This window comes from Equus caballus, chromosome X, assembly GCF_041296265.1.
Source record: "Equus caballus isolate H_3958 breed thoroughbred chromosome X, TB-T2T, whole genome shotgun sequence".
In the NCBI taxonomy this organism is placed as follows: Eukaryota; Metazoa; Chordata; class Mammalia; order Perissodactyla; family Equidae; genus Equus; species Equus caballus.
Window position 1 is genome coordinate 100,970,693 of NC_091715.1, and position 60,134 is coordinate 101,030,826.

The 60,134-nt window shown below is 41.6% G+C and overlaps 1 protein-coding gene across 2 annotated transcripts; it reads right to left on the minus strand.

The window, feature by feature from the left end:
* Window positions 1-18,917: 18,917 nt before the first annotated feature.
* Window positions 18,918-49,873, minus strand: LOC100060857 (nuclear RNA export factor 2). 2 transcript variants are annotated; one of them, XM_070258709.1, is made up of 22 exons: window positions 49,637-49,873; window positions 48,101-48,196; window positions 35,996-36,179; window positions 35,616-35,769; window positions 34,911-34,994; window positions 34,696-34,800; window positions 34,499-34,579; window positions 34,309-34,378; window positions 34,073-34,161; window positions 33,848-33,955; window positions 33,563-33,672; window positions 31,659-31,695; window positions 31,207-31,275; window positions 31,069-31,124; window positions 30,821-30,928; window positions 30,642-30,700; window positions 30,428-30,543; window positions 30,290-30,332; window positions 29,213-29,285; window positions 28,487-28,669; window positions 19,325-19,385; window positions 18,918-19,189 (listed from the first exon to the last, which is right to left on the minus strand). In XM_070258709.1, exons 2-22 carry the CDS (start codon window positions 48,141-48,143, stop codon window positions 19,145-19,147), a joined length of 1,878 nt encoding a protein of 625 aa, XP_070114810.1. In that variant the 5' UTR covers window positions 48,144-48,196; window positions 49,637-49,873; the 3' UTR covers window positions 18,918-19,144. The 2 variants fall into 2 exon arrangements, with proteins under 2 accessions (XP_070114810.1, XP_070114811.1); XM_070258710.1 differs by lacking the exons at window positions 48,101-48,196; window positions 49,637-49,873 and adding an exon at window positions 38,769-38,913.
* Between the last annotated feature and the right edge of the window lie 10,261 nt (window positions 49,874-60,134).

Here is a 60,134-nt window from a genome sequence, read left to right on the forward strand (position 1 = left end):
AACTGTAAATGCCAAGGTTATAAATTAGGTGATATAAACGTACTGACTGACTGTGCAGGGTAACGGATACGCTTTATTTCTGATAATCAGGTCCCAGACTTCTCTCTCTCTCTGATTAATTAACTGTATCATCTTGGACGGTTCCTTAAACCTCTCATTCCCCTGTTGAATTACATGTAAAAGCCCTGAATCTGGGGTGGGTCTTCAAGTTTCCTTTGAGTTTTTTTGTGTGTGGATGAGGAATATTGGCCTTGAGCTAAAATCTGTGCCAATCTTCCTCCATTTTGCATGTGGGACGCCACCACAGCATGGCTTGATGAGCAGTGTGTAGGTCCATGCCTGGGGTCTGAACCCGTGAGCCCCGGGCCGCTGAAGCAGAGTGTGAACTTAACCACCAGGCCAGCCCCTTTCCTTTGAGTTTTTTTACATCAGCTTTATGTTTCACTGTCTCCTCCTTTTGGCAATGAAGGAAACAATGTGCAGGGACTCACTTGAGAACATCAGGTGTGGACCTTTTCTAAACTAAATCTTACCTCATGAGCAGATGTGAGGTGAGAGGTTCTAGTTGAGGTGGGTTTCCAAGATCTGGATCTGATTCACTCCACAGCAGACACATAAATACAAACACACACATGCACATGCACACACACATCCCAATGGTGGTGTCAAGTGTAAGGAGGAGAAGAGAGGACCTGAATGTGTGAAATATGTGACAGCCAAGTCCCTCCATCGGGAGAGTCAGTTATCTGGAACAACCTTAATGCACCTCCACCTTCACCAAGCCTGAAGTCCCTTAGCTCTCCTGCCTGTCTGTCCAGCTGTGTCTGTAGGGGAGGCATAAACTGAATATTTTAGTGCAGTGGTGACAGGAACTTTAGTTTCAGCGAATGCACAGAGCAGTCAGCCTGCACTTTGCATTCCTTTAATTCTCTCAATTGTTAGAAAGTTTGAAAAACTTCTCAAACATTCGATTGCCATTTCTTCTTCTTTGAATGATGTTTTTATTCATTGCTAATTCCTTTTCTTTCATTTACTTTCCTTTCCCACCATTTTACTGCCTGATTGGATGTTAGACACAGTTTTCCAATGAGCTGGGGATGGAAGAAGCAGCGCATTCATTTTACAAATATTTGTTGAGTGCCCACTTTGTGCCAGGCATTGTTCAGGGTCAGGAGAATCAGCAGTGAAGAAAACAGATGCAAATCCTCAGCATCCTGAAGCTTATATTCTACCAGATAATCACTTGAAATTTTGGAGAATTACTCACGGTGTTCAAAAGGGAATTCACTGGCACTGTTCTAGATGCAGCAGATATAGCAGTAAACAAAGCAAACAAAAATCCCTGCCCTGCTGGAGTTGCACTGGGAGTCACGCTGAAAACTTGACCCTGGTGGACCCAGTACTCTTTGAATTGAAAGTTCAGTGATCGAAACCAGGGGGCACGTGTGCTCATTTTTAAATTTATATTTTTATAAGTTTATTGAGATATCATTCACATATCTTACAATTCACCCATTTAAAGTGTACAATTCAATGGCTTTTAGGATATTTACAGATATACGTAACCATTACCACAGTCAATTTTAGAAGTTTTTCATCACCATAGAGAGAAACCCTGTACCTTTTAGCTATCACTCTCCTATCCCCTCATTCTCCCATAGCACTAAGCAACCACTAATCTCCTTTCTAGCTCTGTAGCTATGTTTATTCTGGATGTGTCATATAGTTGAAATCGTACAATATGTAACCTTTTGCGTCTCGCTTCTTTCATTTAGCATAATGTTTTCAAGCTTCGTTCATAGAGTAGCGTGTATCAGCATTTTTATGGCTGAATAATATTGTATTATATGGATATACCACATTTCATTTGTCTGTTCATCCCTTGATGGACATTTGTGTTATTTCTACCTTTTGGCTATTACATATACTGTTGCTATAAACATTCATGTATAAAGTTTTGTTTGAACACCTGTTTTAAATTCCCTTGTGTATACATCTGGGAGTAGAATTGCAGGCCATGTGTTCATTTTTAAACCAAAGCAGATATTACCTGTGCATAACGGATCAAAACAAATGGACAAGCAAATAAACAAACCTGTTTTCAAGGTATTACCAAACAGCTGGAAATGAGCAAGGACCAGTAGGGAGTCTGGACAAATGAAATATCTGAAATTTTGAGACAGGGCATTTAGCAGTTCAGTTAATGCTTTCCCATGGTTCACAAATAAAAGTTACAAATGTAGAAAGCAGCAGGAGTTGCTTCTATTACCTACAATCCAAATCCATTAAATTCATTCCCTAAGCTTTTAGGCACTTAGAGTTATATTGAATATTTGCAATACAATTCTTGTAAAGGCATAAAGCAAATGACTCTGAAACCAGGCAAAGGCTGTCTTAGAGTGTCCTAATCCAGACTAATATCTACCTCTAAAAGTGAGCTGGCACAATTGAAATGCTGTCTCCACATAACTTTACTCATTGGGTCAGAGAAAAATATCACAGCCACAGGTAATTTGGCACTGAACTGAATTTATCCAATATGTGTTATCTACAAATATCCCATTGTGACCTCCTAACAGGAATATAATCCTTTTTACCTTGTTTTTTTTTTTTTGCTGAGGAAGATTTTCCCTGAGCTAACATCTGTTGCTAATCTTCCTCTTTTTTTGTATGTGAGCAGCTGCGACAGCATGGCCACTGACAGATGAGTGGTGTAAGCCTGTGCCTGGGAACTGAACCCGGGCCACTGAAGCTGAGTGCACTGAACTTAACCCCTAAGCCATTAGGGCTGGCCCTATAATCCTTTTTCTGATAAGAAAACATCATAGCACCAAATATGGCAAATGAGAGTTTATTATATCCTATCAAACATTCTTCCAACCTGTCATTAAATAGTTGCTTCAAATATGCTTGTACTTTATTTGTTTAAAGATTCTAGAATGTGCATATTTATCATATTCTCCTCAAAAAGGCTATGTGGCACATTAGTGATGTGACATGGAAAAATTTTAACCCCAGGAAGCCTAAACTCAGTGGGGGCCACGTCGGTAATGTAAATAATGGAAACAAGCATATATATAAAAATCATGGGGAGAGCCCTTGTTTCCACAGGTAAATGGTCTTCCTCCGGTTTTCTTGAAATGAACAGTATTCTCAGTCTTTTCGTCCTCCACTTTTTATTGATTAAGTGAAGACAAGAAACATTTCAGTTTTCTCTTTACTGTAAGAAAAGCAATAGCAATAATAGTAAAATAAAAACTAACATTCTGTGTCGGTGTGGAGAGCCATACAATAGGGAGTGGTAAGAACTGTGGTGAATGGCTAGGAGACTGAGCTCAGCTCCAGCCAGTTGTTTCCTTGAGGGACTGTAGAAATGTAGGCCTGTGTGGTCAAACCTTATTTTTCAAGACAAGCCGGGGAGCTGTATTTATATATGAAATCTTCCAATTTTTAGATGTTGGTAACTGTTTAAAAAGTTAAACATTATGTGGAAAAAATTGTGTCCCTCAAATCACCAATTTTTGTTCTCTGTTGTAAACTAATATTAATTGGAGGAATATAGGACATCTAAAACCAGATAAGGTAAAATCAAAAGACTAGAGACAGATTTTATTAATATTTCACAGTAATTTTCTTTTTGGTGAGGAAGATTGGCCCCGAGGTAACATCTGTTGCCAATCTTCTTTGTTGCTTGAAGAAGATTGTCGCGGAACTAACATCTGGGCTGATCTTCCTCCGTTTTGTATGTGGGATGCTGCCACAGCATGGCTTGATGAGACATGTGTATGTCCGTGCCTGGGATCACAACCTGCGAACCTCGGGCTGCCAAAGCAGAGCACGTGCACTTAACCATTATACCACTGGGTTGGCCCCCAAAATAAATTTTAATAAACAAAAAGTCAATTAGAGAATCAGAAGTAGAAAAAGAAAGGGAATGAAATTAAGGGCAGAAACACAAAGAAGATGACCTTGCATGCTTCTTCCAGACACAGGAGATGAGAAGAGTTTTTTATTGCTTGGGTTATTATGGAGATTAATGAAAATATTTACCAAAAAGTCAGAACTATTGAGGGCAAATGTGATATTCAATGAGAAAAATGGAGACACTATGGCTGGCCCCTAGAGCCTTCCTAAAATAACATTGATTCTCATTTTTGACCTGCCATGAGTAGTGTAAATATCACTTTCTTGTGTCGTACAGGACTCTCAGTTTACAGGCTCTTGTATAATGATCACAGTCCTCTTTTTGGCTTGGAGTGATGGTCTGCATTTCATAGATCAGGAAAGCAAGAGCATAAACCATGTTACAGAAAAAGGACTAGGAATAAGTAACCTTTTACTCATGCGAATCTCAATTACAAGTTCACACGGTGAAGGCGGAAATGTCAACTGGATGTCTAGAATACAGAAAGTCAGCACTAGTCTTTGCTGAGCCTTGAATATTACTTTAAAAATCCTATTGATATGAAAGACTCAGGGCACCTTTTGCCCTCATTTATAAAGTTTTATCTGACAATACATGGACATTGTTTACAAAGAGGGAACCCTATTTATCATTTGACTCAAAAAAAGCCACCGGTTCAAAAATCTCGTTGTCAAAACTAGGCAGGAAGCTTACAAAAATGTAATTTCCTACCGAATGATTTTTCACAAAATTATATATTTTGTAATGCAATCACCAATGAAAGATTGAATGACAGTATATTTGCTTGTGGGTAATATAAATTCAGACCATACAAATTGAGAGCAAGGTTAGGTTGCCTTCATTCCTATTTAAGGAATGTTTGACAAAAAGAACACCCAGTCTCACTGTGAATGCTATCTATTAAATTCTCAAAATAAATATGGCTGAATAAAAAGTATCCTTGCTTTTCCATTGAGGCAATCCATTTTTATGCAGTGGAAATGGAAATCACTTCGCAGAAAGCATGAGTACAGGGTGTTATTTTAAAGTGAAGAGGTGAATGTCCACAATGAGAAGGCAATGGACTTTCTACTTGAGAATATGAACTTATACATTTGGACGTTAAACTGAGAATTCCAATTTGATTACCTTCTAGCACAGTGATGCCCAAATTTGCTCACTGTGCACTCAGATGAGTAAAACTATGTAGTACCTTTATCTCTGTATATCTGGTTTATCGTCCTCATTGACTCCGACTGCATCTGGGCTTTGTCTACTCCAGCACTCTCTGTCTGTCCCCTTGAGAATACACACAGTTTCTCAGGTTGGCCTTGCCCTCCACCCAACTATTCTCCGTCATGAGGTTTTGATTATGTGGATGATTGTGTGGTGGGGTCGCGGAGGCAAGGGGCAGTGAGTGACCTTTTTGATTTGTCCCCAGCCCTTTCATCAATGCAGTGTTTTTGCAGATAGTCAGTTAATTGTATCTTTATTACCATATGTACATATATACGATATTTTATTGTATGTACATGTAAATGGAAAATAATAACGAAGGAAATAGATCTTGCTAAGTAACAAAAAGCCTGTCTAACAGGATTTTTCATGGAGAATATCAGATAAACTATAGAAAGTGTTTGGCACATTCTAAGCCTTTAAGAAATGTCATAAATTTTATTCCCAGAGTCCTCCCTTATGTAAGTGAGGGGATTTTGAAGTAAAATAAATAGCGTAACTGTAATAAAGAGCATGTGAAAATATACACACGAGACATGAAATGCACACACACTTATGAGTTTTGGTACTTCCTTGTTGTAGTACATGTTTCCTGATGGAGCTGGGAAGAGGAAAGGATGGTTGTGCCATTTCTTTTTATTATTTAGTGAGTTATCCTGTTTGTTTCTTCACTCTTTAGTTTTAACAACAGAGAAATATACACACACTCACTCCACACGTAGAAAGGAATTGTAGTCATCTTTCTCCAAGTGAATATGTCCTGTGGGCAGTTGGAAATGAGAATCTGGGCATCAGAGAGCAGAGTGGGATGGACAAAGGGGCTGGAGCCAGCAGTGTCCCACATATGTGTGCTGAATAAATGAATGGTTATGAGACACTCAGCTTTGGGAGTCATTGACAAATGAAACTGTAAATATGCTTTAAGTCTTTATATTATTTTTTCAAATATATTTAAGACTATTCATTTCATGTTGTCTTTATCTCCCTTTGCAAAAATTTATGCCTTTCCTTTGCAGCGAGTGTTGAGATAACTGCCACCTGCTGGTCAGAGCCGGAATTACACCTCTCAAAATCTTCAAGAATTTGGGAAGAAAGGGGCCTTAGGTCTGACCCGCCAAACAGGGCTTGTTAGTGGGTTGAATATCACAGGCAGGCCTTCCTGCAGAATCAGATGCTGCCTGGTTCTCTGAGCTTCTGGAAGGAAGTTCCACCCTTGACTCGTGAAGAGAAAGCTACTAATGTGAGGGTCTCTGAGGGAGTGTGTATCTGTGTGTGTGTGTGTGTGTGTGTGTGTGTGTGTGGCTATTTTTGGTCACATCCTTTTGACACATTTGCTTTATACATGTACCTACACATACACATAGGTGTATTATCAACAATAACTGGGATTATATTGTGCATACATCATGTAATCTGATTTTTTTTTAACTTAATTGACTGTGAATTCCTTTCCAGGTGAGTAGATTTATATGAAATCATTTTCTGGAATCAGATCATAAGAAGTTTTTTCCTGTTTTCAAAAATCTATCTCATTTACTTTTCTCAATTATAAAACTAATGCATTTTTGTAATTGATAGAAATCAAACAACAGAGATATGTATATGTGGAAAATGAAATGATCCTGTATCTTTCTCCTTTCCCCCTGCTGAGCTATCCTTTGCTAATGGTGAAAAGCACATTCTGCAGATGCTTTTCTCAAATATATGCATACAAAATACAGGCAGATGCACGATATGTGTGAGCAGATATACACACATTTTTTTGTGAGGATGGCATTACAGCAAACCTTATCATGCAATTTACCTTTTGTAGTTGAGGACGAAATTACCAGAAATTTTATTTGTATGTTTATTGTTAGATATCTTTTCATAAGTTTAATTGCATTCCTATAGTTTTCTATAAGATTTTTAGTTTTCATTTAGTTCTTTCTTAGTTCAGGAGAGTTCTTGGTATACAAAGTGTTTCCCGAGGTATATGTGGACAATTTTCCCTCCAATTTTTCATATATCTTTTTTTTAACTTTTTATTAAGATTATGATAGTTTACAACCTTGTGACATTTCAGTTGTACATTATTGTTAGTCATGTTGTAGGTGCACCACCTCACCCTTTGTGCCGTCCCCTCACCCCCCCTTTCCCCTGCTAACCACCAATCAATTCTCTTTGTCTCTATGTTTAATTTCCACCTATGAGTGGAGTCATACAGAGTTTGTCTTTCTCTGTCTGGCTTATTTCACTTAACATAATACCTTTAAGGTCCATCCATGTTGCTGTGAATGGGACGATTTTACCCTTTTTATGGCTGAGTAGTATTCTATTGTGTATATATACACCATATCTTCTTTATCCAATCATCAGCTGATGGGCACTTAGGTTGCTTCCACGTCTTGGCTATTGTAAATAATGCTGCAATGAACATAGGGGTGCATGGGACTTTTGGAATTGCTGATTTCCAGTTCTTTGGATAGATACCCAGGAGTGGGATGGCTGGGTCATAAGGTATTTCTATTTTTAACTTTTTGAGAAATCTCCATACTGTTTTCCATAGTGGCTGCACTAGTTTGCATTCCCACCAACAGTGTAGGAGGGTTCCTTTTTCTCCACAACTTCTCCAACATTTGTCACTTTTTGTTTTGGTTATTTTTGCCATTCTAACAGGTGTAAGGTGATAGCTTAGTGTAGTTTTGATTTGCATTTCCCTGATTATTAGTGATGGTGAGCATCTTTTCATGTGTCTATTGGCCATCCGTATATCTTCTTTGGAGAGATGTCTGTTCATGTCCCTTTTCATATGTCTTTTACTCTTTAAATCTCATTGATTTTGATGAAGAAGAAATCAGTACAGTTCATTGTCAAGGTTTATAAGGAGTGTTTTCAAAGTATTTATTTCTGAGTTAAGGAATTAATCAAGATTTTATTTTACATACTGTTTCATAACTTCCGTTCAAATTAGAATTTGTTCATTTTGCCAAATGAGTCTTTTTTCATTGGAAAATAAAGTTAAAATTGGAGGCCAGTGCCATCTGGTGACCAAATCCAGAACTGCAGTTTGACATCACTTTTTAGCAAGAGGCCTAGGAAGGAGGAAGAGGGAAAGAAAGAGGGAAGCCCACAGGAGGAAACTCTCCGGGGTTTCTATGACAAAGGGATTATTATGTGGTGATGAAGACAGAGCCCGTTAATAGCAACTCCTGTGACAGGAAGTTTTCTTTGGCCCTTCTCTCAACTTAAAGGAGTGCACGTATGTGTCTGGTGATAAATATAAAGCTGTGCGTGACCTTTTTATTTTACAATAGGTTTAACATCCATTAATGTCCAGAAAAATATTTTCTCAGCATTAGTTTTATAAATAAAAACAGGACTAGATTTATCCTCTACTGTCATAATTTTATCTTAGTTATTTTTCTAAGTAAAAATCAATTTACATGTTCCCCCAAGCCCTTGGAAAAACTTGGAGATGCATACATTTGCAAGAGGAATGATCTTGTATCTCCCCTCTTCAGCGTCTTTGTCCTGCCTCAAAATAACCACTCAATATATTTGTAAATATTCTCCAGATATATTTGTGTGCGATTGTTTATATTTTAAAATATGATATATGTATGTTCTTATGAAAATATATATTTCTCAAAAGTCAGATCATATTGTACCTTAAGTTTTGTTTCTTGTTTATATATTTTTATATATATATATCTCAATCCGTTTATTACGTTTCTTTAATTTTTGGTGTGGTTGAGCAATTTTACATATGTTTGATTGTCATTAATTTTTCTTCTTTGAATTACCTGTTGGGACATGTGCACATGACTTCCAGTATTCAGATTTCCTTACATGGAAATTAATGGCATATTAATTATGTCTGTAAATTATGTTGCAAATGGATTGTGTCCAGTGCAGTACCCTCCCTCTGCATAATCCTGTATCTACTTTCTTCCTCCCCGCACAGACACTTTATGGATGCTCTCCTGGGAAGGGGTGGTCTGGCATCCATGCTGGACTTATCACTACTTAGCTGCGACTGGTCCCTTCTGCCTTCAGGGAGGTGACAATCACTGGTACCCACTGCTTTCTTCTGAGATCCAGGCCACTGCTCTAGGGGCATTACATCTGTGCGCACTGTGGCCTCTTTGCTCTGATCCCAGGCAGGACTGTCCAGCTTTCTCAGCACAGGGCTGTAAGCTATTTAAATACGGTAGCTCTTAATATGAATTACACATTTTAAAATAAGAAAGAAGAAGGAAAAGCAGTCATTTCGGAATAGGGGTAATCATTATTTTATTGAAAAGAGTATTCCATAATGAGCATTTGAAAATAACATTTTGGGGATTTTATTTATTTTGCCAAATTAACAGATCAGGATATTAATCCTTTGGCCTGGACTCCCACCTCAACCAGAAAATAGTTATTATTAATCACTACATGCATATTCTGTTGATTTTTTCAGTATATATCTTAATAAAATGCACAGGTATTTGTGAAAATACAAAGGCATATTCTTTCACAAACACGTCGTCACTCTGTGTGTGATATTCACCTGTGTCACTTAGTATGCGAGCTCATTTGGCATTTCGTCAGTTACACGATCGGGTGTGTTTTTAAGTGTTTCATTGGGCATTTGTATTGCTTTTAATGTGCATTCTTTGTTGTAACCTTTGGCTCATTTCTCTCTCGGCTGAAGATAAACCCCACATCTGCAGTACAGGTTGCAAATGTTTTCTCCCACCTTTTTATGTACTTTATACTTTGAAATTTTGCTATACAAATGGTGTTTTTGACCACCGCACAATATATATATATATATATATATATATATATATATACCACACAATGCATATATGTGTATATATTCAGATATAAAAACAGTAAAGCTCATTGTTAAAGAGAAACCCTAAACAATACAGTTAGCTTCATTGACTGCCTGCCAGCATGACAGAGCTGAAAAACATTGACACTGTATAATTCTAGATTTTGAGTTACTGAGCATTAATTTGCAAGGTTCTTTTTCCTGGGGAAAGTTGCCTAACTTCTCACGAGTCCTGTACCCTGATCTAAATAATGTCAACAATGAACAGCGACTTGAATAGCAGTAAGGATTAAATGGGGTAAAGTATAAAGTACCTATTGATTAAAGTCCTTGCGTAAATGTCAATAACCTTTTCTCAGGTCACCCTCCGGAGAGAGCAACAGCCCTGCTTTCACCTCAGCCTCGCTTAACACCTCAGAGTCCAGCTCGACCATCGTGGCACAAGGTTTCATCTCTGTAATCAGTATCGTGTTGAGTGAGTAACCACGTGGACACAATTCGAGGAGAGTTTAAAACCATTAGTTCTTAAGCTTTGGAAGCCCATTCTTGAAAAAGGAAACCGATGGTATATTGTGGGGAGGAAAGGAGAGAGAACCCCATTCCTCTCTGACTCGATGCATGACCCTGGAAAAATATAGTATCTGTGGGCCTATCCGTGATTATCCATAAAATGGGGAAAATGACGCCTTCCTCACAGAGCTCTTGTGAGAAGAAAAGGAGAACATCTATAGAAACGTCTGGCACACTGTAGGACTTGGACAAATATTAGTACTGCCCAGTCTGTCTCCTCCCTCCCGTGAGAGATAAGACTTATAAATAAACCAAAGCGCATATCTGTCATAGAGAACATTTGGAAACATAGCCAAGGAAGAGAAATGTACAAACATTTACCTAGTGCATGAGCTTTGTGTCATTTCTGTGTTGTGGGATGAATTAAGCAAAGAATTTTGAGAAAGGGAAGAAAAGAATTTGCTTTTATTCCAGGTGATTTCCTGCCCCCTTCCTGTACCTTCTAGTTTGATACTGGAGGAGCAATTTTCAACTGAGTCTCAGAAAAAGAGAGCATATATGGGAACAAAGTAATAAAGGTCTGCTGGACAGAAGACTGACTTCAGGAGGCCTGTGCCCACTCCAAACCACAGGACCTTGGGTAAATCCCTTCCCCTGGGCTGGCCTCAGCCCTAACACAAAAGAATGCTCGGTACGTAAATGGTGGTTCAGGGCGTAGGTTTGACCTTGGGCGCCTTTAGTTGCAGGATGCATAATCTTTAGTAGGCAGTTTTCTTTCTCTGTCTCACCTTTTCTCTTGTGTTAAGTGGGAATCGGGATGGTCCCTGCCTCTTAAATTTGTAGTGAAGATTAAATGAAATACTACACTGAAAGTACTCAGCGCAGTGCATGGCCTCTTCAGCGCTGAGTATGTGTTTACGTCATTCATTGTAATTACCATTATTCCTCCTAGCCATCCAAAAGGAGAGTCATGAGGATGGGATTCACATTGCCAGGTAATGCAATTGTTCTGTGGTGCTGTAATTTCATCACTGTTGGGAACAGACTGGTTGACACACAGACTAAGGGAAGACTGTAGAAAGCTCATGAACGGACCAGATATATACATGATTTAATATGACATGGTTGTGGCATTTCCACAGATGTGGATTAAGATGCATTGTTCAATCCATGGGACAGGTACAGCTGTAAAGGTTTAATAAAAATCAAAGTCAAAATGATGGATGCATGTCATTATACATTTGTCCAAACTCATAGAATGTACACCACCAAGAGTGAACCCTAAGGTAAACTGTGGAATTTGGGCGATTATGATGTGTCCATGTAGGTTCATTAGTTGTAACAAATGTACCACTCTGGTGGGAGATGTTGATAATGGGAGAGGTTATACATGCGTGGGAGCAGGGAGTATAGGGGAAATCTCCATACCTTCCCCTCAATTTTGCTATGAACTTAAAACTTCTCTAAAATAATGGTCATTTTAAAAAATCGAAGTTAAATACTTTCCCATACCATGTGATTTAATATTAAAAAATCAAGACAGTAATAATATAAAAACTTCATATATGATACCATGGTTCTATGAAATGTTGATGTAATGTATATAAATATATGTGCACATATGCAAGCAAATTGAAAACAAGGAAACGGAACACAAAAAATGTTAAGTTTATTTTTTTCCATTGATGGTGGGATTGCTGATTACTGATGTTTTCGTTTCCGTAGTTAACTGTATTTTAATCATTTGGTAAAATGAATATATACTACGTTTATGATAAAAGAAACTTCAGCCCCTAAATGCTTTGTTTGTTACTTATCAAACATATCAAATGTACAAAATTTTATAAAAATCTATAACATGAACATTTGTGTACTCTCTACCCAGATTAAGCAATAAACTTGACAAATGCTTTGAGTCCATCTCTTAATTGCACCATCCTTCCTTCCCCCTTAGATGTAACTAATACCAGAATGAGGTGTTTATAGTCTCCATAAATTGCTTTATACTTTTACTGTGAATGAAAGCATCCTTAAAAAATGTTACATATATATTTTTCCCACTGTAGGTGCCCTTATCTTCTATTTGATAATTTGGTTTAACATTACATTTTTCAGATGTATATATGGCCTAAATTCTATAGGTCTGGAGCGTTAACTTTTACTGCTATATATTATTCCACTGTAAGAATGAATCATAATGTATTTTTTGGACCACTGTTGACGGACGTTTTGTTTTTTCCTACAGTTTGCTCTCACCAAAAATGCTGAAATGAGCATTATTATACACGAGGCCATGTGCCTCAAGTGCCGTGTGTCAGATATTCTCTAGTTCCTTGCTACTCAAAGTGTGATCCATGGAATAGCAGTTTCATCATTACATGATATATTAGTCAGGGTTCTCCAGGGAAACAGACCCAATAACGCGCGCACGCGTGTGTGTGTATGTGTGTGTGAGTATACATATATTTATTTCCTTTTTTATTTCAATTTTATTGAGACATAATTGACATAGCACTGCATAAGTTTAAGGTGTACAGCAAAATGACTTGACTACATATATTGTGAAGCGATTATCATGATAAGTTTAGTTAATATCCATCCTTTCATATAGATACAAAAAAAGTTTTTCCTTGTGATGAGAACTTTTACGATCTACTCTCTTAGCAACTTTCAAATAGGCCATACAGCAGTGTTAACTATAGTCATCATGTTGTGTATTACATCCTTAGTTCTTATTTATCTTATAACTGGAAGTTGGTACCTTTTGATCGCCTACCTCCAATTTCCCCACCTCCCACCCCCTGCCTCTAGTAACCACAAATCTGGTCTCTTTTTTGACAAGTTTGTTTATTTTAGATTCCACATATAAGTATCATACACTATTTGTCCTTCTTTGTCTGACTTATTTCACTTAGCATAGCGCCTTCAAGGTCCATTCATGTTGTCACAAATGGCAGGGTTTTCTTCTTTTTTATGGCTGAATAGTATTCTGGTGTATGTATATACCACACTTTCTTTATCCATTCATTTGTTGAATGACACTTAGGTTGTTTCTATGACTTAGTTATTGTAAATAATGCTGCACTGAACGTGGGGGTACAGACTTCTCTTTGACATAGTGATGTTGTTTCTTTTGGATGTATACCCAGAAGTGAATCATATGGTAGTTTTATTTTTAATTTTTTGAGGAACTTCCACGTTGTTTTCCATAGTGGCTGTACGAATTTACAATTCCACCACTAGTGCACAAATGTTCCCTTTTCTCCACATCCTCGTCAGCATTTATTATCCCTTGTTTTTTTGATGGTGGCCATTCTAACAGGCATGAGGTGATATCTCAGTATGGTTTTGATGAGCATTTCCCTAATGATGAGTGATGTTGAGCATCTTTTCATGCACCTGTTGGCCATTTGCATATCTTCTTTGGAAAAATGTCTATTCAGGCCCTTTTCCCATTTTTTAATTGGATTTTTTTTTGTGATTGAGTTGTATGAGATCTTTATATACTTTGGATGTTAGCTCCTTATCAGATATATGGTTTGCAAACTTTTCTCCCATTCAGTAGATTGCCTTTTCATTTTGTTCATGGAAACTTTGCTGTGCAGAAGCTTTTTAGTTTGAGGTAATTCCATTTGTTTATTTTTTTATTTTGTTGCCTGTGCTTTAGGTGTCATATCCAAAAAATCATTGTCGTGACTCATGTAAAGGAGTTTTTCCCCTAAGTTTCCTTCGAGAAGTTTTATGGTCTTAGGTCTTACATTTAAGTCTTTAATCCATTTAGAGTTAATTTTTGTTAGTGATGTATGATAGGGCCTTAGTTTCATTCTTTTACATGTGGATATCCAATTTTCCCAGCACCATTTATCAAAGAAACTATCTTTTCTCCATTGAGTGTTCTTGGCTCCCTTGTCAAATATTAGTTGACTGTATATTCTTGGGTTTATTTCTGGGCTCTCCATTCTGTTCCATTGGTCTATGTGTCTGCTTTTACACCAGTACTATACTATTTTGATTACTACAGGTTTATAATATAGTTTGACATCAGGAAGTGTGATACCTTCTGCTTTGTTATTCTCTCTCAGGATTGCTTTGGCTATTCAGAGTCTTTTGAGGTTCCACATAAATTTTAGGATTGTTTTTTCTACTTCAGTAAAAAATGCCATTGGAATCTTGATAGGGGTTGCTTTGAACCTATAGACGACTTTGGGTAGTATGGACATTTTAACAATATTAACTCTTCCAGTTCATCAACACCAGATACCTTCCCAATTATTTGTGTCTTCTTCAATTTCTTTCATCAGTGTTTTGCAGTTTTCACTGTAGAGATTGGTGCTATTGTAAATGGATTGTTTTCTTTATTTATTTTTCAGATAATTCATTGTTGGTGCATAGAAATAATACAGATTCTTGTATGTTAATTTTGTATCCCACTACTTTTCTGAATCCATTGATTAAACAGTTTTTTTGGTGGAGTCTGTAGGATTTTCTCTATATAAAGTCATGTCATCTGTGAATAGAGACAATTTTACTTCTTCCTAATTCTGATGCCTTTTATTTTTTTTTCTTGCCTAATTGCTGTGCCTAGGACTTCCAGTACTATGTTGAATAGGAGTGTTGAGAGTGGGCACCCTTGTCTTGTTCCTGGTCTTACAGGAAAAGTTTTCAAACTTTCACCATTGAGTATGATGTTAGCTGTGGGTTTGTCATATATGGCCTTTATTACATTGAGCTATTTTCCTTCTATACATAATTTGTTAAGAGTTTTTATCATGAACGGATGTTGAACTTTTTCAAATACTTTTTCTGCATCTATTGAGATGATCATATGGTTTTTTCTTTCATGTTATTAATGTGATGAATTACATTTATTGATTTGCATTTGTTGAACCATCCTTGTAGCCCAGGGATAAATTCCACTTGGTCATGGTGAATGATCTTTTAAATGTGCTGCTGGATTCAGTTTACTAGCATTTTGTTGAGAATTTTTGCATCTATATTCATCAGGGATATTGGTCTGTAGTTTTATTTTCCTGTAGTGTCCTTTTCTGGTTTTGGTATCAGGCTAATGCTGGCCTCATAGTTTGTGAAAGACTGGCGTTAATTCTTCTTTAAATGTTTGGTAAAATTCACCAGTGAAGCCATCTGGTCCTTGGCTTTTCTTTCTTGGGAATCTTTTGATTATTGATTTAATCACCTTACTAGTAATTGGTCTGCTCAGATCTTCTATTTTTTTCCAGATTCAATCTTTGTAGGTTGTATGTTTGTAAGAAATTTTTTCATTTCTTCTGGGTTGTCCAGTTTGTTGGCATATAGTTGTTCATTCTTTTCTTTTTTTTTTTTTTAAGTAATTGGCTCATGTGATTTTAGAACCTAGCAAGTCCAAAATCTGCAGGGTAGGCTGCAGGCTGGAGCTGGAGACCTAGGGAAGACCTGCAGTTCAAGTCTGAAGGCAGCTTGCTGGCAGAATTCTCCCTTCCTCTGGGAAGGTCAGTCTTTTTTCTATTTAGGCTTTCAACTGAGTGGATGAGACCCCACCACATTATGAAGAGTAATCTATTTTACTAAAGTCTACTAATTTAAATATTAATCTCATCCAGAAAACACCTTCACTGAAATATCTATAATAATGTTTGAACAAATATCTGGGTACCATGGTCTAGCCAAGTTGACACATAAAATGAGCCATCACACCTGGGATCCTGTTGCAATTGCAGAATTTCAGGCCCTGTCACGGACACTTGCTCTCCTCAACTCCCAGAAAGCCCTCCCACCGTTACTTCACCATGTTTCTTTGATGCAGCTTAGGGTGCTAAGAACAGCCAAACACCACTTCTCTTTGCTTTATTTTATTTTGGTGGAGGTGAGGATAGTGTCTAATGTTGCATGATCTAGGTCTGAAGTTTATGCCCTGGATGAAGTATTCTCATCCAACCACTGCTTTTCTTCAACACAGGAGTTACAGGATGGGAGGATCATAAGGAGCAGTGGCTGGAGGGAAATACTGTGATTATTAAGTGAACGATATCGTTAAAGCCTTATGAGCAAGCAAATAGGATAAATGGAATCCATATTTAGGAAGATCAGCAATTATGCACTAAAGCTGGAGGTGGGAGCTACAGGCAGGGATCCAAGGTGTAAGGGCATCAGTTCAGTGACAAGTTCTGGGACAAAGAGCTGGGAGTGGAGAGTACCACACAGGAGCCAGAGGTATTCCAAGGGAAGGCACAAGTTAGTTGGACGTGAAAGATGGAAAAGGGCATCATCAGGCCACTCCCCCTGCAGGTCCTGCAGCTACTTCTGGGGCTCCTTCCCTGGAGATGTTGAGTCTGATGGGGGACAGGGAGAGGCCCGCCACTCACCACCACCAGCATCCTTTGTAATAAGTGCACCTTGTTGGCGGTGTCCATGAACTTGATGCCTTTGTACTTGATGGGCAGGAAAAGAAGGAACATACAGGAAATAATGCCTCTTCATGAAGCTAATCCTACATGAATTCCACAGCCCCAGCCTCCCTGCAACCCTATCCTTAAGCAGAGTGTGCCAGGGCCCAGGGAAATGAACAGAGCAGCTGTCAATGGATCCTCCAGGCTGGGACTCCCATTTTATGCTTTCCCTCCTAATCAGCCTTCCTATCTCACACTCCACACGATCAACACACAAATTAACAATGTCAAGAATAAAAGAAAGTTTTTACTAGACATCCTACAAAAACTTAAGGCACAAAAAGTGAATGTTATAAACAGTTTTGTGTTAATGCATTTGATAACTAAGATGAAATGGATACAAAACTGCATATGATTCTATATATATAAAATGTGTGTACATACATACTTATGTATGCATATATGATGAAATTGTTCCAAATGACACTAAGAAATTGATGTTCTAATTTCCATCCTCAGAAACAATGTATAAGAGTATCTGTTGCCACCATCTTCAGAAACAATCTTGCAAAGCACACATTTTGCCTCATTTTACACTTCCAAAAACCTGTCCAGCAGGACAGTTTGCACAGAGACCTCTGTATGAGGAAGAAGATAGCAGGGTCAGCATTTGCCCAGGTCATGGGCCCTAGGGAATTGAGGGAACCGGCAGGAGAATGAGTAACTGGAAGACTGTGGCATCTGAGGTGGCTAGGGAGGGAGCCCGAGGATGTGGAAGCCTGAGGGTGTAAAGAGACGAAGTAGACGGGCCATGCAATGGTTTCCAATGCCCCTGCCCATGAGGGAACTCAGACAGCTCGGAGAGCCTGAGTTGAGCCAGACAGTGCGACTGTTTGCTAACGTGTGAGACTGCCTCTATTCCTCAGGCTGCGGCTGAGAAGTGTGCACTGTGGTCTCTGTACTCTAGGTGAGAAGGCCGAGACTAGACGTTGATCACTGAGGCACCACACAGAATAACATGGAATTATTCCTTATGTAACGGCAATTATCCCCTTAGTTCATATTTGTAAGACATGCACGCGCCAATGTATGGATCCTTCATGTAAATATACGTAAAGAATGGAAAAGTGGCAAGTGGTTGGAAATACCGGTAGTACGTGAGACCCAAAAATAGAGGCATAATTTGTAAACAGGTGGTACCTCACCTATGTCATCATTTATAAGATTCTGAGTTGAAATTTGTTATTGCTGTTATTTTCATTTCAAAGCTTATGCCTGCTTGTCGTCTAAAGTGCAAACGTCACAGAAGTGTGGAAAATGAATTGTGTAAGTGTCTCTTTCAACTCTTGCCTGCAATTCTGAACTACTAATTGCTAGTCAATGAGAAAGGTTGCACAGAACTGACCAGAACGTGAGATCACATGCTATTGTTGTTTGGAAGTGAGAAGGAACGACTGAACCTCCTCAGACACATGGACCTGGAGCACCTGGTGTCAGCTCCCTGAGAAAGGCACTGGGCAGACAGGCTGGCTCTCCCTCCCTCTCAGGTGCTAAAGTGACATCCCTCCCACAGGCCACCTTGAGGAAGGGGGAGGGGGCGGTACAGTGCCTGGATGAGAAGACAAATGGAAGCATGGTGAGAGGTGTGAAAAGGCCCATTTCCCATTCCCCTGTGTGCAAACCATAAAATTGTTCGTGGTGTGGTCTTCGAATACATTCAAATGATGGGGAATAAGAAGTCAAATATGTGAGTCCTCAGCTTCCTTCCTTTCACAGCCCTCACCAGGCAGAAGGCATCCTCTGCGAAGCCCCTTTGTGCCAGGTCACATGCTTGTTTCTGCGGGCCTTCAGGCAGAGCAACTGACTGATTCACACTGCCTGCAAAGACCAATATCTGGAAGCAGCGTGTGTCCCTTCTCACAGGATTTACTGACAAACTACCTATGGACTCAAGCCTGATGTGTCTGCTAGGGACTGCCAGGGTGAATGGGGGGCAGGAGGAGAGGGCAGGGCCTTTCAGTCCTGGACCCATTGGCTCACGGTTGGGGCAGGGCAAGAGCGATCCAGGACACACAGCATACAACGTGCAACGTCACTCTTTATTATGCAAATAAACAGCAATCGTGAGTGGGGAAAATACACAGAACAACTGACCCTTCAGGTTGTTATGCTACCCGGCCTACAAGTTAACTTTGCCTTCTCAGTCAGCCAGGCCTCCCACCCCAGGCATGGGCATGGCCGTAGGCTGCAGAAAAGAGAAACAAAGATGACGTGGATGAAGGCAAAGACGCGATCCAAGGGCTCCTTTCAGGGGATTTGTTTGAAGGCCTCCTCTGGGATCTTGCCCCCTGTCTGGAGGGAAGGAGTCAGGACGTCAGAAGGGCCAGCTCCCTGAGTTTCATTCCCAGGCCACTGGGCTCCACCATCCTGGCCTTCCTGAAGGCCCAGAAACATCCAGCTTTAACCCACTTGATTCCCAGACCTCACCTTGAGCGTAGTGAAGGCCTGACCAGCTCTGGTGTAGTTCCACTCATTGTCCTGAAGGCACCTGGAAGGGGAGAAGAACAGGTGATCTCCATTAGTATCGCAGTACAGACACGCTGACCACGCAGTGCCACCGCTAAATCTATGCCACGTTTTTGCTGGGACGCATGTACCAGAACGAGCACTATGAGTAATGATGAAGAAAGACCCAGGGAAAACCCAAATGTCTATCACTAGCATTCAAAACTGAAAAACAGAGCTGTGCAAAAGAACGAGGGAGCTTAATATATATTGATAAAGATGTTCAAGAAAAATAACAAATGAAAATTTTAGAAATACAAGTTTCCAATCATTTTTTATTGAGATATAATGCACATACCATTTTAAAGTGTACAATTCCATGCCTTTTAGTATATTCACAAGATTGTGCAACCATCACTACCTTCTAATTCCAAAGTAATTTTATCATCTCAAAAAGAAACTCCTTAACCATTAGAGATCACTCGCTATTCCTCCCCTTACCGCAGACCCCGGTAACCACTCATCTGCTTTTGGTCTCTGGATTTGCCTGTCTTGGACATTTCATATAAGTGGAATCATACAACATGCGACCTTATGTGACTGGCTCCTTTCACATAGCATGGTTTCAAGGCTCATCGATGTCATGGCATATATCAGAACTGTGTTCATTTTTATGACTGAATAATATTCTACTATATCGATGTACCAGATTTATTTATCCATTCACCAGCTAAAGGACTTTCGGGCTGTTTCCACTTTGTGGCTGTTATGAATAATGCTGCTGTGAACATTCCTGTACAAGTTTTAGAGTGAACGTATGAACTCATTTCTCCTGGTAGATACTTAGGAGTGGGACTACTGGGTCACATGGGAACTCCATGTTTAACCTTTTGAGGAACTGCCAAAATGTTTTCCCCAACTACTGCACCATTTTACATTCCCACCAGTAATACACGAGAATTCCACTTTCTCCACATCCTCACCAACACTTGTTATCATTCGTTTTATTGATGAAAGCCATCCTACTGGGTGTGAAGTGGTAATTCATTGCGGTTTTAATTTGCATTTCCTTAATGACTAATGACATTGAGAAGTTTTTCATGTGCTTCTTGGTCATTTGTATATCCTCTTTGGAGAAATGTCTATTCAGATCTTTCTCCATTTTTGTAATTGATGTAACATTGAGGTTATAATTGATTATAACATTGTATAAATTTCAGGTGTACATCATATTTTGCCTTCTATATAGACTGCATGGTGCTCCCCACCAAAAGTGTAGTTTCTGTCTGTCACTGTACACATATTCTCCTTTACCTCTTTTGCCCTCCCCCACCTCCCTTTCCCCCGTGGTAACCCCCAATCTGTTCTCTGTATCTATGTGTATGTTTGTTTATCTTCCACATATGAGTGAAATCATATGATACTTGTCTTTCTCTGTCTGACTTCTTTTATTTAGCCTAATACCCTCAAAATCCATCCATGTTGCTGCAAATGGCAACATTTCACCTTTTTATGGCTAAGTAGTATTCCATTGTATATACATACCATATCTTCTTTATCTATTCATCCAGTGATGAGCACTTAGGTTGTTTTCAAGTCTTGGCTACTGTGAATAATGCTGCAGTGAACATAGGGATGCACATATCTTTTTGAATTAGTGTCTTTGTGTTCTTTAAATACCCAGAAGCGGAATAGCTGTATCATGTGGTGTTTCTATTTTTAATTTTTTGAATAATCTCTATACTGTTTTCCATAGTGGTTGCACCAATTTACATTGCTACCAGCCGTGTACGAGGGTTCCCTTTTCTCCACATCCTCTCCAACACTTATTTCCTGTCTTTTTAATAATAGCCATTCTGACAGAGGTGAGATGATATCTCATTGTGGTTTTGATTTGCATTTCCCTAATAAGTAGTCATGCTGAACATCTTTTCATGTGCCTTTTGGCCATCTGTATATCTTCTTTGGAAAAATGCCTGTTCAGATCCTCTGCCCATGTTTTCATTGAGCTGTTTGTTTCTTGTTGTTGAATTGTATGAGTTCTTTAATTATTTGGGATATTAACTCCTTCTTGGACATATGATTTGCAAATATCTTCTCCCAATTGGTAGTCTGTCTTTTTGTTTTGTTGATAGTTTCCTTTGCTGTGCAGAAGCTTTTTAGTCTGCTGTAGTCCCGCTTGTTTATTTTTTTCCTTTGTTTCCCTTGACTGACAAAACATACTCAGAAAGATGCTGCTAAGACCAAGGTTGAAGAACACACTGTCTATGTTTTGTTCTAGGAGTTTTATGGTTTCGGGTCTTACATTCAAGTCTTTAATCCATTTTGAGTTAATTTGTATGTATGGTGTAAGATAATGTTCTACTTTCATTCTTTTGCATGTGGCTGTCCAGTTTCCCATCATTTATTGAAGACACTTTCCTTTCTCCATTGTATGTTCCTGGCTCCTTTGTCCATAGATGTGTAGTTTTATTTCTGGGCGTTCAACTCTGTTCCATTGATCTGTGTGTCCGTGTTTGTACCAGTACCATGGTGTTTTGATTACTAGAGCTTTGTAGTATATTTTGAATTCAGGGATTGTGATTCCTCCAGCTTTGTTCTTTTTTTATCGGGATTGCTTTAGTTATTCAGAGTCTTTCGCTGCCCCATATGAATTTTAGGATTCTTTGTCTATTTCCATGAAGAACCTCATTGGGATTCTGATTGAGACTGCATTGGGTTTGTAGATTGCTTTAGGTGGTATGGACATTTTAACTATGTTTATTCTTCCAATCCATGTGCATGGAATACCTCTCCTTCTTTTCATCATTGACTTCTTTCAATAATGATTTATAGTTTTCAGTGTACAGGTCCTTTATCTCCTTGGTTAGGTTTATTCCTACATATTTTATTCTTTTTGTTGTGATTATAAATGGATTGTATTCTTGACTTCTCTTTCTGCTAGTTTGTCGTCACTGTTTAAAAATGTGACTGACTTTTGTATGTTGATTTTGTACCCTGAAACTGTACTATATTCATTTAGTATTTCTAATAGTTTTTGGTGGATTCTTTAGGATTTTCTATATATAAAATCATGTCATCTGTAAATAGTGACAGTTTTACTTCTTCCTTTCAAATTTGGATGTATTTTATTTCTTTTACTTGCCTACTTGCTCCAGCTAGAACTTCCAATACTATGTTGAATAAGAGTGGCAAGAGTGGGAACCCTGGTCTTGTTCCTGTTCACTGAGGGATGGCTTTCAGTGTTTCCCCATTGAGTATGATGTTGGCTGTGGGTTTGTCATGTATGGCATTTCATATATTGAGATATTTTTCTTCTATATTTATTTTACTGAGAGTTTTTATCATAAAGAGATGCTGAACCTTATCAAATGATTTCCCTGCATCTATTGAGATGATTCTGTGCTTTATATTTTTCATTTTGTTAATGTCGTGTATCATATTGATTAATTTGTGGATGTTGAAGCATCCTTGCCTCCCTGGAATAAATCTCACTCGATTGTGGTATATGATCCTTTTAATGTATTGTTGTATTTGATTTGCTAATATTTTGTTGAGGATTTTTGCATTGATGTTCATCAGTGGTATTGGACTGTAATTTTCCTTTTTTGTGTTGTCCTTGTCTCGTTTTCATATCAGGGTAATGTTGGCCTCATAAAAATGAGTTTGGAAGCATCCTATCCTCTTCAATTTTTTGGAAGAGTCTGAGAAGGACAGGTGTTGAATCTCCTTTGAATGTTTGGTAGAATTCACCAGGGAGGCCATCTCGTCCTGGACTTGTATTTTTTGGGAGATTTTTGATTATTGTTTCAATCTCTTTAGTTGTGACAGATCTATTTAGATTCTCTATTTCTTCTTGATTCAGTTTTGGGAGGTTATATGATTTTAAGAATTTATCCAATTCTTCCAGGTTATCCAATTTTTTGGTGTATAGGTTTTCACAGTATTCTATTGTAGTCCTTTGTATTTCTGTGGTATCCAATTTCTCCTCCTCCATTTCTGACTTTATTTATTTGGGAGGTTATATGATTTTAAGAATTTATCCAATTCTTCCAGGTTATCCAATTTTTTGGTGTATAGGTTTTCACAGTATTCTATTGTAGTCCTTTGTATTTCTGTGGTATCCAATTTCTCCTCCTCCATTTCTGACTTTATTTATTTGAGCCTTCTCTTTTTCTTGGTGAGTCTAGATAGAAGTTTGTCCATTTTATTCATCTTTTCAGAGAACCAGGTTTTAGTTTTACTGATCTTTTCTATTGTCTTTTTTAGTCTCTATTTTATTTCCACTCTCATTTTTATTATTTCCTTCCTTCTGCTGACTTTTGACTTCGTTTGTTCTTTTTTATAGTTCCTTTGGGTGTAATTTTAGATTGTTTATTTGAGATTTTTCTTGTTTCTTGAGGTAGCCCTGAATTGTGATATACTATCCTCTAAGTACTGCTTTTTTTTTTTCAAAGATTGGCACCTGAGCTAACATCTATTGCCAACCTCCCTTTTTTTTTCCTTCTTCTCCTCCCCAAAGCCCCCAGTAAGTAGTTGTATATTCTAGTTGTAGGTCCTTCTGGTTGTGCTATGTGGACTGCCACCTCAGCATGGCCTGAGGAGTGGTGCCATGTCCACAGCCAGGATCCAAACTGGTGAAACACTGTGCCCCCAAAGCGGGAACGTTCAAACTTAACCACTTGGCCATGGGGCTGGCCATGCTTAGTACTGCTTTTGCTGCATCCTGTAGGTTTTGGTATGTTGTGTTCTCATTTTCATTTGTCTCCCGGTATTTTTTGATTTCTCCTTTGATTTATTCATTGATCCAATGGTTGTTCAGTAGCATGTTTAGTCTCCACATATTTGTGAGTTTTCCAGCTTTTTTTCTTGTAGTTGATTTCTAGTTTCATACCATTGTAGTCAAAAAATATGTTCAATATGATTTCAATCTTTTTAACTTTATTGAGATTTGTTTGGTTTCCCAACTTGTGGTCTGTCTTTGAGAATGTTCCATGTGCACTTGAGAAGAATGTGTATTCTGCTGCTTTTGGATGGAATAGTCTATGCACATCTATTAAGTCCATCTGGTCTAATGTTTCATTCAGCGCCGATGTTTCCTTGTTGACTTTTTGTCTGGATGATCTCTATATTAATTGGTGTAAATGGGGTATTAAAGTCCCCTAATATTATTGTGCTGTTGTCAGTTTCTCCCTTTAGGTCTGTTAATAATTGCTTTATATACTTTGGTGCCCCTATGTTAGGTACATATATATTTATAAACGTTATGTCTTCTTGGTGGATTGTCCCCTTTATCATTATATAGTGTTCATCTTTATTTCGTTATCTTCTTTGAAATCTATTTTGACTGATATAACTATGGCTACACCTGCTTCCTTTTGGTGGCCATTTTCTTGGAGTATCATCTTCTGTCCCTTCACTTTGAGCCTATGTTTGTCTTTAGAGGTGAGATGGGTCTCCTGGAGGCAGCATATTGTTGAGTCTTGTTTTGTAACCCCTCCAGCCACTCTGTGTCTTTTGACTGGTGAATTTAATCCGTTTACATTTAGAGTGATTATTGATATAGGAGGACTTACTTCTGCCATTTTATCTTTTGTTTTATGATTGTCCTATATTTCTGTTGTCTGTTTTTCCTTGTGTTTCTGTCTGACATTTCAGTTTGGTGGTCTTCTGCCATGTGTTTCTCAGTTTTCTCTTTTTTTACATTTTGTGATTCTGTTCTGAATTTTTGTTTCATGGTTACCATGAGTTTTGCACAAAAGTTCTCATAGATAAGATAGTCTTTTTTCTGCTAATAGCATCTTATCTCCATTTGCCCATGCAGGTTCTGTCCTTTCCCTCTTCCTCTTCTGTTTTTGTTGCCACAAATTATCTCTTTTTGTATTGTGAGTTTGTTACCAAGTTGAAATGGTTACAGTTATTTTTAATGCTTCCTTTCCTTTTAATCTTTACTTTATAATTAAATATATACTGTCTTATTCTGATTCAGATTTACAATTTTTATGATTCTGTGTATCTATTTATCATCTTGTTCATAATTCCGTATACCTTTGCCTTTTTGTTTCAGGTAGGAGGGCTCCTTTCAACATTTCTTATAAGGCAGGTCTAGTGGCAATGAACTCCCTCAGATTTTGTTTGTCTGGGAAAGCCCTTATTTCTCCTTCATATCTGAAAGATAACTTTGCTGGGTTGAGTATTCTTGGCTGACAATTCTTATCTTACAATATTTTGAAACCCCTGTAGGGTTTCTGCTGAAAAGTCTGCTGATAGCCTAATGGGTATTTTTTGTGAGTTGTTTTCTTTTTCTCCTTGGCTTCTTTTAATATTCTTTCTTTGCCATTGATTTTTGACAGTTTTATTATCATGTGTCTTGGAGAAGGTCTTTTTACATTGAGATAATTGAGTGTTCTACTAGCTTTGTAGATTTGTATATCCTGTTCCCTCCACAGGTTTGGGAAGTATTCAGCTATTATTTCCTTAAGTAAGCTCTCTGCTCCCTTCTCTCTCTTTTCTCCTTCTGGGGTACCCATTATCCTTATGTTGCTCTTTATAATGGAGTCAGATAATTCTCATAGAATTTCTACATTTTTTTTAAAGTCTTAGTTCTTTCTCCTCTTCCACCTGTATCATTTCTAGGTTTCTATCTTCAAGCTTGCTAATTCCTTCTTCCATTGATGTTCTCTACTTCCAATGTTTTCTAATGCATTCTTAATCTCATTTATTGAGTTCTTCAGGTCCAGAATTTCCGTTTGGTTCTTCTGCAAAGTTTCAGTCTCCTTGGTAAAGTATTCCTTCTGTTCATTGGTTTCATCCTGAGCTCACTGAACTGCCTTTCTGAGTTTTCTCATAATTTGTTGAGTTTCTTCATTACAGATATTTTGATTCTTTATCATTTAGATCATAATCTTCCAGGACTTTATGTTTGATTTCTGGAGAACTGTTTACTTTCTGTAATGCCACAGTATCATGGCTTTTTGTGGTGCTTGCAGAGTTATTCCTCTGCTGCCACTGTTGCTGTAGCAAACACGTTTTCTATTTAGGTATAGCTTTGTTATGATTCAAACTTTTCAACTGCTTGGATATTAGAATTCTTTCTTTTTTTATGGTAGGTGGTCCTCTAGTGCCAGTTTTTGGTCTCTGGTACCTGTGCTGCCTCAGGCTATATTTGAAGATCTTCATGGTCCACCCTCCACTGCCTCTATTTGGGTTGTTGCTGATATTCTTGTCATCACGGCCTGTGCTTCTGGGAGTCACTGATGCCTTGCTGTTGCTGGCGTTGCTGCAGTCAGTCACTGGCTTTGCTGCTGGGGGCACAGGGATGGCTGACAACCTCAGCCTCATTGGGGATCACCTGAGTCAGAAGTTCCACCTCCATGGTGGGGGTAGGGGAAAGGTGGGGAGGGAGCCAGGTTCACGGTACACCATTTCAGCTGTTGCCTGTTAACTTGTGGTCACAGGTGCCTCAGTGGTTGGGATGTAGGGGTCCTGTGCACACCTCTGCCTTTGCTACCAGGCTCCGAGCTGAGGCTTGGGGCCTAGGATCATAGGGCTCCATCTCTGCTGCTGCTCTTCTTCCTGTGGCCACAGGTGCCACCAAGCTGACTGTCTGGCGTTGCACCTGCACCTCTGCTGCTGCTCACTGAGTTCTCTGTGGCTGAGGGTAGCTGGCTCAGCTGCTGCTACTGGGGATCCAGGATCCTAGGCTCTACCTCTGCTGGTCCCCTGTTTAGCCTCCTTTATGTGCTCCAATTCACCCACCTTTATATGTACCAAAGTGTGGATCTTTCTGGCATCCTGGTGTGTTGTGCCATGTAGCCTTTGTTGTGTTGTGGATGTTTTACTCACTGTAGATTGAAGGAAAGAGACAAAAGGATCCTCTCACACTGCCATGCTGATGACGTCTCCCTTTCTCCACTTTTTTATTTGGCTTTTTTGTCTTTTTATTTTGAATTGCAAGTGTTCTTCATATAATCTTCTCAGATACGTGATTTGCAAATGTTTTCTCCCATTCTGCTGGTGGAATTTTCACTTTTTGATAGTGTCCATTGATGCACAACAGCTTTTAATTTTGATGAAGTCCAATTTATCTATTTTTTCTTTGGTTACTTGTGCTTTTGGTGTCATATATAAGAAATGGTTGCCTAATTCATGAAAACATACATCTATATTTTCTTCCAAGATTTTTACGGTTTTAGCTCTTACTTTTAGACGTTTGATCTATTTTTCAGTCTATGTTTGTACAGAGTGTGAATCACAGGTCAACATAGATATCCAGTTGTCCCAGCACCATTTCTTGAAAAAGCTACTTTGTCCCTATTGGATTTTTTCCAGCACTCTGGTTGATAATCAATTGGTCATAAATGTGAAGGTTTATTTGTAGACTCTGAATTCCATTCCATTGATTCATATACTGTCCATATGCCAGTACCACACAGTCTTGATTACTCTAGCTTTGTAGCAAGTTTTGAAATCGGAAAGTGTGAGTCCCCTAACTTTTTTCTCTCTCAAGATTGTTTCGGTGCACTTTCACATGACATTTAGGATAGCCTTGTCATTGTTTTCATGGAAGGATTTTGATAGGTATTGCATTGATTCTATAGGATTGCTCTGGGTGTTACTGCCATCTTAACAATATTAAGTCTTCCAACCAATGAAAATGGGGTGTCCTTCCATTTATTTATTTCTTCTTTAATTTTTTTCCAAAAGTTTTACAGGTTTCAGAGTATAAGATTTGCACTTCTTTTGCTACATTTGTTTCTAAATATTTTGCTATTTTGATGCTACTATAAATGGGCTTGTTTTCTCAATTTAATTTTTGGATGGTTCATTGCAAGTACATAGAAATATAAATGAGTTTTGTATATTGGTATTGTATCCTGAAACCTTGCTGAAGTTGTTTATTAGTTCTAGTAGTTTTTTGGTGGATTCTTTCAGATTTTTCATATCCAAGATAATGTCATTGAGCATTATACTATTTTAAAAATCCTTTACATATATAATAGTATGATACCTTTTTCATGGGCCCGATTTCTTTTGGAAGCAAAATATCCAAAAAGTTATTTTTCCAAATAGCCTGCAAGTTTTCCTGATTCACCCCCCAGCTGTCCCAGCTCGCCCCTATTCCCATGCACACCCAGCACTCACTTCTGAGACCACTCGAGGTTCATCCCAGACTGGGTGGAGAAAGACTGCACCATTTCCTGCTGCTCCTGGGAGACAGTGGGCATGGATCTGGAGGTGGGTGTGGGAACTGGCATGAAGAATGGACTCTGAGTCTCGTTGGGGGTGGTGTCCCTCAGGAAAAGCTGGTCGTTCACGATGCATAGACTGGAGGAAAAATGGGCCCCCAGAGAACTGATGGGTCGAGACCTCTACACCCCCAACAATGATCTTGCTCCCACTGCCACTCAGCAACTAGATTCCTTCCATACCCTATACTGTGCCTGCCTCCCAGATTCCTTAGCTGGTACCTCTACCCCTCTTACAGAGCTCACCTTTGGAGAGACTGTCTACCAGCTTCACTACATTTGTACTTTACCTGCAACCCAAGGACAATTTTACACTTGCATTTACGCTGTACAATAGCCCAAGGGGTGGACAGTCTGATCTCCATGTTCAGAGGAAGACGCTGAATAAGGTAGGTCATGTGACTTAACCAAGGTCACACAACTAGTGAGGGTTAGGGTCAGTAAAAGAGCCTGGTATTCTGACTCCAGAGCCCATGCTCTTACCCACTAGGCTAGACTTCTCCTTGGATCTAACTGGTGGCTTTCTACAATATTGAGAAAACCCCAAAGTCCACACCACCTCATTCCCACACCACTGAGCCCAGGCTGGGATGGGTGTTCCCACGCACGACACAGCACTCACCTGGAATTGCTGACAGGGACAATGATGAAGGTTCGTGTGAAGGCACGAACAGAACTCTGAGACTTTCCTACCACTTTAAAGACAAATAACAAACAACAATACCCTCTTAGAGTCGCACATGCTTTACATGCTCACACAGAATTACCCAGTCAGGGTCTGACTTGATAGTCATGCTGAAGGGGACAGTTGTTCACTGGGAGTCAGGGTGTTGGGAATGGAGAGGGCAACAATAGGAGCAATCTGCTCCCAGTCCAGGGACCCTACTGTGTATTGGGCTTTGTGACAACTACTTCACAAGTTCATTTGATTCATTTTTCACAGCTACCCAAGAGGTGGATGTCATTAGTCCCATTTCGCAAGTGAGGAAACTTAGAGGTTAGGTAACTGGCCCAAGTTCACAGAGTAAGTATCTGGGATGAGAGACATCAAACTCCACAGCCTGTGTCCCTGATGCCTGAGCTGTGCAGGGCAGACAAGCATGGACACAGGTCAGACCAGGATGGTTTGGAAGCAGAGTGGGGACTGAAGAACACAGAGGGAGTAGGAAGAGAGGGGAAGGGATCAGGGAAGCTGGGAGAGTTCTGAGAGGGAGCCCAGCCAGGGAGAGGGAGCAGTGGGGCATCTGGGGTGGGGACTCATTGTGGCATCTCTGGATTTTCCTTTCTTGGAACAATATGGTTTGGACTCCATGCAGACATTTATTGGAGAAACATTTTGCTTTTTAGCTAAATTAATTATTGATATCTTTGTGTCTCTTGCCCCTGGTTAGCAAAAGTCCTTTATATACAGGCACATTAGCACAAAGTCTGCAATATTGTTTGTAAATATGTTCTCCCCACTTTTCTCATTTTAATGTTTTTCTTTTGGCAGCATAGAAGGTATTTCTGAATTTTCATTGAATTTATCATTTAAAAATAATGCAGTTCATTCTTTGAGGTCAGAGTGGGGACTGAAGAACACAGAGGCAGTAGGAGGAGAGGGGAAGGGATCAGGGAAGCTGGGAGAGTTCTGAGAGGGAGCCCAGCCAAGGGGAGGTAGCAGTGGGGCATCTGGGGTGGGGACTCCACATACACTCACCTTCCTTGAACACCCCGTTGACAGAGAAGCACAGCACCCTTTCCTGAAAGGGAAGAGCCCAGGGGCTCAGTCACCACCTAAACCTCCTACCCACCTGCGGCTTTCTGGGCACGCCTGAGGGAGGAAGCAGGTGCTCACCGTCTGGTACCACATGTCCACCAGAAAGGAGCTGAAGTCGTGCTGAGTTCTGGGCAACACACAGAGGGAGAGCACGATGTCATGTTTTGTATGTTTCAGCAGCTGAACCCGCAGGTCTGTGGGGGGATGAGAGTGAAGGTCAGGGACTGCCACACCCTGGGCCTTGACTGACCCCTCCACGCCCCCTTTCCCTGCCCAATCTTCCCACACGCACAGGGGTCCTTGAGCTTCTTTATGTTCCTGTTATCCTTGACGTACTCGCACAAGCTGCTTCTAGGAGTGAAAGAGGAACAGGAGGTGGTGATCTGTCCAGTGTGGGTATTTCCAGGAGCTGGCCTGTGTCTGCTGGGGAGCCACAGGGCCCAGGAACAGAGTCTGAGCTGTGATACTCACGGAGCTGGGTCCTCGGGGTTGAAGGGAATGCTCAGGGAGAAGCAGGCCTCATCGTGGTAAGCACCAAGAAGACCCCGTCGGTCTCCAGAGTCATAGATGAAGTAATACCTGTGGGGGAGCAATGAAGACAGTCTATTTCTGTTGTGTGGACCTCAAATGAGACTCAAAAACTCCCACAAGCAGACCTGTGCTTGGGTGGCCTGGCCTGTCCCAGCCTTCCCCATTCCTGTGCTCCCGGGAGTACTTACTGCTGCAGGAATTGCAGGACTAGATTCTTCAGCATCTCAGATCCTTTATAGCTTTCCTGGAATCAAAAGACATTTGAGATCATGTGGCTGATTAAACCTCCTTTGATACCTCAGAGTTGTTTTGCCCTTCTTCCTCACCTTGCAGGGCTTTATTAAGTATGGGATGTCAACGTCAACGACAATCGGCGTGGGTAACTCCCGGCCATCCTGGAGAAGGGAAGAGGAAGTCAGCAGTGCAGACCAGGGAGGTGGCCCTAGATGATCAGGGAAAAGGATGGGCCCAGGAGAGGGTGAGGGTCAGAGGTCAGGTGTGAAAGGGCCCTGGAAAATCCATGGGCAAGACTACAGTGGGCGTCTTCATCATGAGGTCTTGGAAGTCTCTACTATTAAACGCAGCTTTTTGTGTGTGTGGGCGTTAGCATGGGCATTTTCCCACCAAATATATTCATGTCTTTCTCAGGAGTCCCTGTCCCTTAAAATGGATAAAGGTCTCATGCAAACATATAACCTAGGCGAGCCCCAAAGGGCTTGGGGACAGATGTGGAGGTCATCAATGTGAGCGAGAGACAATCACAAACGTAGGCACTTACCAGGCGTAACAACTTGGGGAAATATTCCTTGATGGCACTGTCCAAAACCGAAAATAGAAAGAAGTGGTTGATAGTTCGGGGCTGCAGCACTTCCTTTGATTTAAAATACTGATACCATAAACACAGCCCAGTGTCTTCTGCCCGTCCAGAAGGCCCCTTTGCCCAACTCAGCCTCTGATTTCAAGGCTATTGGGTCCACTTCCCCGCTGAGCACTGAGCATCTGTCATATGGACTGTCTGAAAGGCGCAGTCTCTAGATCTCACTCCACACCTTCACATTCGTATTCCCTCCCTCCTGCCTTCCCTTCCTCCTGGCTTCCCTCCCTCCTTCTTCTTCCCCCTGGGTGGCTCTCACCTACACTGCTCTCACTCATCCCCATGCACAATATAGCATTTGGAGCCCAGGTCCAGGGCTTCCTTCGCCTCCCTGCCCCCCTTCCTTCTTCCAAGACCCCACTGAAGGCTCCAGAGAGGAGAGGGAATGGGGTGGGAGCCCAGGGCTCTGCTACCTCGCAGGGGGTCCAGCATTCTGCCAGGACCAGCACATCCCCAGAGATGGCGCAGGATGCTGGGGCAGGGAGGTGAGTGAGGCCGGGATCAAGAGGCAGGGAGGGAAGGAGAGGGGATGAGAAGAGAGTGGGTGAGAACAGAGGGAGTGAAGGTAGGAGGACAGAGATTAGAGAGATGAGAGAGACATAGGGGAGTAGAGACAAGGGAGAGAGAGAAAGTAAAACAAAGGGAAGAGAAAGAAGCCCTGGTGGTGGGGGTCAGGGAAGAAGAGAGAAGAAAGGGGTGATGGCTCCCCTGCTGCAGCCCTTTCCTTCATCCACCCTGGCTGGCCCTGGACCTGAGGTAGGAATGGAAAACATGCACTTGTTGGGCTGGGGGCCCATTGGATGCTGGTTGACACTTTGTCACCTGTGTGAGCTCAGTCTGAACTGGGAATGGGAAATGGAGCAGCCATGGGGGCAGGAGACCTTCCCCTGAAGGAGTAAAGGGTCAGGTCCCAGCTCAGCATGGGGTTGTGGATCTGTGGCCCCCTCTGTGATCACCACCTTCTCTCCTGATGGCCCCTGTGCACCTGTTCCTGTCTTAGTCAATTCCTTGTCTGAGGAATCACACCCGTCTTTGGTGACACAGAGCTCCAAGGAAGGACCAGGCAGGATGATGTGACATGTGGATGGAGGGAGGGGCAGTGCCCCCGAGAGGCCTTTCCTTCTGTCTCCTCAGCCACCTCTGCCCTCTGCCTTTCACTTCTGCCTCAGGAAGCCCTCTCAGTGGCGATGGCCCACTTCTGGCCCCTTGACTCAGGGAACCCAGCTTTCTACCAAGGAGTGCCCAGCTCATGGCATTGCGCCAGAGGAACAGATGTCATGATGACAGCCACCTGGGGCCTCGGACCTCAGCATGGGGTAGGAAAGCTCCCATGGCAGCCTGGGATTGGAGGAGAGACCCATTTGAACCAAGGGAAAGAGGATCCCTCTCAGGGCAGGAGAGGGAAACTCCATATTGGCTCAGAAGCAAGAAGGCCTGTCTCAGCATGAGACCTTGGTCCAGAGGGCGCTGCTCAGTCCAGGGCACCAGCATCTGGCTCAAGGCTGGTGACCCCTGGTCCTCGTGAGTAGGGGGAACCCTGCCGCCTGGAACACACTCTTGGGAGTGCATGCTAGAGCAAGCTAGGTGCAGAGTCCTGAAACAGAGCCCAGAGAACCTGAAGAGGTGAGCTGGTCAGAGGAAGGAAAGTAGCCCTCTAAGCAATGATGAGGGACACAGAAAAGAGAAGGCAGGGCCTGTGGTCCTCCCGAGGACCAGGCCCACCACCTCTGCAGAGGGGCATTGTCAGGGGTCATTCAGGCTTCCATGGGTGAAAGTCCCCAAGAAGGGTGACAGGGGTTCACACTGACCTTATGTAGGTGGACTGGTCTCGAAAGGTGTCACACAAGGGGTTGCCTTCCAGCCACAGCTCTTCAAGTTTCAGCCCTTTCATCTTGCCTACCTCCCACGCGGAATTCAGCTGAGGAATATGGGGAGGAAACTGGAAAAGGAGTCCCAAGGAAAGACAGACATCTGGGCCCCTGTGCACCCAGCCCCCACCCTCTCCCACAGGCACCTTCACCTGCCTCCTGTCATCACTCTGATGAGCACCACCACCCACTCTCAACCAACTTTGGTTGGCTCCCTCTTCCCACCTCATTTTTGGAGAGGTTCAGGATCTTGATTGTCGGGGCCTTCTGTATAATGTCAGACAGGCCATCCAGCTGGTACAGTTTGTTGTTGCACAAGTTCAAGGACAACAGCTTTTGAGGAAGAAGAGTTAGAGTGATGGTGACATCTGGGGCCTGGGAGACAAGTCTGTCCTCCATCCCATCTGTTCCACCCCCATCATAATACCAGCGCTAGGCCTAAGGCCTCACCTTGGGGAAATTCGTTTCGATGATCTGCAGGGTGGCAGCCATGCAGCTTCTTCGATTCAGGATTATATCAACGTCATGGTCCACCAAGTCTTCAGAAAGCCAAGAAGAAAGAATGAGAAGGTGGAGATGGGTCCAGGGCCAGCACCAACCCCTCCCCACGTCACCATCCCTAAGTCTCCCTCCCAGGCAGATCTTTCTGTCCTCACCTGCCTCAGAATTACTGCTGTCAGGCATACCTGGGTCAAAGCGGAGCGTTTGGAGGTCAAGAGCTTGCTGGGAGACATCATATCGTTTGCTCATGGCCAGCTGCAGGGAGAGATGGAGAGAGAGGCTCTGAGGCTGTGGTGGTGATAGGGAAATCAGGGGCTGGGGGAAGAAGAGGTGGGTCTGGGTGTGGGCATACAATGTACCTTGAATCTGCATTACCTTTAGCTGCTCCATTTCTTCTGGTTCCAACTTATTCTGCACAGAGTAGGGTTCAGCAGAAGGATCAACAATGATAGATATCTGCAGGAAGGCGAGGTGGAGTAAGCACCATGAACTTTAATTCCAAAGACGACCACCGGCCCCTGGCCTGTCCTCCTCCCCCGGGACTGGGTACAGGTACGGCCCTCAACAGACACCTTTTGGTTCTCCTTGCCACAAATCTTGTAGCTCACATCCCTCAAGGCAGAGGCAGTGCCAGCATCCTGCACAAAGAACCGAGCCCAGTCTTTCACGTAGTGGAACTACAGGGATTGAAGGCAACAGCAATAGCGTCAGAGGCCATGGCCCCCGCCGAGCCAGGGCTCTCCCCCTTTCCTGTGCCCACTCATCTGACTTCGCCATCTTCTCTTACATCCACTGGAGTGAAGGGGACACTGCAATGGCTCTGGATTGAATTCATTAGCCATGTCTTGTCATACTTTCTCCCATATGGAATCTGGGGGTGAAAAGGGTTGGAGAGAAGAGAGACAACATGGAATCAAGCCTGGAGAACAGACCCAGCAGTGTTCTTTTCCAACCTTCTATTGCGCTTCAAAGGATTTCAAAGGAAGGGACGACTGGCATGATTTCTTATGTTTGTGCCAAATATAGATTTCCTACATTCCTTTTCTCTCTATCCAAAGCTCTCCTCCAAACAATCAACTTAAAGTGGTAGGCATGATCTTCTTTTTGTAAAGTTCCAGGAGATCCTCCCTAGGGCAGACCCTGCTCGCACCTCAGACAATGTCTCCAGAGACTCGACCCCCATCCTCCACACTCAGCTTCAGCCAAACTGAGACATCCAGTGTGGAGCTGCTCCACCTTTGTGACAGTAGTTTCCATCTTTGCCTTTAGACAGGCTCCTCTGTTCTCCCTACAGTCAGCCTGTTCCTTTTATATGGCTTCTTTGAATTTTCCCTTAGATGAACAAGGTTAACTCCTTGTACTAAAAAAGACAGATTACAAACTGTCCCCAGCAAAGTACTTAGTGTCTCTACATGAGCCCAACACACACCCGAAACCCCGACCTTTCTCCTTTCTCTCCTGTACATTGCCTACAGTTTTGTAGGACACTCACTGTGATCTTGAACCAGCTCCCTGGGGTTCCATCTTTTGTGTTATCCCCCACTTCTCTCTCCAAAGGTTTTCTGTTTCTCCACGCAGCCCTCTGGATGTGGTCTTCATTATGCCATTTCACTCTTCTGTTTTTGTGTCGAATAGTGTAGGGTGTGCTGCGGGGGGGAAGTGCAGAGAAGGGGAGTGGCCATCAATGCTAAGAAAGTCTTCTATACACCTTTGCCTCTCTGACAGCAGGACTACAATTAGGATTGCTCAGCCATTATTCCACTGCCAGTATTCTCCAGTTTTCCAGTGAGAGAAGGAAATCACCATGGAGAGTGAAACAGCTGCATAGTCCCAGGAGCTGCTACATGCAAACCAGGCTGCCTGGTCACTTACTGTCTTATTACTTGGGGGTCCTCCTGGACATCCCTCATCACCGTGTTTCCATCATGCTCCTGGTGGTGTGAAGGCCAAGGTTCATATCCACCGTGATCACGAGGGTTCCTTTTGCCAAAATTACCTCGGAAAGACCTCCAATTTCTATTTCTTCCTCCAGGTAAGCTGCCACCATCGTTGTATTCTGGAAAGGGGAACAACAGTACAAGTTTGAAGACACATCAGTGGTCCATTTACCATCTACTACGTCGTGAGCTAACACCATGGTAGGGCAAGCAAGGTGCCAACCTGCCCTAAGGGACCAATCGCACAAACTCCAGAAAGGAAACTCCTCTGCCTGCGCAGACAGAAGAGACTTATCTGACAGAGGGCACTATCAGTGAAGATATGTTAGAGGAGGAGGAGCAGGAGGATCGGGAGGGGGAAACTGTGTTGAATCTCTTAAAAAATGCAGCAGGGTTTTTAAAGGGCAGAGGCGTGTGCGTCCATGGGTTAGATGGGACACCAGTCATACACTAGAAAGGTATCTGAATCTTGCCTTCTCAGGCCTCTCTAGCAACCACACCAGTACTTGGGAGGGAACCTCTCTCACTTCCCAAAGCCAATCGGCCACCAACTGATTCCACTAACAATCAGCAAGCTGTACTTCCTTTGCCGGTGTAGTACAAGCTTTAACGTCAGGTGGGACTGATGTAACAGCCTCCAGCCTAGCTCTCAACAACACCCTGTTGAAATATCCAGAGTGAGCTTTCTCTTTACCTAGCCTGACATGCCTTTCGGCTCAGGAGACAGCTCTTTCTAACTTCGGCTCTTCTACAACAGGCGTCTGAATGACCAACTGGAATGATGTATCAACTACCATATCCGAGGGTTCAGGCATTCTCCCTTTCTCTTTCTACTCTTGGTTTCTAATTTGATTCCATTATGGTCAAAGAAGATACTCTGTATGGTTTCAATTCTTCTTAAATTTGCTGAGATTTGTTTGATGGCCCGGGAGATGGTCTATCTTGGTAAATGTTACATAGACGCTTGAAAAAACATTGTAGTCTGCTGTTGTTGGGTGTTCTATTTACATCATGTAGATCCTGTTAGTTTATTGTGTTATTCAGATCTCCTAAATCCTTGCTGGTTTGCTCTCTAGTAATTCTATCACCTGCTCATAAGGGGGGGTATTGATGGCCCCAATTATAATTATGGACATGGCTGTTTCTCCTTTCGGCTCCATCAGAGTTTGCTTTGTGTACTTTGAGGCTCTGTTGTTGGTACATATACTTTTAGGGTTGTTATGTCTCCCTGGTGGATTGATCCTTTTATCATTATGTAGTGCCTCTGTTTGTCTCTTATTAATTTCTTTGCTCTGATGTCTACTTTAGTGGGTATTGTAGCCACAGGTACGCTTGTAAAGTGTCTTGGTTATATTTCAGCCTGTATTCACTCCTAGGATTTGTGTTGCTGTTCACCCCTCCCACCCAAACACTCCCCACCAACATTTGTAATTCACCATATGGAGAGATTTGGAAGTTTTTCTGGGCATCTACAGAAATAAGATAGTCTCAGTTCTATCTCCTGTAGGTGGATTCACTAAAGGTATTTTATTTTTATCACATTCAAGTCAAACAGTGTACCAGCAGATAATAATCCTAGTGGTTTGAGGGGAGGGAGGATTACTCAGGTAATTAGGCTGTTAGAAACCAGCTTCCTTTTGGGTTCTAATACTTAAGGTTTTCTAGGTTTGTGTGCTGTACACTTTATAAATTAATTACTCCATGTTGGCTGAGGGCACACTTATGAGTAAAAGTTCGTTCAATGCTGATCACTCCACGATGTAGTGATTACGACCAGCCTCAGATGAACTCCTCTGAGAAGTCATTGCTTTCACTGTGTGGCCCACTGTCAGGACCCTCCTGCTGCTCACAACCTCTGGGATATTGCCTGTGTGGCAGTGGAAGTGAAATTAGACACGAGTCAAGCATTTGAGCCAGAAATGCCACTTGCTCAGTCCCCAAAACTTGGAGGCACCCTGGAGTGTTTCTCTTTCTCTCATACTCCACATCCAACTGATCAGGAAATTCTCTTGGCCCCCCTCTCAAAGTATATCCCGAACCTAGCTGCTTCTCACCACCTTCATTGCTCCCACCCTAGCCAAGACACCAACACCTATCTCCTGGATTATAGCACCTACCAACTGGCCCTGTGCTTTCATCCTTGCTCTGTCACCATCTGTTTTCAACCCAGCAGCAGAGCACGAGTCAAGTCATTTCACTCCTCTGCTCAAAACCATACAACAATGGTTTGAAGCCCATCAACATGTTAAAATCCAAGATTTGATAATCATATTAAACCACAATAACAACCACCAAGAGGAACTTTATTGGTGTCCTTTGGACAATGCCAGGCAACCAACTCGTTTTCCTAACAATCCATCAATGAAAGGAAGAAATCAAACATTAAAGGGAGGAGTAAGGGCACACGGTCAGCATATGGCATATAAGAAGAGTCACAGTCATTTTCGAGAACTAACATTAATTCAGAAATACCATCGTCAGGGGAAAGTGTCCAAGTGAGCCAGGTAACAGCTACAGCAATCCCCAGACTGACCAAGTCTGGTGCCTAAACAGGGCCAGAGCCCTCCTTCATCAAGGTGATTCAGACACAAGCAATCTCAGGCATGGCCTAGTTTTGGGAATCTCACAGGAGAGTGGGCATGTGATAAGATGCCAGAGAGGGACCACCGTCCCCCACCCCCCCACACACAGACATACATCCAACTTACTGAATGTTTGCATCTCAGCACAATCCCTGTCTCACAGTTGTTCTGCCAGACTCAAAGGTGACAACAGGAGTATTATAAAGCACCTAGTGCCTGTCACCCAGGCTGCCTGGGTTCCCCCTCAGGCTCCGTCATATAGCAGCTGATCCTCCCACGAGGAAATAGTCATGAGTGTCCTTTATGACATCACGTGTTCCGACAGCTACTTCCTGTGTCATTTTGGAATTCTACCTACACCATTGCTATGCCGCTGAGTACAGGGCCACGGCACCCTGCTGTGGTGGGGAAAGGATGTGATGACAAGTAAACCAACACGTGCCCACCAGCAACCAACAGTTGCTCCGTGTTGGGCAGACTCACTAGATTTCTTTGACCTCCTCACACGCAGAAACCCTTGACCACTGTAGCCATGGTCCCGTTTCAGATCAGGAATATTAGGCTCACAGGGGTTAGGTACATTTCCCAGGATTTCTCAGCCAAGTAGGTGGCAGGACAGGAATTGTGTCCTCACCTATTGATCTGCCTCCACATCCTAAGTGTTCCTCCAGCTACTGCACGGGTTCTCCTCTAATGGTGAACTTTCAGGTCCCACCGACAGATTTCTGTAAGACCGGGATGATGTTTTGTCACTGGAAGCTAGTTTGGGTGGGCCCAGGTTTCTTGGATCAAGTGGAATATCTGTCTTGAACTAGATGCAGAAATCTGTTTGGATCACAGGGTTTGCAGATTACGAGTCCCTTTGGGCTGGCAGCGGCTGGCATATAATAAGGGTCTAATTAATATTTGTTAAGTGAACGTATGTAAGGTAGACCTGGGATCATCAACAAAGCCACTTTTGAGAATGCATACCACTCAACCATTTCTACCCACATCTATGTATTCCAGAAAAATTTGGGCTGCAGAACTGTTTTATAACCTGCTTGTAAAACCAGCATGTGTTGAATTTTCCTTTTGCAAACTTAATATCTCTCGTTAGCGTCCAGTTGGAAATAGAGTTGCGTACTTCCCTGTCGACTAATGCTAAAACTACAGGTTTTCCGATCTCAGGAAGGGAGGCTTTTGCAAACAGTGGTGACAGAAACGAGGAGAAGCCTTCCTTGAATCCAGCAGACATGGCTTCCTGGATGTCTGGTGTGTGTAGGAAGAAAGGTCTGGACCTGCAGGCGTGTCTCTAAGTGCTCAGCTTTGTGACAGACAGTAAGGACAGCCACCGTCTCAGAGGAGGGGAAGAGTGTGTGTGTGTGCATGGCGTAAAAGCAGTGCCACACAAAACTGGATCTGACTCTACATTTTCTGGATCCTCCTGTATTACATATGACCATTATATATGCTTCTTGGCCTTAATATGCTTTTTAATCCATTTTTAAAATAAAATTGGTGTTTGAATAGTTGAATTGATTTTTTTTTAATTACAAAATAGAGTTCTCAGTACAAAACAATTAACGGAACAATACCCATAGGTTGACCGGGGTTACACAGCGTCCCCAGTGGTGGAGACCAAAAGACCCAGTGGAGCACAGCTTGGGCTGCAGGGCAGGTCCAGTATCTGAGTCCCTGGTCTACAGCTTCCCAGAAGAAGTGCATCCATATTTTTAAATGTAAGAGATAGTTTCTTAAGGATATTTGATGATATTTACACCAATATGCATTTCTACTAACAGTATTTGAGAGCCTAATTTCCTACTGTATGGTTAAACTATTCACCAGCCATTCTTACGCTTCGTGACCCAGACGTTTCACTTTTTACATTTACCATACAAAATATTCCCTGCCTAAATATATGCCTACAGCCACATGGCTGTGCTGTACAGGCTCTTTGGCACAGAAGGATGAGGGGACCGGAGAGTGGCTGATATTGTCACAGAGGGGTAGAAATGATTGTCCTTGGAATCAGGGATAGATGGGAAAGAAGGGACGTGAGTACCTGACATATAGAATGAAAAGGCCAAGGGAAGGATGTAAGGTCAGAAAGATGAGGATGAGCCTTGGGAAGAGAACGAAACACAAATGGAAAAAGCCTCTGAGGAACTGAGTTCATCCTGGCAATATGCACGCCTCTAGAAACCTTCCTCTGTGTCCATGTAGTAGATCTTGTCTGTCTCTGTTCCTTCACGGCGAACACTGGAGAAACAGTTCCCACAGAGTCTGAGAAAGGGGAGACAGTAAGGGGAACAGCTGCAATGAGGGGTCTCTTAGACAGAAGGCTAGAGTTCAGTGCAACTTGGTCTCAGATGGCACACCCATCAGTGCCCACCGGACTTTGAGTGAGGCCCATCCCAGTGCTCATTTCAGCCTTAACACAGAGCCACACATTATTGGTTATGGGCATAGGATTTGAGGTCAGATCAACCAGGGTTTGATCCTGCTGCTAAATTACATGGTCCAGGGCAAGTAACTTTGACCTCACAGTGACTCAAGTTTTTTTTCACCCCCCCCCCCTTAAATTGAAGGTAGTAAAGAGTTTCTACCTCGTGAGGCAATTGTGAGAATTAACTGAGTTAATATTTGGAAATACACAGAAAACCCCCGGAGAAATGCCTGTGACCTAATAAGCACTACAAACAAGTTAGCTATTACTAAGTCAGGTACCTTGCGCAACGTCTGGTGTTTAGTAAGGGATGAACGTGTGTTAGTTGTACATTCTGTTGTTATGAGAAGGAAGACAGATGGGTGTATGGGGGCAGGCCGCAGTGTCAGCTAGTAACCTACGTTATAAAGTGGCGATGCTAAACCACGGCATCCCCGGTAGGAAATAATCTGACATCTTGTTTAAGGGAACCAAAATTGAAAGATCAGACACCAAAACAGGCATATGGCAGGATTAAGTGGGGGGCTTAAGTTCCCATTTCCAAACTTTTAACCTTTAAAACAGAAGCATTATTAATCAAGAAACGGTCGCAGCTTAAGTGGCAGATTACAAAAAACAACACGGAATATTCCTCACATCACATGATACAACGTGAAAGAAAAAAAGCCAGGGTAAAAACTGTATATTACAGTATGGCTCCTCAGAAGAGGATGTTAATGAATGTTTATGTTCCTACGTGTAAATATAAACATAAAGAAGCCAAGGTAAAGGGACACGTGAGAATATCAACTGTGTCTATGTATGGGTGGCTGAAATGCGTAGTATTTTGGCTCTCCTATCTATGCTTTACGTGCAGAAGAGGATGCTTGTGCCTGGGTCGGGGTTTTGCCAGGTGCTCGAGGGAAGCACTACTCCTACTGTCTCCTTACGCGGCATAACAGGAAGAACTTATCACTGATAAGCAGATGTGAGCATCTTCTTGCTGCTTACTAAGCTGCATCGCTTTAGACGATTCACCCACCTTCTCCTGGTCCCTGGTTCCTTACTCGTAAAAATCAGGGATCAGGGCTAACCACCCCCTTAATGAAGATATAGAAGACGTGCCACACCCCAGAAGGCGCCCAGTTTAACTCCTCTTCATCTTCTGTCCCCGGGCAAACCTTCATCTGCTTTCAGTCTCTCTATATTAGTTTTTCCTGTTCCATGATTTCACATAAATGGAATCATACATCCTGTACTCCTTTGTGTCTGGCTGCTTTGACTCAACATAAGTTTTTTTGAGATCCATCCACGTTCTTGCCTTTTTATTGCTGAGTAATATCCCACTGTATTGATTTGCTTACCCCTAATATTGTTTTAACGAACTTTCAGGAGGAGGTGAAAGCAGATCCTTGTGTTCAAGCAGCCATCTTCCTGGTCAGTCTTCTGTTCTTATATAATGGATATAATTTCTTCCTTCATCACTCCTTTATCTCTCTGAGGAAATATTATCTTAAGGTCTTTTGCAGCTTTCTCTGTTTCTTCTCTTCCCTCAGTACAAATCACTGCATTTGCTGAGTTTCTTCCGTCCCTTCTGTGCTCAGCCTGGGTTCTCACTGTCTCCTACGGAGGAGGCTTCACTGCTGAGTCAGCCCTGGGCTCGCTGGGGCTTGGCTTGACTCTACACCTTGCTCTGGCCTCGCTGCTGGCTGAGCTTCCTCCCTGGCCCTAACACTGGTGGCCTCTGCCTTGCCACTGTGTTGTCCCAATTCCTTTTTTTTTCCTTACCTAAGAGAGTCTTCCCCATTTCTTACACGGGAATTCTTATTTCATACTTTCAGCATAGCTACATAGTGATTGTTATTGGAATGTTGTATGTATTTATTATTAGAATATTATTATTCCAAAACCACAATTATAAGATTTTAAAATTAAATATTGTACAACACTTGCACTCTCATCATTTAAGTTGTTCAGGTAGTTCTCAACCTTGTTTACACACTAAAGCCACTTGGGGAGATGGGAAAAATCAGTAGCACCAGGCTACAGCCACAACCACCAAAGCGGAATTGGGGGCAGCCCCAGGCAACCACATTTTTAAAACTCTTCATGTGGTTGCAGCGTGCACCCAAGTCTGACAACCACTGTGTTAAAAAGCACCAGCTTTTGGGATGCTTGCCAGAAGACCCTAGGAATGGCTGCCACCTCATTTTGCTGAGTTTCCACTCAGCGCTGTTTTGGGGGCCTAGTGATTCCATTAGCTTGGCTCGAGCAGAGACTGATGAACTATGGCCCATGGGCCTAACCTGGCCCGCAGCCTCCTTTTGGATGGTCCGCAAGCTAAGAATGGTTTTTACATATTTGAATGGCTGAAAAAAGTCAAAAGCAGAATACTATTTCCTGACACCTGAAAATCATTTGCAACTCAGACGTCCTTGTCCATACATAAAGTTTTATTGGAACACAGCCTTGCTGCGTCTATGGCAGCTTTTCTTCCACCACAGCGGACTGGAGTAGCTCCATTGGAGCCCAACAGGCTTGCAAAGCCTCAGATATCTATGATCCGGCCCTTTCCAGGAAAAGCTTCTTGAGCTCTGGCTTGGAGCAAGTGTCCTTGAAGCAAGTGCACAGTAACTGTGGTAAATGGCTGGAGATCCCTCTGCCTAAGCCCAGGAAGAAGATTTACTGTAGTTTCTTGTGACTTCATTGTAGGGAATTTCTTCAGTAGTCCCTTCGTTCACGGTGCTGTGGGTCAGGTTGGGAACTGAGTAAGGGACCATCACTCGCCATCAAGATGGCTCAAGTCACCAGATGTAAAGTTTTATTTATTTATATTTTATGTTCTTATATTTTATTGTAAATAAATATTTGTTTGAATTTTACTTACTTTTACACTGGTCAGTTGCAACTTTAGAGACTGTTCAGATATTTCAAGATCCAAGGGATCTGTTGATCAGGTAGCCACCCTCAAATGTTACGGTAGGTCAAATCAGTGTGACCATCCTGCCATCTGTGCTGTCGAATAAGGTCAAGAGCACTCACCTTGATGCGGGGGGTTAAGTGCTTCTACTTGGCCTGTGGCTCCAGGATCCCAACATCCCCACTGAAATGAGGGTGACCATGTCAGTGGCAGGACCTCCCACCTCACCTGTGGCCTACACAAGTCAGCCACTTCAGAACGCTTCAGATGTGAAGACGCTCTCCTCACCAACATGTTTCCCGATACCATGGGGAAAGGAGTGTCCTCTGAGTCCCTCACAGCAGCTGCTTGCTCCACTGACACACTGACTTCAAAGACATTTCAATTCCAGTGAACACACGTGATAATTTTTGCGACTCTTTCACCACCGCGTGCCCTGGAGTGCCAATACCCCATCCTCTAATGTCAACTGGATCCTTACTCTCTTCAGATCCAACTAGGTCACACAACCTATCCCAGATCCCCGCCTCCTTCAGGGCCCTTTGCTTGCAAACAGTTTCGGTGTCAAGTTCTCTATTAACCACGGTTTCTACTTGCCTATGCCAGAATTCATTCTAGCTATTTTATAAAAATAAGATATCTTAGTAAAATATGTTATACAGCTTACAAAAACCCCGTGACGGCCAGAAAAAGTACCCTTGGATGTTGCACAGCCAGGGGAAGCTCACTCACACTATCGGACTGTTAGACCTGAAACACCACTGCTGCCTGCCCACCACTTGACATGTATGACAGAGACTGAATTCTAGGCACCTGCTATGGTCGCTCCACAAAACCCAGAGACCTCTCCCATCACACATAGCTGACCGCGTCATTGAGCCATATGGGGCTCCCACGTCATTCAGTTACACCTCCAAGTCTCAGGATGGTGCATATGCCTGATACAACCGAGATTCCACTTGGGACCCTAGCTGCAAGGGATTCTGGTTAATGTGTGTGTCACAGACACACACCCACCAACTAGTTCTCTTTCATGTTTTAAGCTTTCTAGCCTCTATAGAAGAGGAAAGCATGTAAGAGTTTATGGATGTTAGAATAATTACCAAGGGAGCCGATTCACAGTTTATTTCACAGAATGTCCTAATTTTTGCTTTCGTAAATGGTACGTTCAGAATGAAAATGGTATTTTTCTATTTGTCACAATTATTTTGTGTATATTAGTCTTATGTCCTACAAACTTATTAACCTTTATGTTCACTTTTAAATTTTCTGTAGCTTCTCCTGAATTTATATGAAGATGACCATATGGTATTGAGAGCTTTATTTTCACTTATTATTACACTTATTTCTTTATGGATGTATAGATGCGTGTATGTATTCTGGCTTGCTGTACTGCTTAGGAGACGCAGGATGATGCTGAAAAGAAGTGGTCACATGAGTCATCTTTGTCTCTTTTCTGATTTTAAAGGGAATGCTTTTAATGTTTCAGGATTAAGAGTGAGGTTTGATGTAGTTTGTTCTTTATTAATACTTCTTGTCAATTTAAAGAAATATCTTTCTATTTATTAATTGCCGAGAATTATTATTATTGTTGTTTAATCCTGATTGGTGATTTGATTTTTTTGGTAAACCTGTTTTTACTGGATATTTTGTGATAATCATCTTTTCCTCCTTCCTTTATTCCACTAACGTGCTAAATTGCATTACGGACCTCCTAATGTTAAACCTACGCTGCATGCTTGGGATTAAACACAACTTTGTCATGCAGTATTACCTGTTTTAGCCATTGCTGGATTTAGTTTGCTATTAATTTATTTACACTTTTCTGCGTTTATGTAACTAGTTGAGATTGGCTAATAATTTGGCCTTCTCGTGTATTCCTCGTCAAGAATACTTTTAATAATATTAAGATTTTCTGACCCACAACTGAAATGTACAACTATGTACTGGGGTGATTTGGAGAGAAAAAAGCAGAAAGAAAAAAAATATTAAGATTTTCTATTACACCAGTATGGAAAGTTATATTTTTTGCTGGGATTTACCTATTTAATCTAAATTTTAAATGTATCAGCCTATCTTTCTCATATTATCATCTTACCTCTTGAATCTTTGCTGTAACTGCAAGCATGACAGCTTTTTCATTCCACAAGTGGCTTATCTGTGCCTTACCTCTAATTTTCTTGACCCCTGTTGCCAGAGGTTTCTTTATTATCCTATGTCTCTAAAGTACTGACATTTAGGGGGCTGGCCTGGTGGCATGGTGGTTAAGGTCACCTGCTCTGCTTCAGCGGCCAGGGGTTCACAGGTTCAGATCGCAGGCGCGGACCTAGCACCACTCGTCAAGCCACGCTGTGGCAGCATCCCACATAAAACAGAGGAACACTGGCACAGAGGTTAGCTCAGGGACCATCATCCTCAAGCGAAAAGAGGAAGATTGGCAACAGATGTTAGCTCGGGGCCAATCTTCCTCACCAAAAAAAAAGTACTGACATTTAGCATTTTTGTTGAATTCTCTCATATCAGTTAGCAGTTTCATTCTGCTCTTGTTTTTATTATTTTTCCTTGACAATGGTGGAAAGACACGAGATTAGTTTTTATTAAGCAAATGATCAATAAACAGTCTTTTCATCTACCATCAGGTCCTAGTTTCTAATTTTTGTTCTTGAATATAACGGACGCTCAAAAGTCCAGTAGCTTCTTTCGTTTGGAAGAGAGGTGTGGCCTAGCAGTGCTGTTGTTTATGGTCAACGCCATCATGTCTGTTCAGTTGCACTGTTGGAATAGCAGATGATTAAGGAAGAGGGAACTGGAGCATTTAAGTCATGGAATCTCTGCTACAAATATATATGAATGTCATTTAAGGGCATAGCATACAATGTTGAAAGGAGGATAGAGAGAACATCGACTTTGAAAACATACGTGTCTGGCTTCAAATCCCGGCTCTGTCACTTACTGCCTATGTGATTTTAGGCAAGTACTCAGTCTCCCTGAGTTTCAGTCCCATCATGCAGTAGTCAGTGGTGCTGTCTGCCAAGTGCTTCCATTTCTCCCCTGTTCCAGGCACCTGGTAGAACTGCCTTTCTCGCTTGATGCCCTTTGTTTGGGCAGGGCCGTGTATATGACTAGTGCTGGCTAATGGCTTGGGAGTGACATGTGTTATTTCTGGGCCAGAGCCTATGGCTGCTGGTTTGAGACCCCCAGGGCCCTCTTCCCCTCGGGCACAGTGACTGACAGTTTTCCAGATGGTGGCTGCTTTGCCAGTTTGGGGTCTCCAAATCATTCCAATAAGAATTGCTCAGACCCCCAACATCCACCATCCTGTGATGGACGTGCACCTGCCGTGGACATGCAGTAGGAGTGAGGAGCAGCCGCTGAGATTTGGGGATTGTCTATTGCTACGGCATAACTCAGCCTCTCCAGACTCTCATGTCTCGTTTGTAAATTAAAATAAACCCTCGTAGGATTTTTCTGAAGATTAAACGAGTTAACTCAGACCACGAGGTTATCACAGGGCTTGACATATAATAGAGAGTCAAAACATGGCAGCCAGAATTGTTAAATAATAATAACAAAACTGTTTTGACAAAGTGTGGATTATTTGTATAAAATGAGAGGCATTGTGTCTGCTGATCCTGATAGATAAGTTGTATCTTGCTTTCTAGATGGGGGCACTATATTTGCTGCTACAGATAAGCGTTCCTAATGATTTGCACTTACGCAGTTATTCTTGCCGCCAGGCTACGAGAAACATGCTTAGAAATTGGGATTAGCTCTGAAGAACGAAAAACTGACAAGATTTAAGCGAGAGAGAGACTGGCCAATGAGATAAGATAAAAGGAATGAAAGAGCAGTAAGTAATTTCTTAGTGAAAAGATGAGTACATTATAATTATTATAAACATACATCCCATTGCTCTTAGTAAACAACGACACACGGCTTTAAAGTGGTAGAGATTTAATTTGGACAGGATTTCCCAAAATATTTTCTGAAGAACACTAGCACCCGAGACGCTCCATGGAAAAATGTTCCATTCCCATGTAAGTTAGGCAAACTATCCCTTCCTTGGAGATTCGTACTGCATATTAGCATATTCTCTAAAAAATTCCTACAGTGTGGAAATTAATTTACCTTCAGTCCTGTTTGTCCTATCCTTCTGTAAAGTAGAGTACATTTTTGTTGTTGCTCTTTCTTGGCCCTGGTGTTTGCAGAACAAACTTGGAAATGCTGAAATGAGAGAAAAATAAAGTGTATTATTTCAGCCACATGTATTACACACTATCACAAATGACAGTATTCTTGAACCTTGAAGAATTGTTGAACTCTTGAATATACTTGTCAAGAAGTACTCAAATCCCCCATAAATGTAAGCACAATCTTGCTATTCGCTCTACTTTACTTACTCAATACCACTTTCGTGACATGCCAAATGTGAGTATCACCCACAATTTTACCTAGTGTTTTCTTAAATCAATTCACTATTATTTTCCAAGTGAAGGAACGGAGGGAGTTTTCAAGAAGTCTAAGAAGCAATGGTTAGAAACTCATGGGGGGAACCAGAAACAATAGTGTCTGGCTGAACTGCTTTAAGCCATTTAGAAATCCTAAGCATGGAAAAATCGCTGCCCAGCTCCCAGAAGTATTTTGTAAAACCCCTGAACTTCAAATTAAGTATAAAAATAAAGTCTGAATCTTCACAGCAAGGCTACTTTGACACTTTTACTGAAATATCAAATTCCTGAAAATAAACTCACTCTCTCCCTCTCTCCCCTCCCTTCCTCCTCCTCTCCCACTCTGCCGCTTCCTCCCCTTTCCATCTCCCTCTAGCTCTGTTTTGCTTCTTTCTTTCTTTCTGCAGGGAAAGATTCGCCCTGAGCTAACACCTGTTGCCAACCTTCCTTTTCTTTTAATTCCCCAAAGCCCCCGTGCGTGGTGGTTTATCCTATTTGTAAGCAGTTCTAGTTCTTCTATGTGAGTCCCCGTCACACTATGGCAACCGACAGACGGTTCCAAACCCGAACCAAACCAGGCCAGCAAAGCGGTGAGCACCAAACTTCAACCACCAGGCCATCCGGGCTGGCTCCGCTTTGCTTCTTTCTTGAGCACACGTTTGGAATGTTTGTGGGGGGAAAATACATCGAGGGAATAAAGAAGAATCTTTACAGAATCGAGTAAGTGGCAGAAATTAAGATAGGATTTGGAATCATCTATACAAATCGGCATCTAGGAGGTCTCTGGACTCCTTAATCACAGCATGGTCAGAGGAGGCTGTCACACTGCACGGACAGCGAAGATAGAGGGGTGATAAGCAGGCATGAGGCTTTAGTGTGGGGGCGGGCAAGGGGGTCCCGTCCGGGTTCCAGAGCCCTGCTGCTGAGACGACATACAAGCCCAGGAAGCCCCGCAGCCCCCTCCACGGCCCCCCCCACCCTCCGATGCAGAACACCCTCTGCCGCTTCACTCTCCACCGACAGCAGCTCCCGTGGGTCTAGGATCAGGTCACACACACCCACAGGGCTGCTCTGACCGGTGGACAAAAGTCAGGCCACATTCAGAAGCTCTCCCCCTACGTCTGCCCAGCCCCCTCTCAGGTCTCCGGCCGCATGACCGCCCCCAAAAGCCCAATTCTCTGACTAAACTTCTAATACTGGCTGCCGGCCCCCTTACCGGACACTGCAGACCGCAGCAGGATATACAAGTTGGTGGAAAGATTGGGGTCTGAGCCGACGTCTCATCAGAGTTCCCCCTGAGCCAGGGGGCACACCCCAGTTCTAAAGTCTTCTGCATCTGTTGGCAACTGTTTTTCAGGCTAAGCCGAGCTGCAGGACCACAAGGAGTCACGTGACCTCAGGATCCCTGTGACCCTCAGGGTCCAGGAGCCCTCAATCTTCGCCTGACTAAGAGGGCTGAGTCTCGCGTGACCATATCCTGCCACGTGACCGCAGAATCCACGTGACCAATAGCGGTAGCGCAATGCCCACGTCACTGAAAGGGCTTTGTCTGCCACGTGTGGTAGGAGCCACATTGTTGCCTCTACATGGATCTGCAGTGTTTAGTAGCCCACGAGCTTCACGTGACAGAGACGGCTGAGTTTCACGTGTACCATGGGCACGGGGGTGGTACATAACCATAGCATCCAGGTGACACTAAGCAGTGGCTCACCTATATGACGTCAACGGCTGATGCTTCCACATGCTCGTAGCCAGTAAGGGCTACATGAGAGAAGGGTCCACGCTGCTGTCGTGACTTGAAGAGCTGGACCTACCACTCGACCATAGCGGCAACAGGGCCAAAGAGACGGCATGACCTTTGGGATTAGGAGCCCATGGCGCCGACATGACAGGTAGGGCTGGGCCTGCCAAATAACTATTGTTGACATGATGGCAGCCTCCACGTGACTCGTAGCCCAAGACTGAGGAAACTGTGCTCCAGAATGATTCCAGTGAAGCAGAGGGTGAGGCCCAGAAGCCTAAAACACCAGGGCAGAGCCAGGAAAACAAGAGCTTCTGTTCAGATGGCCACCGTCCTGGTAGGTCTAGAATTCTACAATCACTTCCTTGGGTAGTGCTTGATACCAGTTAGGTTAAAGGAATAGACAGCCTGTGGGTTAAGTGCCTTTAAAGGGCACAGAAGGCTCTTGCAACCTTGCATTTTTCCTTTCTCATCCTTCTGCTATTCCTCTTTTGGATTATTCTTTTCCTTGTCTTTTTTCCCCTCTAATTTTTACATATGGGATCTAGGCCCCTGATTGGCAAGTACGATTAAAAGACATTTTGGCTCTTGCGAAAGAGGGCAATAAAGCACAATTACTTGTGTTTGACAAGATGGGAGTATTTGAGTTAGTTCAAAACATGGAAAATAGATTACGTTCTTGTATTTTGATTTTGTAGATTGCAAATGGTAGATCTAGGATGGATTTGAGAGAATCCAAATTATCTAGTGCTGGAATTGTGTTCTGTCCTTTTCTGGGAGTATTTTGTTGACATAAAAATTATCACTGGTCTAGGGTAAAATTCTTCAGATCTATAATAACTCTTTTTCTGTATACATAGGGGCATGAGGTCTCTTCCACGCCTTACGGTAGGCATTTATTTGAGGTTTTGGTTTGACTAGCCCAACCTCATGGGAACTCAAATTGCAGTTCTCTTACAATAATCTCCAGTGCACTTAACCAAACATCAATCTGAAGATCTGTCAAAGTCATGAAGACAGACGGAAAAAATAGTTGGAAACCACGATACTAAGTTGAATCACGTATGTTCCTCTGGTGGCCACTAAGGGTCACTGCTAGTTCATAGAATAGCACAAGTATTGGTTCACAGTGTCTCTGAAATAAATGGTTTAGTGACTTGATTAGCTGGTATATTTTAACATATGTAGCTTTTCAGTTAGGGTAGAAAGGAGGTGTCGATTGATGGTACTAACGTTTGTTGAAAGACTTTTTTAACGAGAAGTAAATGTACATAAGTAGACCATCTCCTTGGTGAGTTTTAGGATCCTTATATGTGAGTTTTATTATGTCTTGGGGATAAATAGTTCTCTCTGAACAAATTATGGAACTATATTGAAAGTGAGTGAGGAAATAGTTTTCTTGCATGTTTTGGTCGTATACCAAGTAAATAATTATAACTACTCTGTGTGCTTACGATGTATCACTCCTGTAAGTAATCTGCATAATGAACTCAGAACAGTGATTACCAAATTCCAAGCTAGTGTATGGAAAAGTTCTTACCAATCTTGAGTGAAATAAAACAAAGATATTGTAATAAGTTTTTAAAAATAAAGTTAAATCGATCCAATTGAAAGGATTACTGTATATCGACTTTATTTACCGACTTTCTGCCTTTTGGGATGTTAAAATCTACTTTTAAAATTAAGTGATTATTTTGGTGATGGTAAGGTGGATGTTTTTCTTTGTTTGCCTTAATGTCAATATGTGGGAAAATAAAAATCAGCAAATCATTGTCAGTAACTCTTCTTTTTTGGACATTTTATTAGTCTGTGGAATCCCCAGATTTGAGAACCATGCTTCAAGCATGGTTCAACTTTAGAGCCCTCTAGGGGGATTTGTGGTGTTATCTGTAAAGAGACTCTCTTCTTGTGTATCTTCCTGTCTCATCAGAGGTAGGAAGAGGATAGCGGAAACAGTAACTTTTTGATAAATGTTTATTTTATAAGACACAACTTATTCATGGTTTCTTTGCTGTGTTTTACTTATGGCTTTGACAGTCCAAAAAATGGTTTTGAAATCATTTTCACATTTTCCTTTTCGTAAACTAACTTCTCTTCTCCTCATGCCTGACTTCTCTAACTTTCTAGTGCTGTTGAAGGGCAAAGAGTTCAGAAGACCTCAAATACCGGAATGATTGAGTGAGTCTGAGTAAGATCTATTTGATGAATCTAAATTTGGGGGCCTTAATTGGCTGAGTGAATCTCTGAATAAAAGAAAAGTTCTATTTGTGTGGGTTCCCTGTTGATGATTGCTATACTTTTTTCTAGAGTGCCAACCTGAAGTGCTTTCTGTCACAGAGCTGATAGAGACAATTAAGGAAGTTTCCAAGCTTAGCATTGCTCATGAAATCGTGGTAAACAAAGATTTCTATATGGAAGAGAGTGTTTTACCTCCCAACAGGTACAGACTCTTGTCTTTTTGTTCCATTTTACTCCTCCTGACATAGACACATAGCACAAATGACTTTTAATCATGTTTGAAGCATTTTCATTAATACAATTAATGTTTGAGTATGTCTTAACTGGTACCAACAAATAAAACAGAGGAGTAATCAGTGTAATTATTAGTTCCAAAGAGTCAGAGCTGAAAAATTATTTTTACACAGGAAATAAACCAAAGTAATTATTGTCAGAATGTTCCTCTCGATATCCCAGTTAACAATGAAAGACAGTTTGAATTTCAGGTCTTCTTAGACAGCTTTGGAGAAAGTAGCTCCTAGCAGTTACTCTTTTAGTTATACAGGTACAGATGAAAAGATTACTTTTCTAATAGTGATATTGCCAACTCCTCACGGGATGAGATTTCAGGGAGCATTTCTGCTACATAATCAGCTTAATAAAGATCCTGCAAACGAAGATCAGAACCTCGTTAATAAATAATGCCCCTCTAAAGTCAGACTTTACTCTGGTTCTTCTTAATTGTATTGATATTGCAATGCTTAAATAAGAGTCATTCAGTAAGTACGAAATGACTGCTTCTAATGGTTTGTTAATAGTTAACTGGGTAAATTTCTCTGTTGAAACCTATATTGTATTGCATTTCTAGTTTCCCACCTTACATGCTTCTATTTTGCCATTTTAGGGATTCTATTGCTAAAGCACCTTGCTCTGTCAGTTTTTCTTTTGTTCTTCACACTCCTTAGTTTGCCCTTGCCTGTTGCCAACGGGTACTCATACCAGGCACAGCTTCCCTGAAGAAGGTTCTCACCAAAACACAGGTCTCCTAGCATCTTCCTCACTGCCTTCGCTGTCCTTGGACGCCGAGTTAGATTTATTTTTCTGCTGGCAGGGGTGCAGAGAAAGTGAAGCTTGGAGAGTGAAGGTCTGTTGAAGTGGCAGGGGGTCGTGGTGGCGATGAGAGGCAGATAAATGAAGCAGAGGAAATAATACTATTTAGAGCTTAGTTTTCATTGTTTTCTTATTAACAGCCTTATTCTAGTGTAGTAGTGCAAAAAGGATACTGGGAAAGAGGTTGAAACAGAATTTGAGGTTATGTCTTATCTATAGATAATCAATGATTGGTTTTCCCCTTGGGCTTATAAAATGACACTAATTACAGCTAGAGATTCCTAAGAGAAATCTGATCTTCGTATCATTATTCAACAAATATTTATTGAGTACTTACTAGGAGGAGGGCAGAATTTTGAAGGCTGGAGACGTATAGATGAGTAAGATGCTGGCTTTGCTATCAAGAAGCTTCTGTAGGGGAGATTGTCAAATAGTAGATAGCTACTGTGCAATGATAAATTCTCTCACATCTAGTATATGGAGTTCTGGGTTTGTGCTCAGCATTCAGGAAGGCTTTCCTGATAAGACAACACTTGAGTCTTGGAGTATGAATAGGTGCTTTTCAAGTGGTCTAGCGAGGAAAGGATTCTCCTGGAAATGGAAATGACGTATCAGAGGCATAGAATGGTGGACGGTGATTATATATTCATTATAAGCAGATCGCTATTTTTGGAACACAGAGTGCTAGAAGGAGGAAGGCAATAAGGTAGGAGAAGTGGCAGAATAGGGTTATGATGGATCTTGGAGGTCATGTATCCTGCTGGTGATGGGGAGCCCCTAAAGGATTTTAAATGGGCGTGCCATCAGATTTGTATCTTAGAAAAAGAATTGATTTCAGTAAGAATATGTGGCATTGTGGGAGTAAAACTTTGTCAGGGCAGGCAGGCCATTTAATAGCATATTGCAATAGTCCAGGTGCGAGGTGATGGTAGATGGGGATGGATTCCAGAGATGTTTAAGAAGCAAAATCTCTGGAAGTTGGAGACCAAGTGGATAAAAGGAATGAGGGAAAGTGATTAAGAAGGTCTCCAGTGCACACGAGATAAATAACAGTTGGTGACATCTCACAGGTGGGATTGGTGTGTTGAGGGAGGAACTTTGATGTTTTTTTCATTTATCTTTGTATTGCTTGTAAAATGTTTAACAAAGGCATACGTTACTATAGTATTTTTTTATTGAGATTATGATAGTTTACAACCTTGTGAAATGTCACTTGTGCATTATTGTTTGTCAGCCGTGTTGTAGTGCACTGCTTCTCACTTTGTGCCCACCCCCCACTGCCTCTTTCCCCTGGTAGCCACTAATCTGTTCTCTTTGTCTACGTGATTAACTTCAACATATGAGTGGAGTCATACAGAGGTTGTCTTTCTCTATCTGGCTTATTTCACTTAACATAATACCCTCAAAGTCCATCCATGTCGTGAATGGGATGATTTTATCCTTTTTTATGGCTGAGTAGTATTCTATTGTATATATATACACCATATCTTCTTTATCCAATCATCAGTTGATGGGCACTTAGGTTGCTTCCACGTCCTGGCTATTGTAAATAATGCTGCGATGAACATAGGGGTGCATGGGACTTTTGGAATTGCTGATTTCAAGTTCTTTGGATAGATTCCCAGTAGTGGGATGGCTGGGTCATATGGTATTTCCCTTTTTAATGTTTTGAGAAATCTCCATACTGTTTTGCATAGGGGCTGCATGAGTTTGCATTCCCACCAGCAGTGTATGAGGGTTCCTCTTCTCTGCAAGCTCTCCACCATTTGTTACTTTTTGTTTTGGTTATTTTTGCATTCTAATGGGTGTAAGGTGCTATCTTAGTGTAGTTTTGATTTGCATTTCCCTGATGATCAGTGATGATGGACATCTTTTCATGTGCCTGTTGGCCATCTGTATATCTTCTTTGGAGAAATGTCTGTTCATGTCTCCTGCCCATTTTTTGATCCAGTGGTTTGGTTTTTCGTTGTTGAGCTGTGTGAGCTTTTTATATATTATGGAGATTAACCCTTTGCCAGATATACGACTTGCATATATCTTTTCCCAATTAGTGGGATGTTTTTCTGTTTCCATCCTGTTTTCCCTTGCCTTGAAGAAGTTCTTTAGTCTGATGAAGTCCCATTTGTTTATTCTTTCTATTGTTTCTCTTGTCTGAGAAGACATGGTGTCCGAAAAGATCCTTTTAATACTGATGTCAAAGAGTGTACTCCCTGTGTTTTCTTCTAGAAGCCTTATGGTTTCAGGTCTTACCTTTAGATCTTTGATCCATTTTGAGTTTATTCTTCTGGATGGTAAAAAAGAATGGCCAATTTTCATTCTTTTACATGTGGCTGTCCAGTTTTCCCAGCACCCTTTGTTGAAGAGACTTTCTCTTCTCCATTGTAGGTCCTCAGCTCCTTTGTCGAAGATTAGCTGTCCATAGATGTGTGGTTTTATTTCTGGGCTTTCAATTCTGTTCCATTGATCTGTGCACCTGTTTTTGTACCAATACCATGCTGTTTTGATTACAGTAGCTTTGTAGTATGTTTTGAAGTCAGGGATTGTGATGCCTCCAGCTTTGTCCTTTTTTCTGAGGATTGCTGTAGCAATTCGGGGTCATTTGTTGCCCCATATGAATTTTAGGATTCTTTGTTCTATTTCTGCAAAGAATGTCATTGGGAATCTTATTGGGTAGCATTGAATCTGTAGGTTGCTTTAGGTAGAAGGGACATTTTAACTATGTTTATTCTTCCAATCCACCTGCATGGAATGTCTTTCCATCTCTTTAGGTCGTCATCAATTTCTTTCAGGAAAGTCTTGTAGTTTTTGTTGTATAGGTCTTTCACTTCCTTAATTAAATTCACCCCAAGGTATTTTATTCTTTTTGTTGCGATTTTGAATGGTTTTGTGTTCCTGAGTTCTTTTTCTGTTAGTTCGTTATTAGAGTACAGAAATGCTACTGATTTATGTAAGTTGATTTTATACCTTGCAACTCTGCTGTAGTTGATTATTTCTAATCGTTTTCCAATGGATTTTTTGTGGTTTTCCAAATATATAAGATCATGTCGTCTGCAAACAGTGAGAGTTTCACTTCTTCGCTCCCTATTTGCATTCCTTTTATTCCTTTTTCTTGCCTAATTGCTCTGGCCCAAACCTCCAGTACTATGTTGAATAAGAGTGGTGATAGAGGGTATCCTTGTCTCGTTCCTCTTCTCAGGGGGATGGCACTCAGTTTTAGCCCATTGAGTATGATGTTGGCTGTGGGTTTGTCATATATGGCCTTTATTATGTTGAGGTAATTTCCTTCTATCCCCATTTTGTTATGACTTTCTATCATAAATGGCTGTTGGATCTTGTCAAATGCTTTCTCTGCTTCTATTGAGATGATCGTGTGGTTTTTAATCCTCAATTTGTTGATGTGGTGTATCACACGGATTGATTTGCAGATGTTGAACCATCCCTGTGTCCGTGGTATGAATCCCACTTGATCATGATGTATGATCCTTTGACGTATTGCTGAATTCAGGTTGCCAAAATTTTGTTGAGAATTTTTGCATCTACGTTCATCAGTGATATTGGCCTGTAGTTCTCCTTTTTTGTGCTGTCCTTGTCAGGCTTTGGTATCACCGTGATGTTGGCCTCGTAAAATGTGTTAGGACGTGTTCCATCCTCCCTAACTTTTTTGGAATAGCTTGAAAAGGAGAGGTATTAAATCCTCTCTGAAAGTTTGGTAGAATTCCCCAGGAAAGCCATCTGGTCCTGGGGTTTTATTCTTTGGGATGCTTTTGATTTCTGTTTCAATCTCTTTCCTTGTGATTGGTCTGTTCAGATTGCCTGTTTCTTCTTGACTTAGCTTTGGGAGGTTGTAAGAGTTTAAGAATTTATCCATTTCCTCTAGGTTATCCATTTTGTTGGCATATAGCTTTTCATAGTATTCTCTTATAATCCGTTGTATTTCTGTGGAGTCTGTTGTTATTTCTCCTCTTTCATTTCTGATTTTGTTTATTTGAGCTTTCTCTCTTTTTTTCTTTGTTAGTCTGGCTAGGGGTTTGCCAATTTTATTTATCTTCTCAAAGAACCAGCTCTTTGTTTCATTGATCCTTTCTACTGCCTTTTTTGTTTCAGTAGCATTTATTTCTGCTCTGAGTTTTATTATTTCTCTCCTGCTAACTTTGGGCTTTGTTGGTTCTTCTTTTTCTAATTCAGTTAGGTGTAATTTGAGATTGCTTATTTGGCATTTTTCTTGTTTCTTAAGGTGTGCTTCTATTGCAGTGAATTTCTCTCAATACAGCTTTTGCTGCATCCCATATGAGTTGGTATGGCATGTTATCATTTTCATTTGTCTCCAGATATTTTTTGATTTCTTCTTTAATTTGTTCAATGATCCATTGCTTGTTCGATAGCATATTGTTTAGTCTCCACATCTTTGTCCTTTTCTCAGCTTTCTTCTTGTAATTAATTTCTAGCTTTATAGTATTATGATCAGAGAAGATGCTTGTTATTATTTCAATTTTTTTAAATTTGTAGAGGCTTGCCTTGTTTCCCAACATATGGTCTGTCCTTGAGAATGTTCCATGCGCACTCGAGAAGAATGTGTATTCTGCTGTTTTTGGATGGAGTGCTCTATATATGTCTATTAAGTCCAACTGTTTTAGCTTTTTGTTTAATTCCACTGTTTCCTTGTTGATTTTCTGTCTGATGATTGGATAAAGAAGATATGGTATATATATATATATATATATATATATATATATATATATATATATATAATGGAATACCACTCAGCCAGAAAAAAGGATAAAATCGTCCCATTCACAACAACATGGATGGACCTTGAGGGTAATATTATGTTAAGTGAAGTAAGCCAGATAGAGAAAGACAACCTCTGTATCACTCCACTCATCTGTGGAAGTTAAAGATGCTGACAAAGAGAACAGATTAGTGGCTACCAGGGGAAAGGAGGGGTGGGGGTGGGCACAAAGTGAGAAGTGGTGCACCTATAACATGACTGACAAACAATAATGTACAACTGAAATTTCGCAAGGTTGTTAACTACCAAACTCAATAAAATTTTTTTCTAAAAAATGGATAATTTTATGTTATGTGAATTTCACCTCAATTTAGGAAAAACACATCTCTACAAAGTCCAAAAAAAATCTTAAAGGATAGTAAGAAGTGAGTATTATAAACAAATTTGTGTCAATAAATTTTACAACTGAAAGAAACGCATACAATATGTATCTACGTTATGATTCTCTTTATATGAAAATGTGTGTACATGTATGTGTGTGTATTTATGACTAAATTGTTCCAAATTATTCTAAAGAATGGCTACGCCAATGTAGGTGCTCAGACGCAATGTATAAGAGTACCTGTTGCCCCCCAACTTCAGAAATAATCTTGCAAAGCAAGATTGCCTCAGCATTTACACTTCAAAAACCTGTGCTGCAGGACAGTTTGCACAGGGACCTCTGTATGAGGAGGAAGATAGCAGGGTCAGCATTTTCCCAGGTCATGGGCCCTAGGGCATTGAGGGAACCGGCAGGAGAATGAGTAACTGGAAGACTGTGGCATCTGAGGTGGCTAGGGAAGGAGCCCGAGGATGTGGAAGCCTGAGGATGTAAAGAGCCGAAGTAGACGGGCCATGCAATGGTTTCCAATGCCCCTGCCCATGAGGGAACTCAGACAGCTCGGAGAGCCTGAGTTGAGCCAGACAGTGCGACTGTTTGCTAACGTGTGAGACTGCCTCTATTCCTCAGGCTGCGGCTGAGAAGTGTGCACTGTGGTCTCTGTACTCTAGGTGAGAAGGCCGAGACTAGACGTTGATCACTGAGGCACCACACAGAATAACATGGAATTATTCCTTATGTAACGGCAATTATCCCCTTAGTTCATATTTTTAAGACATGCACGCGCCAATGTATGGATCCTTCATGTAAATATACGTAAAGAATGGAAAAGTGGCAAGTGGTTGGAAATACCGGTAGTACGCGAGACCCAAAATTAGAGGCATAATTTGTAAACAGGTGGTACACCGCACCTATGTCATCATTTACAAGATTCTAAGTTGAAATTTGTTATTGCTGTTATTTTCATTTCAAAAGTTATGCCTGCTTGTCGTCTAAAGTGCAAACGTCACGGAAGTGTGGAAAATGAATTGTGTAAGTGTCTCTTTCAACTCTTGCCTGCAATTCTGAACTACTAATTGCTAGTCAATGAGAAAGGTCGCACAGAACTGACCAGAACGTGAGATCACGTGCTATTGTTGTTTGGAACTGAGAATGAACGAGTGAACCTCCTCAGACACATGGACCTGGAGCACCTGGTGTCAGCTCCCTGAGAAAGGCACTGGGCAGACAGGCTGGCTCTCCCTCCCTCCCTCTCAGGTGCTAAAGTGACATCCCTCCAACAGGCCACCTTGAGGAAGGGGGAGGGGGCGGTACAGTGCCTGGATGAGAAGAGAAATGGAAGCATGGTGAGAGGTGTGAAAAGGCCCATTTCCCATTCCCCTGTGTGCAAACCATAAAATTGTTCGTGGTGTGGTCTTCGAATACATTCAAATGATGGGGAATAAGAAGTCAAATATGTGAGTCCTCAGCTTCCTTCGGTCCACAGCCCTCACCAGGCAGAAGGCATCCTCTGCGAAGCCCCTTTGTGCCAGGTCACA

Bases quoted from the DNA above. Each gene is read 5' to 3' on its own strand.
- LOC100060857 (XM_070258709.1), bottom strand. From the start codon at position 48,143: ATGTACTCTACTTTACAGAAGGATAGGACAAACAGGACTGAAG. The intron at 33,673-33,847 runs GTGGGAAGAGGG...CATATTCCTCAG, and splicing joins TGAACCTCTCCAAAAATGAG to CTGAATTCCGCGTGGGAGGT. The intron at 30,333-30,427 runs GTGAGCACCTGC...CTTCCCTTTCAG, and splicing joins TGGACATGTGGTACCAGACG to GAAAGGGTGCTGTGCTTCTC.